The sequence below is a fragment of the Magnolia sinica genome, chromosome 11, assembly GCF_029962835.1.
Source record: "Magnolia sinica isolate HGM2019 chromosome 11, MsV1, whole genome shotgun sequence".
In the NCBI taxonomy this organism is placed as follows: domain Eukaryota; kingdom Viridiplantae; phylum Streptophyta; class Magnoliopsida; order Magnoliales; family Magnoliaceae; genus Magnolia; species Magnolia sinica.
In genome coordinates, this window is record NC_080583.1 from 26368256 (window position 1) to 26440344 (window position 72089).

The 72089-nt window shown below is 40.2% G+C and overlaps 2 protein-coding genes across 2 annotated transcripts; one reads left to right on the forward strand and one right to left on the reverse strand.

The window, feature by feature from the left end:
• Nucleotides 1-3400: 3400 nt before the first annotated feature.
• On the forward strand, nt 3401-41980 carry LOC131218976 (mitotic checkpoint protein BUB3.1-like). Its single transcript, XM_058213895.1, has 9 exons — nt 3401-3719; nt 3809-3939; nt 26313-26395; nt 36163-36429; nt 40270-40345; nt 41153-41233; nt 41317-41395; nt 41481-41581; nt 41706-41980. The coding sequence occupies exons 1-9, from the start codon at nt 3600-3602 to the stop codon at nt 41791-41793; spliced, it is 1026 nt and encodes a 341-aa protein (XP_058069878.1). The 5' UTR covers nt 3401-3599; the 3' UTR covers nt 41794-41980.
• LOC131218977 (uncharacterized) lies at nt 14306-16222 on the reverse strand. Its single transcript, XM_058213896.1, has 3 exons — nt 15179-16222; nt 14918-15048; nt 14306-14795 (listed from the first exon to the last, which is right to left on the reverse strand). The coding sequence occupies exons 1-3, from the start codon at nt 15426-15428 to the stop codon at nt 14367-14369; spliced, it is 810 nt and encodes a 269-aa protein (XP_058069879.1). The 5' UTR covers nt 15429-16222; the 3' UTR covers nt 14306-14366.
• Nucleotides 41981-72089: the final 30109 nt, after the last annotated feature.

Genomic DNA, 72089 nt, shown 5'->3' on the forward strand with positions numbered 1-72089 from the left:
TAAAAGTAAACCTTTCGATTTTGTTTAAAAAACTGTTTACAGCCTTTAACGACAAAAATTTTCGTTATTAAAGACTTTAGCGACGGAACCTTTCGTAGCTAAAAGTCTAATCCACATCTTTTAGCTACGAAAATTGTGGTAGCTAAAAGTAATTTTCAAAAACTATTTACAGCCTTTAGTGACGAAAATTTTCATCACTAAAAATGACTTTTAGCTACAAATTTACAATTTCATCGCTAAAAGTGATTTTTAGCGACGAAAAAAGGTTTCGTCGCTAAAACCCCTCTTTTTTGTAGTGTAATTAACATGTCGCATTGACCAAATTGTCATGGCATTATTTTGAAGTTGACCGCTTTGCTTACAAGATTGGCTTCTATTGAGTATCGAGTAGACAATCATCTCGCACCAAACAACTATTCTACCTATGAGGTTAGTTCTTACTAAATGTAGAATGCACTCTTGTTCTAATAAGATGATTTTAAATTTATAAATTTTGAATATTATTAATATAATTCAATGTTCTTTTTAGTTAAATCTTCTTTCTTTTGTGTATTACTGTTGAACAATTATCGTTCATACATTTATTGAAAGTACTTTTGGCCGAAATGCAGAAATAATCCATTTAAAGGAGTTGATTGTAAGTTTATAATTTTTGTTCATTATTAATACAATTCAGTGTTCCTTTTAGTTAAATCTTTTATCTTTTTTGCATTACTGTTCAATAACTATCGTTCACATATTTATTAAAAGTACTTTCGGCTAAAAAGCAAAAAGAATCCATTTAAAGGACAAACCTTTCCCTTTATAGATCACCTAATCTCTCACAACTGGTTGCGAAATAAATGGCCGAACAATCTAGTTTTTGGTCTTATGGTTTATCTCATGATTGGGATCAAAGTAGTTCAGTTTGAATTGAACTGTATTCGGCTTTAGTTTACCTAGTACAATAAAAACAATTGATTTTGAGCCAAACTCTAATTTTGGCAATACCTGATTGAACTTGAGTGTGACAATTAGTTCAATAGTATAGCAATTATTAGGCTTCTACGGTCCATAGGCATAATAGATAACAGATGTGATGCAAAGGACACCCTCAAATTTGAGGGTAGATTAGGTGAGGCAGGGGTAACATCTTAGGGATTGTTTGGATGCCTATAAACTCCTTAAGTCGTCAGGGGATTATATGGGCTGTTTGGATGGCTGTATTTGCTGGTAAAGGCTTTATAGCTTGTAAACACATTACAAATTTTAGATGTAATATGAAACTTGACAAAAAGACATGTTTTGGATTACAGGTAAAGAATTTACATATAAAAAGGCATTATATATGGTATGACACAATGGTTGATGTACACTTGCGATGTGTGGGTCCCATTGTAATGTGTATGGTGTATTCAATCTATCCATCATGTGCTTCCTTTGATGCTCTCCTATGGAAAAAAAAAAAAAAAAAAAAAAAGGTCAATGATCATCAAATGGACCACATGAGAGGAAAGATGAGATGTCCATGGTAAAACTTTCAAATTGCATTTGGGGTCACTAAAATGAATAAAGGACATACAAACCATCCACTACATGCATGCTTTGATGGTCTCTTAGAGCCCCAAAAACTTATTTCCTTTTTATGCGATTTGCAAATTTTGGCAGGATATATTTACTACCTGAGCTCTATGTGGTATGTATACCTACTTTACAAGTTAGCCAAATACATGATTTGTTCACGTATAAACAAATTACCACTTAAAAAGCTAAAAAGAAAATCACCTAAACATTTTACACCTAAAATTCTTTTAAAGTGTAAAGTGTTTACAACCTAAAACTTTAGGAACATTTAAATGACCCCCTTAATGAGTGAGGCCCTGATCGTGGGGCCCACCTCAATGTCTATATGTGTTGTATATCTATGCCATCTATTCATTTTGCCAGCTCATTTTGAGGCATGGTCCCTAAAGTGCAGCAGATTGAAATCTCGGGTGGACCACGCACATAGGAAAAAATTGGTGATTGAATGCCCACCATTAAAAGCTTGCCAGAGCCTACTGTAATGTTTATTTGCCATACAACTTGTTGATAAAGTCACACGACCTGGATGAAGGGAAAACAAAAATAATAGCTTGATTCAAAACTTTTGCGTCCCCAAGAAGTTTTTAATGATGGGAATTCAATCCTATATTGTGGTCCACCAAAGGTTTGGATCTGCTTCATTTTTGGGGCCATGCCCTAAAATGGTCTGGCAAAATGAATACATTAAGGTGGGTCCCATGTTTAGGACGTCACCCACTCATAGGGTCCCATGTTTAGGACGTCACCCACTCATATTATACCAGCCTCACCTAATCCGCACCCCTCAATTTCATATTAGCAGCTTTGGTTCTTGCTCCATCATTTTTAATTGTCCATCCCTTGCAAGCTCTAATCATAGGGTCAACATAAGTTTTTATCGTAAGTTCAAGATTTCATTTGTAGAATTGGGACCATATATGGTTCAATAATCCAAACCATTGATATGATCATTACTACACTCATGCTTGGCGGCAACGCTAAAAATCTTTCAATTTGATCTACATTTAAAATTTGCCCTTTTAAATGTTCAATGTGAGCCATCACTGTAACTTCTTTCTTAACCATCTACTCTTTTGGTTCATCCGTTGAAGGGATAAGATCTTTCTATTTGAATTACTTAGCTACTTGAAACATCCACAGTGATTTCCGTCATACACAGGCGCTTGGACAGTAAGTAACTTAATATGAACTACTTATGTCTTAAATACCTTATTTTGTTTTCTACTTATTAAATTGAAGGGATTAAGTAACTTTAAATAAAAAGGTTACTTATCAAGTAGAACCAAACTTTTATTTTGGCTAGTACGGTTTTACACACCTCACTGATAGCCACACCCCAAATCAAACTTATATCAAATAAGTTACTTTACTTATGAAAGTAGAAAAACTAACTTATTTGGTGGTATCCAAACGGGCCCGTAATGTTTTGGATTACTGAACCATGGGACCCACTTGCACAAACTTATACCGCGAGAGATACTACTGTACACATATTCCGGATGAGCATTGAAAATTCCTCATTCAAAATTACATCTTTTTGCGTCCATCGCGATTTAGAAACCAGGATTTACAGCCGCTAACTATGCCCCGCTTATTTTATAGTATAATAATCTGAACCGTCCATTTTGTGGATCATACAAATTAAGGGCCATCATGGGAATTTTAGTTGAAACGGATGGTTTTGAAAGTCATATCAGCAGATGGTTTCAGTGGCTCACATTCAAACTACAAAAATCAAAGGTTAAGATCAGGAATGAAGCGTTACAATAGGAAAATAGCTTTTTTCTGGTAATAAAGAGGAAATGGAGAAAAGAGTTATATCTTCACATCATTTCAGGCTTTCAGCGTGGAGAACGCTGGGCGGCGACACATGCAAGATCCTGAGTCGCGACGGAGGTAAAACGAACTCATTCAAAAAATTTCCCCCTTCTCTCGTCTGCCTCCCTCACCTTCTCTCACTCACTCTCAAAATACAAAACCCTAATTTCCCTCTCTCTCTCAATACAGATCCCTAATTTCCATCTCATCCATCCATCATGGCTGTGGTCCTTCCTTCTGCGTCAGGAAGGGAGCTTTTAAACCCTCCATCAGACGGCATCACCAACCTCTGTTTCTCCAATCACAGTGATCATCTCCTCGTTTCCTCCTGGGACAAGGTCAGCCACCCCTCTTACTTCTCTTCTTCTTCCCCTCAAAACCCCTATTCTCTTCAATTTGATCTCTTAACTCACTGTGCCTCAATCAGAGGGTCCGATTGTACGATGTCAGCAGTAATGTGCTGAGGGGAGAGTTCTTGCATGATGGGGCAATCTTAGACTGTTGCTTCCATGACGATTCTTCGGGTTTTAGCGCTGGCAGAGATCATACCGTTCGGAGGTAAGAGTAAATCCTGCGCCCCATCTGTTTGTAGGTTTGCGATTTTCTTTTATTGGAGGAAAGAGATCTCATCTGAGCACAAGCACACTATCCTTATCTGCTAGTTAGACACGTGGCGCAATCAAAGCTTGTCGAGTGCATCCCACTGTAACCTTTTCTTGTTCAATGATGATAATTGCTGACATTCTTTTCCACCATCCATTTTTAGGTAAAGAATCTGATGGTTTGGTGAGAGATTTCTGCTGTGACCAATCATCAGTGGGACCCAGGTGGTGGATGGTCTGGATCATGGGCTGTTGTTCCACGCCTTCAACTTTTGTGGGAGCTCAGAATAAAGTGGCTTGTCCACTCTTCTACTTGCCGTTGAGCTCCCACAGGAATTTGACATGTGGCACACCAGTGCTGCAATCTAGACCATTCAATCTGTATGGCCAAGTGAATTTGTGTAAACATGGAAAGTAGTGTCTATTCTAACACCTATGAAACTAAGATGTTCCCTTGAACACCCAAAGCTTGTCAACTAACATAAAGATATCTGTAACTTGATTATTTGAATGAACAAATTCAGTGATGATTCTCCAGGGATAATCTTTTCTCTTCTGATTAATCAATAATCCACATCAATATGCGTGGTGTTAGCATGGGACATGGGGCTTGTAGAAAGCTTGATTGCACTTTGATTGTCACAAAGAAGAGCACTTGGCTTCTGAAGAGAAATTGCTATTTCTCTTAGTAGGATATAAAGCCATAAAATTTCGGCTACTGCTAGAGTCATTGTTCTATACTTGGCCTTTGTGCTTGAGTTATTTTTCTTTTTACTGCTCCAAGGTGCAAGATGATCTCCAAGAAAAAAAACACGGAGAGATAGATGTTCTGTCATTAAGACAACCAGCCCAATCAACATCTGAATACGCATTGAGATCTGATGACTTAGATAAGCGAAGAATAATCCTTCACATACCTAAGTATCCTTAAGGCGGCTTGAAGAGGAGGGAGTCTTGGAGAATGCATAAATTGATTAATTTAATGACCACATAGGCAATGTCAGCCTCATGAAGGTCAAATATTGAAGACCACCAAAAATACTTCGGTAGATGATTTTTAAAGGAACTCCATCAACTCTCAATTTCTTGTTTATGGCCATTAGTGTGGCTGTTGGCTTGGAAGCCAACATCTTGGTTTTTGCCAGGAGATCAATTCCATAATTTTTGCTGTTTGCAATAATACCTCTAGGTGATGGGGTTATCTCTCTACACCAAGGAAATAACTTAATTCACCTGGATTTTTCATATCCAACCTTTTTGCTAACTCATCTAGCAAACATTTGAGTCCATCTTTATCAAGGTGTTCCGTAATGGTAACAATGACCGTAACGGCCACCATCGTTACTTTTACGATACAGGGCTCGGCTGTTATGGCCCTGTAATGGCCATTACAGTCTCTCTTTTTTATTTTTTTATTTATTGAAAAAACTCCCAAAAACATGTATCTGCCCCGTAATGTTGATTAAAAAGTATGAAAAACCTATATATGTCCGATAATAGACCATTATGGGGCTATTATGGCCATTATAGGGGATGTAATGTGCCGTTAACAACAATTACAGGTCATTTTTTTTCCATACGGCCATTACGACCCCGTAATGTGTAACGGTTGCCACTGTTACCTTTACGTAACAGCCTTTACGACACACCATGATCTTTATCACTTCCCTAACTATAATATCATCGAAAAGAACAAGAAGAAGGAAATACCTGAGGCAACCTTTTCTACAACATAGAGTATCTAGATAGGTTATTTTAAAACTGAGTCCTTCAAAAGTGGTGCTGAATTTCTCAAACTATGCATGTGAGCTTGCTTCACTCCATAGATTGATATCTTCATTTTACACACATGATGTGCATGGCATGGACCTAGGAAGCCTTGTAGTTGTTGCATACATACCTGTTCTCTCAAAGTACCATGACAAAATGCATTTTTAATATCAAGTTGATCCAAAGTACACCTAAAGTGAGAGACACTAGCAAGAATGCATCTAATGGTACTTGACAACTGGACTCATCATAATCAGGTCCTTGTTCTTGATTGAATCTCCGGGCAACCAATCTGACCTTATCTTGTTCCGTGGATCCATATAACTTCACCTTGATTTTCTACACCCACTTTGAACCGTCTATAATTTTACCTTTTGGAAGATGCACCAACTCCCAAGTTTGATTTCCCTGAAGTCCTATTTCCTCTCTCATCAGAAACGTTCATCCATCATCAGTTGCAACATCTTCATAGGATTTTGGTTCATGTATCTTATAGAGCATTGACATACAGACTTGATGCTCAACAGTGATTTTGGTACCCAACAAGTGGTTCTTTAGAGGATATTTTTATCTTTGATGGCTTATTTGATGAATAGGAATATGATCTATGTAAAGATGAACACAGTTCATAGCCAGAAAAAAAGAGCAGGTGGACAAATAAGATGAGTGGGATGCTTATAATGATTGTCATGTTGTGCTATTGATAATGAACCGAAATTACAGTTACCAGATGTACTATTGGAATAATTGGGAGGCAGAGTGACAGACTAGAAAGATAAACAATTTTAATTGTCAAAACTAGATATTTGTATAAATACCTTCAGTTTTCAGCAGAAGAGTGGAGTTGAGTGGTACTGTTGTTCGATGAAGCCTCTTGTATGGAGTTGATTTTTGTATCACCTGAGGATTGTCTGCTTGGGGTGTTTGATGATTTATTTGCCTTGGAGTCAGCTGTAGAGTGTTTTTTTTTTTTTTTTCCTTTTTCTTTTTGTCCTCTTTGATCACTTGTGAAGAGTTGGATGACTGATCAAAATAAATCTTAATTTTGTCATCTGTTACATTTCTTGAAATGTAGAACTGTCAAGTACTTTTGTCATAGCACTGATACCCCTTGTTAGCCAAGGAAAGCACATTTGGGAGATTTAGCTTGGAATATTGATCTTTTTTATGCATTAATGTGGGGAAAGCAGACACAACCAAACACTTAGAGAAGAGTAATCAGGAGCATAGCCACAAGTTTCTCAAATGGTGAAATGAATGATAAGAACAAAGTAGATGAGGAGAACTGCAGTGTTAAAGGCTTTGGGCTACAAATGCTAAGGAAGTTTGATGCAGCACATGAAAATTAAATATGATATGCACAAGGTGTCCCGTATCGGTATCGGTTGGCGTAACGGTGACCTCCAAAACCGATACGGATACGGGGGCGTAACGGTGATACGGGGGCGTAACGGCCCGTAACGGTGCAAATTTTTTTTTTTGTTAAAAAAATATGAAAAAATATGGATTAAATCCGGAATATTCTAAGCATTCCAAATATGCATTCATTTATAAATTGGAACATGTTTATGATGGTGTAACGGTCCACTCTTTGGTGAGAAGTTGTATCGGACTGTCTGATGAATTTATGAACCAGATAACCTGAATTTGACTACAAAATTCATATATTTAATTTTCTAACTATCTACTATCAATGATAGATATATTAGAATGAATGTAATATGAAAATATCTTACATTTAGGTGTTTGCAATTATTTTTGAGGGCCAAAATTCATGCGTAAATAGAAAAAAATATAAAAAAATAAAATAAAATGGCACCCCAAATATGTAAAATGCACATTAACATGTTCTACTATGATTAACACATCATATGACATCATTAAAACAGCAAAAGAATCATTAAAAAATGATTTTTCGAATTTTCAAAAAAAGGGCCGAAATAAATGCGTAAATAGAAAAAAATATAAAAAAAATATAAAATGGCACCCCAAATATGTAAAATGCACATTAACATGTTCTACTATGATTAACACATCATATGACATCATTAAAACAACAAAAGAATCATTAAAAAATGATTTTTCGAATTTTCAAAAAAAGGGCCGAAATAAATGCGTAAATAGAAAAAAATATAAAAAAATATAAAATGGCACCCCAAATCTGTAAAATGCATATTAACATGTTCTACTATGATTAACACATCATATGGCATCATTAAAACAGCAAAAGAATCATTAAAAAATGATTTTTCGAATTTTCAAAAAAAGGGCCAAAATAAATGCGTAAATAGAAAAAAATATAAAAAATATATAAAATGGCACCCCAAATCTGTAAAATGCACATTAACATGTTCTACTATGATTAACACATCATATGATGTGATTAAAACAGCAAAAGAATCATTAAAAAATGATTTTTCGAATTTTCAAAAAAGGGCCAAAATAAATGCGTAAATAGAAAAAAATATTAAAAAAATATAAAATGGCACCCCAAATCTGTAAAATGCACATTAACATGTTCTACTATGATTAACACATCAAATGGCATGATTAAAACAGCAAAACAACCATTAAAATTTGATTTTTCGAATTTTAAAAAAAGGGGCCAAAATTCATGCGTAAATAGAAAAAAATATTAAAAAATTATTAAATGGCACCCCAAATCTGTAAAATGTACATTAACATGTTCTACTATGATTAACACATCATATGACATGATTAAAACAGCAAAACATATTAAAAAAAGTATAAATACCTATTTTTGACGAATTTCTGAAAAATGGCCCACCGAGCTTTGATTCAAAAAAATCTGTGATATAATGTGTTTTTATCTCAAATACCTAGCTAAGGTTGGTCGAAATTAGTAGTAGAAGGAGTGAAAAACAGTTTGGAAGCAAGAGGTTTCAAAAAAACAGCAAAAAATGAGCTAAAAATGAAAAAAAAAAAAAGTTACCGTTACAGGCCCGTTACGGGCCCGTAACGGGCCCGTATCGGCCGATACGGCCCCGAAACGGGTAACGGTTCGCACCGTTACCGTTACGTATCGGCTGATACGGCCGATACGTAACCGATTTGGCACACCCTGGATATGCAAGATCTCAGGTTTTAGATTATACTAATTCAGAAACAATCACATAAAATTCCACATCCCACACAAAAGTTCAAACATTCAAGCAAGGGGAATCTGTGCAGGTCCAGGCCTACACAGGCTAGGGCAATATCAGTAAAATTATGGACCAAACGATACTCAAAGGGAAGTAAAAATCATCCACACATGCACAACAATCAGTCCCTAATCCAAGGGATGCACCAATTCCAATTCAGAGAACCCTAGGGTAAGAAAAGGGTCAAATAAATTTAAAGTAATGCAATCTAGGGTTACGGTTAGGGAAAATATGTATGAGATGAGTAAAATAGGTGGAAATATGAACTTGCAGATTGTCTCCGTGAGCAGACAGCGGGTCAGGCCTGTCGCACGTGCGCAAGGGTCTGGCCGCATGTGCGAGGGGGTGCCGAATGCGGAAAGCGCCTCCTTGCCTTTGGTCGGCCAGGGGAGGGCTTCAAAACTCCCAAGTTTCGTGTCGATCAGATGCGGGGTCTGCGTGTGGTGCTCCACCGAAGTTTTAGCCCTCCTGCAGGGCCAGAATCTGGAAGTCCATTGTAAAGAGGAAAACTGTTGCAATAAAGGACAGATTTGAAGCACGGATGGTGGTAGGAAATGAGAAATAGAGATGGTAGAGGATGGGGGCGAATCGGGATCGATGTGGCTTGGCACCACGGTAGTTAGCCCTTCGATGAAGAAAGCTTCGCATCCAATTGGATTTCCACAACTCGAGAACTCAGAGGAATAGAAAAATGCAAAATTTTTATTAAGCTTCAATGAGAAAAAAATCTACAAGGGGTGCCTATTTATAGGAAAACCTTATCTCCAAAACTCGCGCTATGTGCGCAACCTATTACTTGGTGATGAAGTAAACAAAAATAAAAACTAATCAAAGAAATCTAAACCGTTTCTGATACTCTGAATAACATTAATAAACAAAACCTAAAATATGAGATTAATCAGACTAGTGAGTTACGATCATGAGATCCCATGATGGGCTTTACTTGATTATCGGGCCCACTCCAACGAACCAAAATTCCGTCTTCTAGCTAGGAGACCCTCCCTGGATGTCGTCATCAATCCAGATTGACGGTGGGGCCCTCCTTGTGTACGTGCGTGGGGGGCGACGTGCATGTGCGTGTGCGCGTGATGTCCTCATCAGCTCTCCCCGGCTGCGAAGATTTCGCCACTGGCGAAACAAAACTCTTGAACCGCTCCAAGATGTCAGGATCAAGCCTCTGAAGCTCCTCAGTGAGCCACGTGCTGTCTAAAGTCGGGCATGACTTCCATTAACCAGGTACTCTTAAAATTCGCCGTCCGACATTGAAACTATCTGATGGTCCAGAATATCCTTTATTTCCTCCCTGGGTGGGTGAAGGTTAGGTATGGGAGGTAGAGGCTGGGAAGAGGCCATGTATCAAGGGACAAATGTAGGGAATCAGGATGAGTGGGTGAAGGGCTGGACAAAGTATCAGGGGTCCTCTGAAAATTAACTAGATCCTCCACATTGAATGTGGAATTAATTCCCATGGAAGGTGGAAGATCTAGCACATACGCATTGGGACCGTTTCGTTTTATAATTTTGAAAGGTTTAGCGGTACGCGCGTGTAATTTACGAACGCCCCCCCTGAGGATACCGCTCGGTCTTAATGCAGACCATCACAGAATCCCTTACATTGAATTCCTTGAAACGTTTATGTAAGTCTACAGAAAATTTGTAATGTTCATTACTAGCAGTGATCTTTCGCCTAATTTCTTGATGTAATGAATGGATGTGATGCGCAAAAGACTCTGCAGACTCTGATGGCCTATGGGACAATGACATAGGGACAAGATCAATAGTCTTCCTAGGCTTGTAACCAGTAACGACTTCAAAAGGACTTAGACCTGTGGACCTATTGACAGAACTATTGAATGCAAACTCAGCTATAGGTGGTACGGCGTCCCATGTCCTGGTATGCTCCCCCACTAAACATCCAAGCAAATTCTCTAGGCTCCTATTAACCACCTTAGTCTGACCATCGGTCTAAGGGTGGTAGGCAGAAGAAAATTGAAGTCTAGTATTCATCATGGGTCATAGTGTCTTCCAAAAGTAACTCATGAATCGCACGTCATGGTCAGACACTATGATTTTTGGTAACTCATGCAGTTTGACAACTCACTAACGAACAGCTAGGCAACATGAGATGCATCGGAGGTTTTAGAACAAGGAATGAAGTGGGCCATTTTAGAAAAATGGTCCACGACAACAAATATGGAATCGTGTTTCCGAATAATCTTGGGAAGTCTAAGCACGAAGTCCATACTGATGTCTTATCAAGGGATGAATGGGACTGGCGAAGGTGTGTGTATAATCCTGTATTTTGTTTCTTTGCTTTGCCTGTTGACAAGTACGACATTGCCTATAATTTTGGCCACGTCTCGCTTGAGGCTTGGTCAATGAAACCTATCTTCCACTAGGGCAATAGTCTTGTCTCGACCGAAATGACCCAAGACCCCTCCTGAATGTAACTCCTAGACAAGAAATCGTGGAGGGAGGTGCGTGGTATGCACAAGCGGTCACTCCTAAACAAATATCCGTCTAAAATCAAATACTTATTGCTAGCTCCTGACGGACTCTCTAACAACGACGCGTACACAACTCTAAAATCTGGACACTTGTAATAATCTTCTTTAATGCGCTCGAGGCCCGTAACTTCGATGCTCATGGAGTTGAGTAATGCGACTCGACGACTCAATGCGTCGGCAGGCTTATTCTCTACGCCGGTCTTGTGCTTAAGCACAAAAGTATACTCTTGAAGAAATTGAACCCACTTGGCATGCCTAGGGTTTAATTTCTTTTGAGAGTTTAGATATCTCAAGGCCTCATAATCTGATAATAATACGAATTCTTGCAGCAATAGGTAATGACGCCAATGGCGCAGTGTTTGCACTATCGCATAAAATTCCTTGTTATAGGTGGAATATCTTTGTTTTGCTTCATTAAGTTTCTCACTAAAAAAGGCGACAGGGTGCCTTTCTTGACTAAGTACTCCTATGCCGACTCCAGATGCGTCACATGTGACTTCAAAAGCTTTTGAAAAATTCGGAAGTCACGTAACTGGAGTTTCGGTCATCTTGACCTTTATCTCCTTGAAGGCTTTTGAGGCTGCCTTTGTCCATTGAAGCTCTCATTTTTTTTTTTTTTTATGCAATCCGTGATGGGAGCCATAATGGAACTAAAACCTCGAATGAACTGCATATAGAAGGTGGCTAAGCCGTGAAAGTTGCGCACCTCATGAATATTGCGGGGTTCAGGCCAATTGATTATGGCCTTGACCTTCTTGGGATCCGCCGATACGCCCTCAGCCGACACAATGAAACCTAAGAAGATAACAATACTAGACAAAAGCGTACACTTCTTTAGGTTGGCGTACAATTTCTCGGCTCTAAGGATCCCACAAACCTGTCTCAAATGGTTGAGGTGTTGTTCCTTGGCCATGGTATAAATCAAGATATCATCAAAGTATACGACTGGAACTTCCCCATGAAGGGCCTCAACACTTGGGTCATCACACGCATGAAAGTGCTTGGGGCGTTAGTTAACCCAAAAGGCATAACTAGCCACTCGTTTTCCACTCATCACTAGGGCGTACGCGGATTTGGTGATAACCACTTTCGAGGTCAATTTTTTAGAAGATAGTAGCATTGGCCATCATATCCAACATGTCATCAAGATGCGGTATGGGAAATTGATACTTGATTGTGATTTTGTTGATGGCCCTACTATCAACACACATCCTTCATGTGCCATCCTTCTTAGGTGTAAGAAGGGCGGGCACGGCACACAGGCTCATGCTCTCTCGAATGAAACCCTTCTCTAGGAGCTCATCAATCTGCCTCTTCAACTCAGCGTGCTCTTTTGGGTTCATTCTGTAATGCGGGAGGTTTAGTAGAGTCGTCCCATGGATTAAATCAATGGCATGCTGTATATCCCTTATAGGGGGAAGCTCATTCGGTAGATAATCAGGAAAGACATCACGAAACTCATGCACTGCCTGAATGGCCCGACGGGTAACTCTACATTAGCTTCTAGTACACTCTCCTTAGCCACAAGGGCGTATACCATCGAGTCCGCATCTATTTCTCGCTCAAAGTCTTTGGCATTCAGAATATGGAGAGGTTTGGACTTGGACTTAGACTCCTTCAATTCTTTTGAGCCGTTCACACCACTTTGTGTGGTGGACTCCTTTCCAGTAGTGTTCTTGAGTGGCAGCGGATTTAGCTTGACCTTCTTGCTCTCGAACCAGAATGTACACACATTTGAACTACCAAATATGGTAACATCCCTGTCATAGAGCCATGGTCTACCCAGAATGATATGGCCAACATCCATGGGAACAACATCACACCAAAGTGTGTCTTTATATGACCCAAACTGGATTGGAACAAGACAACGGTGCGAGACTGGAATGGAAGTTTTATCAACCCAGGAGATTCTATAGGGTTGAGGATGGGCTTCTAGCTTTAAGCCCAAACGGCTCACAGTGCTAGTTGATGCCACGTTGTTACAACTACCACTATCCAGGATCATCTTACAGCTCTTTTCTCCACATTTTGCATAAGTATAGAAGATCGTGTTGCGGCGCCAGTCATTAGTGTTCTTGGCTTGAGCCAAGGCGCGATGCACAATTGCGAGGGTCGCAGACTCTTGTGTTCCCTCTTCCTCATCACTAGTGGTCTTCACGAGCTTATATTCTTCCTCTTCACCGTCACTCTCTGGGGGTACGAGTGTTGTCAAATAGCATATGCGATCCTGTGCGATTGCATATGCGATCGCACAATCGCATATGCGGTCACATATTATTATTGTTTTTTTCGCAATTTTTTCAAAAAATGAAAAAAAAATCAGAAAAATCAGAAAAAATTCAAAAAAAAAATAGAAAAATCAAAATAAATTATTATATGTCATTGGGACATGAAATACATTTAATTTAAGTAAAAAAAAAAAAAACCATACTCCATACATGATAGTTGATACATCATACATCATACATTTACAATTTAGTAATTTACAAATTACAATATAATTAACTTCTTAAATGATCTTAAGTAACATTAACAAATAACATTTTAGGTAGTAGTTACATTACATACTTACATTTAATAATAACAATTAACAAATATGAAATATGAAATATCAAATATCCATATTCAACATTCAACACTACATGTACATGATACTATGATAGTGATACAATACATAATATATCAAGTTATCAATGATTCAATATCAAGTTATCAACAAACAATCGACAACATCAACACACTTAGACTTATGAGACAACCATTAAACAAAATTAAGAAGTTATGTATTTATTATTTATCTAATCAATAATCATGATTCATGATATACATTGATCTAGCATCCATTGTGGCACACCACCACCAGGTCCACCACCACCACCACCATCATCATCATCATCATTCGAGTCATCTCCTTCTTCCACATACACTTCTTCTTCTTCCGTTTATTCGTCATATATACGTACTAATACTTCATCAACATCCAATGGTGGATGATCTTCAATTTGATCATCATTATCACCTTCTCCTTCTTCAATCTCCTCAATCTCATCAACGGGTTGACGGCTACTACTCGCCCCCCGGCTTCCCCCTGTCCTTCGCCTTCGAGTGGTACTACTACCTTCACTAGGTGTCAATCCATATGCGGCATCTTCAACTTGTGCCCATGTCAGATCCTCTACAGCAAATACCGGGTCCTCCGTCTTTACGAGCCACTCGTTATCTGCATCCAACTCATCTAAGCAGATAGGGTCAAAGAAGCCGGGCTTTTCTTTCCTACTTCGGAATCGTTTTTGCAATTTTTTATTGTATTGAACGAAAACCAAATCGTTGAGCTTTTTTTCCTCAAGGCGATTCCTTTTCTTGGTATGAATCTGCAAGAAAGAAAGTACATTTGGCATTAACTATTTAGGTAATTAATTTAGCTTACGCTACTAAAAAATTAAAGTTTACAAAAAAACAAAACAATTACTAAACAGTTTAAACTTTTACTTACTGACTCGAACGTGCTCCAATTGTGCTCGCAACCACTGGCAGAACACGTGAGTCCAAGAATCTTCATAGCCAGCTTCTTTAGAACTGGATCCTTCCTGTTTGGGTCCACTCCATAGGCAGCCCACCAGTCAGCTGAGAAAAATAGTTTAAGTATAGGTTAGAATCGTTAGATCTCTTAGAGACACTTTATAGAAAAACTTTTTGTAAGAGTTCAGTACACAGTTGACAGTGTACACCAACATTCATTCATAGAAGTACTTACTGGGTAATTTCATTGTCCGATGTCTTATTACGATATCCCTTGAGAATATCCCTTCACTTTTTGTGTAGAAGTCCAGCAAAGTTGAGATTTTGTCCTGTTCTTCTCTATCTGGAATCATTCTTTCCAAGACATCAATAAATCCAACCATATGCATAGTTAGTGCTTCTGCTGGATCAGCAGAAGCGAATAAACAGGCTGGGTTAAGGATGTAAGCAGCCAATACAATGGGGATGACATTTGGCTCCCCCATCTTCTATCTATAATATCTAAAATTGGCCTGTAATCACGGTCTCTATAGTTAAAATGGTCCATGATCTTATTTTTCGCCCTCTCCATCGCATTATATATGTAGCCCATTGCGGGCTTCTCATCCCCGTCCACCAATCGCAACACAGAGACTAAGGGCTCGGATGATTTTAGCGCCTTTACCACCTGAGTCCAAATACTTAGAGAAAGAATTATTTGTTGAACCCGTTTCCCGTCAGCCTTCTTTGATCAAGGCCCACTTGTAAAATTGGCCGACACTACAAAGCTTCTAAGTTCTGATTTCTTTGCATGTAGCCTTTGTAGTGTTAAAAAGGCTGTAGCGAAACGGGTAACTGCTGGACGTAGCAAGTTACCCCCAATGTGTTTTCTCATTGGATTGAGAAGAAGGGCGTGTTTGTATATAAAAATTGTGATTTTTCTAGCCCTTGTAATCACGTTTATAAATAATCTACCTATATCTTCTAACATAAGATCAATACAATGGGCCGCACAGGGGGTCCAAAATAAACGTTGCCTCTTCTCCATAAGAAGACGACCAGCCATTACATACGAGGCTGCGTTATCTGTAACTACTTGTACAACGTAGTCCTCACCTATTTCTTCAACTACAATATCTAGTAAGTTAAACAAATATTCTCCTGTGTGTGAATGGCCCGACGCATCCACTGACTTCAAGAACATTGTCCCAGCTGGACAATTTACCAAAAAGTTAATGAGAGACCGACCGGATCTATCGGTCCATCCATTGGCCTTTAGTGAACAACTATATATTTTCCATGATTCCCTATATTCAGCTATGAAGGATTGTGTATATTCAACTTCAGTTTTTAGGTATGTCTCCCTCATTTCATGATATGAAGGAGGTTTAAGCCCAGGTCCAAATTGACCTTTAGCCTCAATCATTACCTTGAAGCTTTTCGATTTAACGGCGTTGAAAGCAACGCCGGTTTGGTAAAACCACTTAACAATATATTGAATTGTGGTTTTCCTATCTTTTTGTTTATACCGGTTCTCTAAAGTTGTTTGAGTCGGCCCTTTCCCTCTACCCCTTTGGTCGACCACATCCTCGGGGTGTGGTCTACACCATCTATCTATGGGCCCATGCCCTTGGGCTCTTTTCGATGGTTGTACTTGTGGTCTAGACCGGCCTGTTGAAATAGGGGGAGTGGGACTAGCTTCATCTACATTAACTACATTTATATCTTCATATGCATCTTGTTCCATATATTCCTCCTGACGTAGGGCACTATCGTATTTCTTCCTTGATTGTTTTTCCATATACTCCACGATCTCCCCTCGAATTTCTGGAGTAATTTTGTCGCATGCTTTTGCATTTGACCCCGGTAAATGTGCAAGGTGTTGCTTGTGCCTTGCAATGCCACCGGAACTCACAAACCCACATAACTCACATACTATGTGAGTTTTTTCGGTAGTACTATGGTAGTGCCCATACTTCTAACCCGCGTCATTCGACTTGGGCTTCAAAGAGGAAGATTGGGAAGAAGACATTATGATGGTGGATAGTGGTGGTGTGTGTGTGTATTATTAGTACTAAAAAGTAACTAGCTAGCTACTAACTAGAAACTAGAAAGTAAACTACAAATAAAAAGAAAAGTAAAGTAAGAGACTAAGAAGTATAAGAAGAAGAACTAAGAAGTAAGAAGTAAATCTAAGAGAGTAAGTAAGAGTAGAGAGTACTAAAGAGCCTAAAGAGATGGGACTTGAGAGAGAGAGAGAGAGAGAGAGAGAGTTACACACTTACACATACACACTTACACTTGTAGAAACTAGAAAGGGAGAAGAAGAGGGAGAGAGAGAGTTGAGTTACACTTACACACTTACACTTGTAGAAATGGAGAATAAGAGGGAAAAGAAAATGAGAAAAAGAGAGAGTTGAGTTACACACTTACACTTGTAGAAAGAGAAAAGGAGAGAGAGAGAGAGAGAGAGAGAGATTTACACACAAATAAAAGTAAAATTACAAATGTAACAAGTAACAACTAACAAATCTAAAAGAGGTTCCCAACTTCAAATCTTGTTGTAACTAGACTAACTTCAACTTGTAGTCTTGTACTTGTAATCTTGAAATCTTGTTGTAAGTTGTAACTCGTTGTAAGTTGTAAGTTGTAAGTTGTAAGATGTAACTTGTAGTCTTGTAATGTAAGTTGTAACTTGTCTTGTCACTTCACTTGTAAGTTGTAAGTTGTAACTTCAAACTTGTAAGTTGTCTTGTAACAACTAACAATTAAGAAAGTAACAACTAACAAATCAATTAACAAACAAAATATTAAAAAAAAAAATGATAGAAAGAAGTTGTTAGAAACTTAGAATTAGAAACTTAGAACTTAGAAGTTAGAACTTAGAAAACTTAGTGGATGGAGATTGGAGAGGACTAGAGGAGCGAGGAGTCTCTTGACTCTTGTCTTGACTCTTGATCTTGAATCTTGAATCTTGATTCTTGAATATGGATGGTATGAGTGATGTATCATGTATCATGTATCTTGGATTCTTGATTCTTGATTCTTGTTGTACCCTCTTGATTCTCGAAAGTTGAAAGAAAAGAAAAGAAAAGAAATATGGAAATGGAATATGGATGGAGAGGAGTGGATGGAATGTAGAATGTATATTGTAATTTGTAAAATGTAAAGTGCTTAGTAAGAGAGGATGTAGTAAGAGAAATAGAGAATAGAGAGAGAGTTTGAGCTTTTTTCTAAATAGGAATGCTTAGAATGCATATGTATAGAGTAAAAATCCGGATTTAAAAAAAAAAAAAAAAAAAAAAACGGTCAGAAATCTGACCGTTGGCCAATATATGCAGTATGCGATCGCATACATCGCATATGTGATCGCATATGCTGGCACATGTGGCATATGCGATCGCATATGTGCAGTGATCGCATATGCCACTGCCGCATATGCGATCGGGCCAAATATATGCGCATATGCGATCGCATATTCGCATATGCGACCGCACATGACAACATTGGGGTGTACTACTTCTACTTACCTATCAATAAGGAATACTTTGGTGCCCTCTCTCGTGCTGCACTGGTGGGCAAAGTGACCAAACCCCTGACACCTAAAACACTTAGTTGCCCACTTTCACGTGAGCTAGACCCGACAATTTCTTTGCCCTTATCATCCTTGCGCCTGGGCTGAAAATTGTTAGAAGGTTTGTTTTGGTATCTAGTATTAGGTTTAGCCCCAGAGGAGTTGGCCTTAGTATTGGACTCGCGAAAGTCAAACCGCCTTCCCACAAAGCTTTGAGATATTGCTCGACGTCTAACACTACTTGATACAATTGTTTAATAGTGTCTATGTCTTTGGCGAACAACTCTCTCCTAATCAATGTTGTCAAATAGCATATGCGATCGCACAATCGCATATGCGGTCGCATATTTTTTTTTTTTTTTGCATTTTTTCAAAAAATTTTAAAAAAAAATCAGAAAAATCAAAATAAATTATTATATGTCATTGGGACATGAAATACATTTAATTTAAGTAAAAAAAAATAAAACCAACCAATTACATTCATATGAATTATGATAATGATACATTTACAAATTACAATATAGTTAACTTCTTAAATCTTAACAATTAACATTTTACATTTAACAAAATCAAATATGAAATATGAAATATCAAATATCCATATTCAACATTCAACACTACATGTACATGATACATAATATATCAAGTTATTAATAATTCAATATCAAGTTATCAACAATCAACAACATCAACATCAACACACTTAGACTTATGAGACAAGCATTAAACAAAATTGAGAAGTTATGTATTTATTATTTATCTAATCAATAATCATTAATCATATACATTGATCTAGTAGCTATGGTAGCATATCACCACCAGGTCCACCACCACCACCACCACCACCACCATCATCATCATCATTCGAGTCATCTCCTTCTTCCACATATACTTCTTCTTCTTTCGTTTCTTCATCATCTGTACGTACTAATATTTCATCAATATCCAATGGTGGATGATCTTCAGCTTGATCATCATTATCACCTTCTCCTTCTTCAATCTCCTCAATCTCATCAACGGGTTGACGACTACTACTTTCCCCCCAGCTCCCCTTGTCCTTCACCTTCGAGTGGTACTACTACCTTCACCAGGTGTCGATACATATGCGGCATCTTCAACTTGTGCCCATGTCAGCTCCTCTCCAGCAAATACCGGGTCCTCTGTCTCTACGAGCCACTTGTTATCTGCATCCAACTCATCTAAGCAGATAGAGTGAAAGAAACTGAGCTTTTCTTTCCTACTTTGGAATTGTTCTCACAATTTTTGATTGTATTGAACGAAAACTAAGTCATTGAGCTTTTTTTGCTCAAGGTGATTCCTTTTCTTGGTTTGAATCTGCAAGAAAGAAAGCACATTTGACATTAGCTATTTAGGTAATTAATTTAGCTTACGTCACTAAAAAATTAAAGTTTACAAAAAAAAAGCAATTACTAAACAGTCTAAACTTACTGCCTCAAACGTGCTCCAATTGCGCTCGCAACCACTGGCAGAACACGTGAGTCCAAGAATCTTCATAGCCAGCTTCTTTAGATCTGGATCCTTCCTGTTCGGGTCAACTCCATAGGCAGCCCACCAGTCAGCTGAGAAAAACAGTTTAAGTATAGGTTAGATTCTTAGTCTCTTAGAGACACTTTGTATAAAAACTTTTTGTAAGAGTTCAGTACACAGTTGACAGTACACTAACATTCATTCATAGAAGTACTTATTGGGTAATTTCATTGTCCGATGTCTTATTACGATATCCCTTGAGAATATCCATTCACTTTTTGTGTAGAAGTCCAACAAAGTTGAGATCTTGTCCTGTTCTCCTCTATCTGGAATCATTCTTTCCAAGACATCAATAAATCCAACCATATGCATAGTTAGTGCTTCTGCGGATTAGCAGAAGCGAATAAACAGGCCGGGCCGGGTTAAAGATGTAAGCAGCCGAATACAATGGGGATGACATTTGGCTGCCCCATCTTCTATCTATAATATTTAAAATTGGCTTGTAATCACGGTCTCTATAGTTAAAATAGTCCATGATCTTATTTTTCGCCCTCTCCATCGCATCATATATGTAGCCCATTGTGGGCTTCTCATCCTCATCCACCAATCGCAACCCAGTGACTAAGGGTTCGGATGATTTTAACACCTTTACCACTTGAGTCCAAAAACTTTAAGAAAGAATTGTTTGTTGAACCCGTTTCCCTTCAGCCTTCTTTGACCAAGGCCCACTTGTAAAATCGATAGACACTACAAAGTTTCTAAGTTCTGATTTCTTTACATGTAGCCTTTGTAGTGTTAAAAAGGTTGTAGCGAAACGAGTGACTGTTGGACGTAGCAAGTTACCCCCAATGTGTTTTCTCATTTGACTGAGAAGAAGGGCGTGTTTGTACATAAAGACCGTGATTCTTCTAGCCCTTGCAATCACATTTATAAATAATCTACCTATAGCTTCTAATATAAAATCAATACAATGGGCCACACAGGGGGTCCAAAATAAACGTCGCCTCTTCTCCATAAGAAGACCACCGACCATTACATACGAGGCTGCGTTATCTGTAATTACTTGTACAACGTAGTCTTCACCTATTTCTTCAACTACACTATCTAGTAAGTTAAACAAATATTCTCTTGTGTGTGAATGGCCCGGCGCATCCACTGACTTCAAGAACATTATCCCAGCTGGACAATTTACTAAAAAGTTAATGAGAGATCGACCAGATCTATCGGTCCATCCATCGGCTATTAGTGAACAACCATATATTTTCCATGATTCCTTATATTCAGCTATGAAGGATTGTGTATATTCAACTTCAGTTTTTAGGCATGTCTCCCTCATTTCATGATATGAAGGAGGTTTAAGCCCAGGTCCAAATTGACCTATAGCCTCAATCATTACCTTGAAGCTTTTCGATTTAACGGCGTTGAAAGCAACGTCGGTTTGGTAAAACCACTTATCAATATATTGAATTGTGGTTTTCCTATCTTTTTGTTTATACCGGTTCTTTAAAGTTGTTTGAGCCGACCCTTTCCGTCTACCCCTTTGGTCGACCACATCCTCAGGGTGTGGTCTACACCATCTGTCTATGGGCCCATGCCCTTGGGCTCTTTTCGATGGTTGTACTTGTGGTCTAAACCGGCCTGTCGAAGTAGGGGGAGTAGGACTAGCTTCATCTACATTAACTACATTTATATCTTCATATGCATCTTGTTCCATATATTCCTCCTGACGTAGGGCACTATCGTATTTCTTTTTTGATTGTTTTTTCATATACTTCACGATCTCCCTTCGGATTTCTGGAGTAATTTTGTCGCGTTCTTTTACATTTGACCCCGGTAAATGTGCAAGGTGTTGCTTGTGCCTTGCAATGCCACCGGAACTCACATACCCATATAACTCACATACTATGTGAGTCTTTTCGGTAGTACTATGGTAGTGCCCATACTTCCAACTTGGGTCATTCGACTTGAGTTTCAAAGAGGAAGATTGGAAAGAAGACATTATGATGGTGGATGGTGGTGTGTGTATTATTGATTGCCACTTGCTACTTGCTAGTATCCTAGCACTGAAAAGTAACTAGCTAGCTACTAACTAGAAACTATAAAGTAAACTACAAATAAAAAGAAAACTAAAATAAAGTAAGAGACTAAGAAGAAGAACTAAGAAGTAAGAAAGAAGTAGATCTAAGAGTAAGTAAGAGTAAAGACTAAAGAGCCTAAAGAGATGGGACTTGGGAGAGAGAGAGAGAGAGCGAGAGATATAGAGAGAGAGAGAGTGCGAGAGATATATAGAGAGAGAGAGTTACACTTACACTTACACACACACTTACACTTGTAGAAACTAGAAGGGGAGAAGAAGAGGGATAGAGAGAGTTGAGTTACACACTTACACTTGTAGAAAGGGAGAAGAAGAGGGAAAAGAAAATGAGAAAAAGAGAGAGAGTTGAGTTACACTTGTAGAGAGAGAGAGAGAGAGAGATTTACACACAAATAAAATTAAAATTACAAATCTAAAAGAGGTTCCCAACTTCCAACTTTTAACTTCCAAATTCTTGTCTAAGTTGTCTACTTGTCTTCCCTTTACCTTTGCCCCTTCACTTGAGTGTTGATCTTGAATTCTTGTTGTAACTTGTAACTTGTAAGATGTAATTTGTAAGTTGTAACTTGTCACTTGTAAGTTGTAACTTCAAACTTGTAAGTTGTAACAACTAACAACTAACAAAGTAACAAATCAATTAACAAACAAAATAAAAAAAAATGATAGAAAGAAGTTAGTAGAATTAGAAACTTAGAAATTAGAACTTTGAAAACTTAGTTAGAACTTGGATATTATGAAATATAAAACTCTAAATGAAAATGAGAAATAGAAAGAGAGAGTGATGTTATGTATGTTCCCTTGAATCTTGATTGAACTAGAAAGTAGAAACTAGAAAGAGAGTTCAATCAATTCAATGGATGGAGATTAGAAAGGAGTCTCTTGACTCTTGAATCTTGATTCTTGAATATGGATGGTATAATGTATCATTTATCTTGGATTCTTGATTCTTGATTCTCGTACCCTTCCTTGATTCTTGATTCTTGAAAGTTGAAGGAAAAGAAAAGAAATATAGAAATGAAATATGGATGGAGAGGAGTGGATGTATAATGTAGATTGTAGAGTGCTTAGAAGTTAGAATTAGAAATATGTAAGAGAGGATGTAGTAAGAGAAATAGAGAATAGAGAGAGAGTTTGAGCTTTTTTTGCCTCTAGGAATGCTTAAAATGCATATTTATAGAGAAAAAAAATCCGGATAAAAAAAAACGGTCAAAAAAGGGTCAGAAATCTGACCGTTGGCCATTATGCGATCGCATACATCGCATATGCTGGCACATGTGGCAGGGATCACATATGCCACTGCCGCATATGTAATCGCCCCAAAAATATGCGCATATGCGATCGCACATGACAACACTGATCCTAATGTCAGGACGGAGGCCTGTTTTAAAACGAGCAAGGGTAAGTACGGGGTCCTCATCAACCTCGCAGCTGGTCAAGTACTCTTCAAACTTCTCAATATAGTCAGCAACACTCATGGAAGCCTGTTGAAGAGACTGCCACTCTTCAATCCACCGTAAGCGATAAGAGAAAGGGAGGTACTTCTCATTAAGTGTTTCTTTCATTTCTCCCCAATGGACTATTGGAAGTTCCCTCGCTCTTTCTTTCTTTCGCTCTACCGTTGCCCAAAACTTCTTTGCTTGGCCCACAAGTTTCATCTTAGCGAATCGGACTCGACAAACATCCATCATATCATACCACTCAAAATAGTGGTCCATATCCGCCAACCAATCTAAAAAGACTTTAGGGTCCAAGTGGCCATCAAACGTAGGAGCGTCTACTCTAACTCCCTTGAGGAGTTGCGCATCTGGGTCATATTGATCATGATGTCCCTCGCGGTGTGGGTGCACAGGTGCGCGCCCATGACCAATTCCTTGGCCACCTCCATTCCTTGGTCTAATCTCATGACCACTTGCCTGAGATTGGATATTTGCTCCGAGGGAGGCCTTTAGTTGGGTAACGCTATCATTAAGTTGGTCAAGCCGTTGATCTATGCGTTGTTCCAAGCGCTTACTCAAAGATTCAACCCGCTGGGTTAACTTGTTTACTGATTCTTGTAGTTGCTCCATGTTTAGTGCAGGGTGCAAACCAAAACCACGACCCGTACGTGTGGGCATACAACTGCTAACTCCACCTAAGGACTTTCTACTACAACTATATGCAATTAAATGAGACTAAATGATCCTATGAGACTCTATATGAGGGAAACTACGTAGTGCTATTAAAATCCAGCAATATAGTTGTCAAAATAAAAGAAAGTTTTTTATTTTTATTTATTTGTTTTTTTAAGAAACAACCTAGTTTCTAAAAACAAAAAAAGGAAAGTTTCTAAAAACAAATTAGGAAAGTTTCTAAAAAAGCAACCTGGTTTTTAAAAACGAAAAAGGAAAGTTTCTAAAAACAAATTAGGAAAGTTTCTAAAAAATTAGTTTCTAAAAACAGAAAAGGAAAGTTTCTAAACCTAGAAATAGAAAGCTAAATTAATTTCTAAAATAATTCAAGGGGATAACAGAAAATTTCATCAGCTTATGTCAGGGTTTATGGACCTCTAAACAGTCATATATGATAAGAATTGATGCGTACTGGACATAAACAACTAAACCCTAAACATGTAATGCATTCCCCTATAAGAACCCTAAGCTCTGATACCAAATTTGATGCAGGATATGAAAATTAAATATGATATACAAGATCTCAGGCTTTAGATTATACTAATTCAGAAACAATCACATAAAATTCCACATCCCACACAAAAGTTCAAACATTCAAGCAAGGGGAATTTGTGCAGGTCCAGGCCTACACAGGCTAGGGTTGGATCAGTAAAATTATGGACCAAACGATACTCAAAGGGAAGTAAAAATCATCTACACATGCACAACAATTAGTCCCTAATCCAAGGGATTTACCAATTCTAATTTAAAGAACCCTAGGGTAAGAAAAGGGGCAAATAAATTGAAAGTAATGCAATCTATGGTTAGAGTTAGGGAAAATAGATATGAGATGAGTAAAATAGGCGAAAATCTGAACCTAGAGATAGTCCCCATGCGTGGACAGCGGGCCAGGCCTGTCGCACGTGCGCAAGGGTCTGGCCGCATGTGCAAGGGGGCGCCGAATGCTGAAAGCGCTTCCTTGGCTCTGGTAGGCCAAGGGAGGGCTTCAAAACCTCCAAGTTTCGTGTCGATTGAATGCGTGGTCTGTGCGTGGTGCTTCGCCGAAGTTTCAGCCCTCCTGCAGGGCCAGAATCTAGAAGTCTACTGTAAAGAGGAAAACTGTTGCAATAAAGGACAGATTTGAAGCATGGATGGTGGTAGGAGATGAGAAATAGAGATGGTAGAGGATGAGGGCGAATCGGGATCATTGTGTTTTCGCACCACGGTAGTTAGCCCTTTGATGAAGGGAGGGCTTCGCACCCAATTAGATTTCCACAACTCGAGAACTCAGACGAGTAGAAAAACATAGAATTTTTATTAAGATTCAATGAGATTAAAAAACCTACAAGGGGTGCTTATTTATAGGAAAACCCTATACCCCAAAATTCGCGCCATGTGCGCGACCTATTACTTGGTGATGAAGTAAACAAAAATAAAAACTAATCAAAGAAATTTAAACCGTCCATGATACTCTAAATAACATTAATAAGCAAAACCTAAAATATGAGATTAAGCAGACTAGTGGGCCACGATCGTGAGATCCTATGATGGGCTTTACTTGACTATCGGGTCCACTTCAACGAACCAAAACTCCATCTTCTAGCTAAGAAGCCCTCCTTGGACGTCGTCATCAATCCAGATCGACGGTGGGGCCCTCCTTCTTCTTGCGTACGTGCATAGGGGCGGCAGCGGCGTGCGTGTGCGTGTGCGCGTGATGTCCTCATCAGGGTTTGCATGCTTGCATTATCGTGATTGCACTCTCTATAATATGTTGATGTTTTCTTTCAACAATGCCATTTTGAGCTGGGATGTGACTTGTGAGGGCAAGAGCATTGTTATTCAATACGAAGCTGTTTTCAGCATGATTGAAAAACATTAGGCCTAAATTCTCCAACACTATGCAACCTTAAAGCTTTGATTTTTGCATTAGAAAAGTGTTTGGCAAATGCATGGAAGTATTTGAAACATTAGAAGAATACCTTTGATGGCAGCTCCTTGTCTATTTTATTGAAGTTTGTGAATTTGGTAAAGTAGTTGTCTAAAGAGATAGTTTTCAAGCTTCACACCGTCTACTCTTGTTTTTCAGGTATGCTTTCAGTTCTGGCAAGGAGGATATCTTGGGATGGCATAAAGCTCCTGTCCGTTGTGTTGAGTATTCTTATGCAACAGGTTGTTTGCTTAGATACTTGTTTCCAAGAGATTAAAAATGAATACCGAGATTTCTTCTTTATTTTTTGAATGAACGTGTGCATACGGAGGAAAAATCCTTCTAATTTTATGTACACATCATTTTTCTTACTTAAAACTAAAAATCTATCATGTAGACCCTTAACTTCAACCCCACAATCATAGTTGCAAATTTGCATTGCATTTGGTAAGGTCATTGATTGATAGTTCTTGGTGTAGATATTATCTGAAGTGAAACGACTAAATTGTAGTTTTAGTTGAAACCAAGAGTAACTGAGAATTGATTTATGAAAATTTTTACTTTTACGTGTTGATATGTGCTTATTATTAGATGATACACTCTTCCTTGTGGATGTACTTTTTGTTCAACTGCTTCTGAGTTTATTGCGACAACAAATATATCTGATGGTCGGATTGATTTTCTCCTGTTTTGTCTGAAAATTCCTAGCAATCCAACTATCATCACCAATTCTTATATAGTTTGCTATCCGATTGTTATTTCGGCCCATGCCATTTCTCTAATTGCTTTAAGATGCTATGGAAAGCCTTTTCCTTTGCCTCATACTGCTTTCTCTGGTATCGCCAGACCAAGATTTCAAAAATATTCGTCATTTGACTCATTTCAACTAATTACATGTTGCCATTTGACATGGTTGGTATTTCTTAGCCATATGCAAAATTATCTAGGTGGAATCATGTCTCTATTTTGATCCAACTTGGCAAATCGCCCAGTCAATCAATGAACTTTGGTCGAAGGCCTAAATCCTTTCATGATTAGAAGATAGGCTTCACTTTGCAATATTCCATACACCATATAGGCATTGCCCAATGAAATCACAAAGCGAAAGAGTGGATTCTCTCATCTCATTCTGTAACTCATGCATAAATGGTTTATGTAAATTCAACGAAGTTTATATATGCAGTCTAGGACTAGGATAGAGAGAGAACATCTCACTCCCAAGAAACTTGAGCCCTTGAAGGTTCAAACATCTTCAAGATAGGATCTTGAATTAAAAAAATCCAAACCAGTTGTTCGTCCCAAGGTCTCATTTAAGATAATTCCCAAAAGAGCCATGCTATCTTTTGGGAAAAGAGCATTTCCACTCTTTATCTCCTCCCCACCAGCCTTCCTTTCATCCCACATTCAAACTTCACTATTGTTCAGTATCCAATATCCATGATACATGAAGCTTAAGAGAGAATGGGTGAGGACTAAGGACAGACCAGTCAAGAAGTGGCTGAAGCCTCCAACCAGATGCTGGAAGCTAGATTTTGGTCAAAGATCTATTAGAACTCTGGACCAGTTTGAACTTTTGAAATGTTGCTCGAGATGATGGGGAGAGATTAACTTGGTATATTTTGGACAGTCAAGGTTAAAGGATTCCAAGTTCCAGCTCAGTGGAAGCTCCATCACTTTGTAAAGGATTTAAGATTCTTTTCTTATTGTGCTCTTTAGCAGTTATGCACAGCAACTCACAAAATGTCATCAAGCAGATATCATCAAAGAAACCAAGCCTTGGGGGCTAGCATTTAATATGAATGAAAGTCAGGATTTGCCAAGATCGATGAGAGTGTGTTTAGGTGGACTGTAGAATTGAATTTTTGCCTACTAAAGTGGAAAGAACCAAGTTATGATTACCTTAGCATTCAAATTGAGGGTATGGGCTCCCATTGTGATTATGCCACTTTCTAGTTGGAGTCCTAAGTTGCACAATCCTTTTGGCCAGGTCATACTCCCGCTTTGAATTATTCTTCGACTCACGATCCTACTCCAGCTTCCTTGCTATTTATACTTGCTAACATTTTGAACTTGCTTTGGAACCCAAATCTGATGCCACTTTGCTTCATGCATAAGTTGGACTTCAGTATTAATGAAATTCAGGATTTACTGAGATAATTTAGAGTGTGATTTTATGGACTTAAAATTGGATTTAGTCTAGTGAAGTGGAATGATCAAATTCTGATTTCTCTAGCTTCTTATGAAGGTTTGGGCCTCAATTCCAAATTGCAAGTAGGTTACTTTAGAGTTGAAGTTGGAAGAAATGCAATTGCAATTTGAGAGCTACAATTGTGGGTACTTGGAAATGCCCATCTCGTCATTTCTTCTTGGTTAAACTGAATGGTCAGATTTCAATTCACTTCTGCATCTAATATCTTCTAGTCATGTGATTGGCTAACAGTGTTGCTGATTCCTGGCCAAAGGGGTATGACTCTTTAGAGTTTCTCTTGATAGTTCGGATCACTATTCCATAATGTCGATCTTGGCATATATTTTATACCTTTCATTGATAAAGTTTCCCTTTAATAAAGAACCAATATCTTAAAATGTTTTATTAACTGACATCTGTAAATTCCTCATCATTTGGTATGGGATGTGTAGAATTATAGATTAAAGAGAGAAGGGAAGAGAAGAAAGGAGAGAGAAGAAAATTGAGAGAAGAGAGGAAAGGTCAGTTAGGGTTGGATGCCCACCCTCTCCCCTTTACATTAATTATAAAAAGTCAATATGACAAAAATACCATTAATAACAAAAGCAAAAATACCCTAAACGTCCTAGACCAAAACAAACAACTAATAACAAGAAGAAATGACTAAAAATAGAGTAAGGTGGACCGTCCAATGGTATGGCCCACATCTCCACATCCGTTAACACTCCCTTAAGTTGGAGCATAGATGTTGTTGATGCCAAGCTTTGAGGATTTGTGTATAGATTGACTGTGACTAAAAGCCTTGGTGAACCAATTAACAAGTTGATTCTTAGACTAGACATATGTTATAGAGATTTCTCCACTGGAGACCTTCTTATGTATGAAATGATAGTCAACTTCAATATGTTTAGTTCTCTCATGATATACTAAAATATTTGCAATGTGAGATATTGCCTGATTATCACAAAACAACTGTATAGGTAGATTCACTGCAAACCCCATTTCTTGATCCACATTAACTCACAAGTAGTATGAGTCATTCCTCTATATGCTGCTTCAACACTTGATCATGCCTAATGTCGTCAAATGCAGTTGCATATGTGTATATATATGATGGGATCGGATGTGCCATGATGGCATATGCGATCCCATCACATATGTGATCGTATGTCTTTATGCGACATTATGTGATTGCACAATATCCCAATGGTAAAAAAGGACTATTGGGACTAATTCCAAGACTTCAAAGATCAACATTCCATATTTCCATCCATAACTCTTTCAAGTTTCCCATTCCTGAATCTCAAAGTTGAAGTGTTTATTGTTCAAAAGATCTAGAGTCATGTATTCCAAGAACATTTCTTCTTCGTTCTTCCCATATCTTTTATAGTTTCATACTTTCATTTCTTATTCAATTCATTTAGTAGATTGTAATATTCATTATTCGCTTTTTTTCATTCAATTCATTTACTAAATAGTAACATTCTCTTCTCTCTCTCTCTCTCTCTCTCTCTCTTACATTCTCTCATTCATTCTTTGTTTTTCTATCTCTCTTACACTCTCTCTCTCTCTCTCTCTCTCTCTCTCTCTCTCTTACGTTCTCTCATTCTTTCTTACTTTCTCTTTCAATTTTTTTTTTTTTTTTTCAAGTCTCAAGTTACAACTTGCAAGTTACAAGTTTATATCATTAGTATCTATGAGCTACAAGCCTACAACTTACAAGTGTACAAGCTAGCCTACAAAGTACAAACTACAAGATTCAAGTTTTAGGATACAAACTACAAGATTCAAGATTTAGGAAGACGAACTCTCTCTCTCTCTCTCTCTCTCTCTCTCTCTCTCTCTCTCCCAGTTACAAGTGTAAGTGTAAGTTATTCTATTTCTACTCTCTCCCTTTATCTAGATTCTAGTCTTTACAAGTGTGTGTATCTCTCTCTCTCTCTCTCTCTCTCTGTCTCTCTTTCTCTAAAAGTGTAAGTGTGTAACTCTCTCCCTCTCCCTCTCTTTGCTCTCTAGTCTTTAATTTTACTAATGTACAAGAATCATGTCTTCTTCTTCCTAATACGGGGGTGAAATGGGATAGTTGGTTTTTTTGGGACCGTATCGATCGCTATGGGAGGCCATAACAGCTGTCTGTTACGGGGCATAATGACTGTCACACTTGTGACGGTAAAAAACGAGTTCCTTTTTCTACTTAAATCCTTTTTTTTTTTTTTTTTTACTTTTCTCATTAAAAAACTTTCATAGATTATTCTATAGCAGATTTCGATCACTCTCACTATAATTTCTACTCTCTCCCTCTATCTAGACTCGAGTCTTTACAAGTGTATGTAACTCTCTCTCTCTCTATAAGTGTGTAACTCTCTCCCTCTCCCTCTCTCTCTCTTTGCTCTCTAGTCTTTAATTTTACTCATGTACAAGAATCATGTCTTCTTCTTCCTAATACGGGGGTGAAACGGGATAGTTGGTTTTTTGGGACTGTATCGACCGCTATGGGGGTCGTAACAGCTGCTACGGGGCATAACGACTGTCACCCCTGTGATGGTCGAAAAACGAGCACATTTTTCTACTAAAATCCTTTTTTTTTTTTTTCAATTTTCTCATTAAAAAACTTTCATAGATTATTCTACAGCAGATTTCGATCACTCTTACTATAATTTTTAGTATTAAAGCTGTAAATTGATGGGTGAATGGAGCTTTGAGTGCCCTTTTTTCAGAAAATTGAAAAAAGTGGTATTTGTGCCCTTTTTTCCGATTTCTAGTTCTAATGCTTAATTGTGATGTGTAAATATTAGAGACAACCATGTTCATAAATTCACTAGATAACCAGATACAACACTCTTACCAAAGAGTGGACCATTACGCTACTATAGACATGTTCAAAACAAAAAATGAATACATATTTAGAATATTTACACTATTCTGGATTTTCTAAATATCTTTCTAGAATTTTTTGGGCAAACAATTTTTTTGACCATTATTGGGGTTGCAACAGTCGTTATGCTCCCGCATCGGCCGTTACGACTGATACCTATATCGGTCAAGTTGTTCCAAAATGGTAACGGTGGCAGTAATGACCACCATCATTACCGTTATGATACGAGCCGTTACGGCCCTTTTTTGTTTTTTGAAAAAAACTGTTATAGGACCGTTCCAAGGGGGGCACCCTCGCGCGCGCATCCACACACGCACAATGGACAAGGAATGCGATGATATTTACTAAGCTCACATACTTCACACTCTAGAAATAAAAGAAACGATAAGGAATGAATAGGGGGAGGGGGGGTTGGGCACCTTCCTGCATGCATCCACACACACATGATGGACAAGGAATGCGATGATATTTACAAGCTCACATACTTCATACTCTAGAAATAAAAGAAATGATAAGGAATGAATAACACTTTTGAGAATCTTCAAGGATCGGTGATTGAGACGGTAGTGCCACTGATATGGAGAGATGTACCTCTGTGCCACTACGCCTAAGGTGTTCCGTATTCTTTAGGATATGGACATAAAGGTCGATACATGTAAGTAATGGCCATGACCATTACACAATACAGCAATGAAACGGGACAATTGGTTTTTTGGGACCGTATCAACCCTATGGGGGGCTGTAATAGCTGTAACGGGGCATAACGGTTGTCACCCTTGTAACGGTCGAAAATCGAGCACCTTTTTCTACTTAAATCCATTTTTTCTTTATTTTTTATTTTTTCACTTTTCTCATTAAAAAAACTTTCATAAATTATTCTACAACAGATTTCGATCACTCTTACTATAATTTTTAGGATTAAAGCTGTAAATTGAAGTGATTTGGGTGAATGGAAGCTTTGAGGGCCCTTTTTTCAGAAAATTGAAAAAAGTGGTATTTGTGCCCTTTTTCCCGATTTCTAATTCTAATGCTTAATTGTGATGTGTAAATATTAGAGATACATAACCATGTTCATAAATTCACTAGATAACTAGATACAACACTCTTACCAAAGAGTGGACCATTACGGTACTATAGACATGTTCAAAACAAAAAATGAATATATATTTAGAATATTTACACTATTCTGGATTTTCTAAATATCTTTCTAGAATTTTTTAGGCAAATATTTTTTTGACCATTATTGGGGTTGCAACAATCGTTATGCTCCCACATCGGCTGTTACGACTGATACCTATATTAGTCAAGATGTTCCAAAACAGTAATGGTGGACGTAACAACCATCACTGTTACCGTTATGATATGGTGGACCTTTTTGTGTTTTTTGAAAAAACTGTTACAGGATTGTTACAACCTGTTTTTTCTGTAACGGTCGTTATGACTATTTCGACCCCGTAACGCGTAACGTTTATGACCGTTACCGTTACGTAACCGATTTTGAATACATTGATATCGGTAATCATGGTGACCATTACGACCACGGTTACCGATATGGAATACCTTGGCCGCGCTAACAACTTCATTGTCAAGATAATACAACCCATCATGTTTATGTAGTTCATCTATCTTCTTCTTTGTCTTTTCTGAAAAACACAATGTGAATGATAAAAGGTCACAGAGTAGTTAAGAGATTTGCTAAGCTTGTTAATAGACAAAATACTTCAAAGGGAGGCATATGAAGGACTCAATGACAATGAAAGGGAAGAACTTGGATGAATAATACCCATTTCGCTTACTTTGGATTGGGTACCATTTGCGAAAGTGATAGATGAACCTGTTAACATGTATTAATGGAAGAGTACATGCCATACTCACTTGTTATATGGTTAGATGCTTCAAAGTCAATGACTCATGGAGTAAGGAACTTAGATCTTAATATGCCATACCTGAGGTCAAGAATGCAGCCGTAGGAGTGGTAGTAGTAGGAACATGTTGATTTTGTAGATTTTTCAGCAACTTGGAATACTCTTCTTAAGTAAGCGTTACCATCTCTCTAGACATACATGACTGTTGAATTGTAGATGTAGAACTAGCTGGATGAGACCTACTACTCTTTCCAATTTAAAATACTAGGTTAGCCTATGTTGGCTTTCCATAAAGATTCCGACATTTTTCAATAGAATGATTTGTAAGCCCCTCAATGGGTGTATTTTCTAGATTCACGACCTCTACCACGACTTTCTCTTGCTTTATCATGATCACCTTGATTGCCTCCGTCACCATGACCACCACTTCGGCGGTTTGGCCTCAATCAGTAAAGGATGCTAAAGCAGAGTAGCCCTTGGCTCTATTTGTAAAGAAAAGAGATATACATTGGAGGCCAGTATACACTTCATTTAGAGATGGCATATCTTTGCCACAAAAAATCTGTGCATGAACTAGTTCATATTCATGTTTTGAGTCAGATAAAAACTTGGGCGCACGGAACTTGTCTCATTGTTGATGTTGCTTCTCTAAATTAGTGGTAAGGGGTTCATACCAAGGTATTCCGTATCGGTAACGGTGGCCATAACGGTCACCACCATTAATGATACGGGTATCGGCCATAACGGCCGATATGGGGGGCGTAACGACCCCCGTAACGGTTGAAAATTTTCTTTTGCTCGAAAAATTCTGAAAAAACATCTAGAAAATCAAGAATAATGTAAAATATGTATTCATTTTTTGTTTTGAACATGTTTATGGTAGTGTAACGGACCACTCTTTGGTGAGAGTGTTGTATCGGGTTGTCTAGTGAATTGTTTAATATGATTTTGTCTTTAATGTTTACACATCACAATCAAGCATTAGAACTAGAAATCAGAAAAAGGTATAAATATTGCTTTTTCAATTTTTTGAAAAAAAGGCCCCCGGAGATTCTATTCGCTCAAATTACTTCAATCCACAATTTTAATCTTAAAGGCTATAGTAAGAGTGGTCGGAATCTGCTGTAAAATGATATAGGAGAGTTTTTTAAATGAGAAAAGTGAAAAAGAGGAGAAAATTGAATTTAAATAGAAAAAAAAGTGATCGTTTTTCAACCGTTACCCCTGTAATGGCCTTTACGGTCTCAAAAAACTAACTGCTCCCTTTTCACCCCGTATCGCGTGACGGTCATGGCCGTTACCTATACGTATTGGCCTTTATGGGCGTATCGTAACGGATACGGAACACCTTGGTTCATACACATTCAGTTTCTCTCATGTTTTTTTTTTTTTAATTTATTTATTTTAAAGTTTTGAAGAATAGTCGACTTGCGATTTATCTCCATTGTTGTAGCTAAAATATTTCCTCAAATAAATGATACGTCTAAGAGACGTCTTTGTTTGATGAAGACATCTCCTGTAACACATCCTACACTTCTTTTGCAGTATAAAAAAAACATTACAATGGCACTAATGTATGGAAGGTTCCATACTATTCCCTAACACGTCATAATTTGAGCAATCTCTTGGATTGGGTGATCATACAACCGACACTCTCATCAAGTTTTTTAGTGGTTAAGTTTTTTAAGTTGCCCTTATAGCTAAAAAAACTTAGATGGATTTAGATCATTGAAGATAGTTCGTCCTATTTAATTTAATAGAGGTTATTTGGAAGGAAAAAAAAACCAAATGGATTTAAGAATCCAGTTCTCGAATCACTTCTCTTCCATTTAGGACAATGGACTAGAATATATACCACAATCTTATACAAACATGTGCTGACCTTTCGCGATCAACAAACACCTAACATATGCACTTGACACGGTATGTACACCACACTTAAAGAGAATAAGCAGCCCACATGCCCACATGTTCCAACCAATCATGAAGGTCGATGATTACGAACACGGCATGTGATGAAGGCTATTTGCCTACACCAACACCTCTCACACATGAGAGGTGATGATCACAAACACTTCATCCCCTTGTCATGGACCATTATAAAGGCCCGGTAGAACAGAAAGAAATGAAACTCTAGTTTTTCTAAAAGATTTTCATTACAAGAGGGATGAGAGAGACCAAAAAATAAAAGAAGAAAAATAATTATAGGATGGAAGAAAGATGGATTAGATTAGAAATAAGGATGTTATGATACCATGTAGAATTGTAGATTAAAGAGAGAAGAAGAGGAGAAGGAGAGAGAAAAGAAAGTTGGCAGAAGAGACGCAAGGTTAGTTAGGGATAGTTGCTCACATTCTCCCCTTTATATTAATAATAAAATGTTAATATGACAGAAATAACCTTAATCACAAAAGCAAAAACAGCCGACACGTCCTAGACCAAAACAAACAACTAATAACGAGAAGAAATAACTAAAGCAAAGTCTAGGTGGACCGTATAGTGGTACAACCCACGAGATGCAACTTAAGAAACGACAAAGGGAACTGTTGCAAAAGCAAAACCCTCTCACCCATGTTTAAACCAAACGATCTGATCCTATTTGAAGTTTAATCTGAACCAGCCATTCCTGTTTTATTAATGTTTGGGTTACCTCTTACATTAGTTGTGATGCACTTGATCAGTACTTGCCGATCAACCTCAAATGACTTCCATCTTTTGAGTGATTTTACTTATTCCTTCTATAACCTAGTTCTTATACTAATGCTTGATTAAAATAAAGATCTGCATTTTCGTTTGTATAGTGTAGCACTTTGTAATTGACGGCTCTGATTATCTTCAGGGTTCTGGAGTCATCTATATGTTTGCTGGCTACAAGGAATGCCTGAAAACCATACCTGATTGTTTTGCGCCTCTTTATGTTGCCCTCATTTTCTTATTTAGTCATGATGTTCTCATAAGCTGCAGCTCAAATGGATGGGTGACAATGACACATCTTCATAGAAATGAATTTCAAGCATCATCCTTGCATTGTCATTCATAAGGTTTCTGATGCCTTTGTTTGTTTATCCATTTTCATTTTAGGACAAGCTATCACTGGCAGTTGGGACAAAACGTTGAAGTGTTGGGATCCTAGAGGTGCAGGCGGGCAGGAGCATACCCTTACTGGCACGTACCCACAGCCTGAGCGTGTGTATTCACTTTCTCTAGTTGGCCATCGTCTAGTGGTAGCGACTGCAGGAAGACATGTGAATGTCTATGATTTACGCAATATGTCTCAACCTGAGCAACGAAGGGAATCTTCATTGAAATATCAAACTAGATGTGTGAGCTGTTATCCCAATGGGACAGGTATATTTCTCATTCAAGTCTGGACACATGGCTCTTAATCTTGTATCTTTTATATGGAGATGTTGTTCTCTGTGCTGCTTGCAGTATGAAATCTTTTTTGATGTTTAAGTTTTGCATTCTAGAGTCACATTAAGGGACTTGTCCCCCTGGTCGTGTCTGTTAAACACAATGCGTTAGCGACATATCTGATATGTGCTCAAAGGGACAATATCATTACATTTTTAGATGGCTGGGAGAAGTATTATAAACAGCAAAAGTAATGTGGACTGGTCCCTTTTTGTGTATGTACGAAGATTGATCTGCAGTGCTCATTTAACCTTTTTGTCCCCTTGCAATGGCTCGTTTCAATCCTTCTCATTGAAAAAATATGCACTTCTTCACCTACTATTGCTTTCTGTGGACATGGACACATGTTTTCATACGTAGTGTCTGCGAAATGGGGCCATATGAAAAGTCTTTTAGATCAAGGTTGAAATGCATCAAGTCATTGATGGTTAATTTCTGCAACAATAGTAGTTTGTGATGGCCACCTAACGCTTAGACGGTGCACCAGCAGACAATCTGAAAGGAAACTTGATGACATGGTTGCTCGATTCCAAGTTGCTCTGCAGAGACGTATCCTATTTGACTAAAGAAAGCTAGTGGCACTTTGCTCTCCTTAGGATGAGCCTAGGGGACTGAAGTACTGTAGCATATACCTTGATCTCAAACTTGGTTTGAGGGAATTGAGAGATTGATTCTTTGTTGGAATTCAAACAAAGATGAGTGAACACACATGTCAATATGCCTGGACCGGGTATATGGGAGCACTAAAAAGTATGATTATTATATTTTGTTTCTATGGGAATCAGAAGCATGGTAAGCCCCTATCTAAAAGTAAGTATGAAAAGTCTGCTTTTTAGTGCTTCCAGAATCTACAAATTGATCATCAACTTGACTTCCTCTCTACTTTGTTATTCAGAGAGACAATCACAGGTGTGTAAACTGTCAGTATTGTTTTGGTAGATGAAAATGGGGTTTGGTAGGACCTCTATTTGACTGTAATAAAAGAAAGCGTTGCAAGAGAAACTCAAGAATAAGCCATAGACGTCTAGTTTAAAAAATTTCTACTACCTCAATATCAGTTAGATGGGAGAGATTTTTGTCAGATGGGATGCACTTCATTGGAATGACACTTCGGAACTTACCACTCTTCCGATCAGTAAATGTGCTGTGGGTTGCAAATGGTTCTACACAATCAAGTTTCATCAAGATATTGGCATGGAAACCGGACACGTATCTTTGGGAGGGCGTCATGCTAATCAAATCATCCCTCTCCAATATGGTGGTTTACGTGTCAGACTTCCAATGTACAACTAGCACCATCAACTGCATTAATAGGCTTTAAAGAGACTTCCTTTGGAAGGGCAGGGTAGAGTGAGGAAAAGGTTCTATCTTGTGGATGGAATAAGGTATGCAAGCCACAATAATCAGGGACAATGGGAATAAAAAAAATCTGACATCGTAAACCTTGCCCTGCTCAGGAAGTGGCTTTGGAGGTTTAGGTTCGAGGATGATGATCTCTGGAAGCAAATTACGTCCAGAAAATATTGTCTGCAAGTGGGTATATAGTTCACTCTAGGGTCTTCCCAACACAGGCGGCCAGGAATGTGGAAGGTAGTGTCAGAAGGCACCAATGAATTCTCCATAGGCTCGAGCTATGGGATAAGGGATGGTACCTAATTAGGCTTTAGGAAGATCCATGGTGTGGGTATAGCTTGTCAAGTCAAGTCTTTGATAGATTATTCGACATCTTCTAATCAGGGGGCAACCATATCCCAATGCTTTTTCATCAGGGGAAGTGGCGATTTGATCTCCCTATTTTCATAAGAATCTTCTCCATGTGGAGATTGCGGCATTTACTAGTCTACAAGACTGCATGGTAACACATCTCTCTCTCTCTGTCTCTCTCTCTCTCTCTCTCTCTCTCTCTCTCTCTCTCTCTGCAGTCCGTTGATGGGTCTGTTGTGAAAGTTTGATCCATCGGGGAGGTTCATTGATAAATGATCATTTCTGGCGTTATGTGTCTTAAGGGGATGGAATTTGTGGACCACCTTTTTATTCATTGCGAGTTTGCCAGGGTGATCTAGAGAAATGTTATAGCCCTTTTTACATGCAATGGACCATGCCAAACAAGCCCTTACGTGTTATGTTTACAATCTGATACATTGGGTCTGTGAAAATGCCAAAGCTGCCCATCAACTGAAAACATCGGCAATTTTTATTTTTATTTTTTGGTATATTGGGGATCATGCTATTTCGAAATGAGAACCAGTCTGATCATTAAAGTTGCTAACGCCGCTGTCATAGTTCTATGCCATAGAACTTGGACATTAGAGCTTTGCTAAGCTCACATGCACATACAAGGTAGCTTGTGCACACGTCAGCACATGTGCCAATGGCCTACAAGTGCAGTATTCTAGCCATCCATCAGATGGGACGGACCATGTATATGATCTGGCACAAAAATAAATCCAGTTCAACTCAGCAGGTGGGCCATGATGCTAGAAACTGTTGGATGGGTACGGAATGTTCAGCAAGTTTTTCAGCCTTTGGTTTGTTTCTTCTGACAAGCGGACTGACCTATTTTTTGACTAGACATCTATATAGGAGTATGACTCTGATGAATGTATTGGATCTCATATCAAGGTGCAATGCTGGCATGTGCATGAACTACCTAGTCCATGTGCATAGGCTCAGCAAAGCTCTTGACATTAATATATATTTGATTTTAGAGTGAATCCATTATTTGAAAATCACATGGATAGTAAAACCATGTGAACTGTAATTGCTTTTAGGAGAACTATCCAAGAACAAGTTACAGGGTTAGCCTGTAATCACCAGCAAGGGATTTAAGTACCTTAAAGAGGTTTGCTGTGAGTGGAGATCTGGCATGCTCTCTTATGCTATCCTTACCAAAATCACAAGCATCCGACCTTTCCTCCCAAAATGATGCATCTATCCCATTGCATGCTGGGTACTTCATGGTTTCCCCCCTGTTTGTATACTATCTCTTAAACTCTGATTATCTTCATTTTGTTATGCAAGATGGAGGTAGTGGCTTTCTATTCACTCGAATGAGACACATTTTGTTGAAGGAAACCTGATATAAAGGTGATGTATAAAAAAAAGTGTTGGAACTAAACCATATAAGAGTCCTCTCTCTCTCTCTCTCTCTCTCTCTCTCTCTCTCTCTTGTCGCATGAACACTAGGTGGTTAAACTCTGCCGCAGTGACAATGCTATAGCAGTGTTCCCACAGAAAAACTTAACAGGAGGTTGGCTTGAACAGGACATTTAGTTCATGTCGCCATTCTCATATCAAGGGGGGAGTATGTTGGATGGAATAGTTTCTTAGATGTGTTACTGTATCCCCGAGGGCCGGGCCTACTTTTTACAGGTCAGTGGAATCTTTATGTGCAGAAACCTGATTCTAGTAATTTATTTGTTACCTCCAAGGAGTGGGAACTGCCGTTCTAACCCTTCTTTGGGGGATTCCATCCACAAACCCAAGGTTTATGGCTGACCAATATCGTTCATCATCAAGTACTGTTTCATAGACAATTAGTTGAGATAAGAAAGTAGCCATTTTGAATACTAGAAGTTCACTAGCCTTTCAATAGAAAGAAAGGAAAACAGAAAGTAACTCTCATATTTGAATGATTTCGTTCAAAAAAAAAAAAAAAAAAAAAAAAACCTTATTTGATTGATGTGCTTGTTTTTCATTCGTTTGGCTGTGTCAAGCTTTTCTTCTCTGATTTATCCCTGGTTGATACCTTCTTACTTGAATTGTGATTTGTAGGTTTTGCCCTTAGCTCTGTGGAAGGCCGTGTTGCAATGGAGTTCTTTGATTTATCCGAGGCTGGTCAAGCAAAGAAGTATGTATTCATTCTTTCCTTCAAAAATAGATAAGAGCATTTTGGAGTAAGACTTCTGCTTGTTATTCATATTGACATCAAAATTTTATTCAGCTAGATGATGTAAGCACATAGTGCATAGAGGTCCTGAGTCTCAGCAAATGTGAAGAGTGCTGTGGCTTTCATTTCAATACATGTGGGGCCTAGGCTGTGGCGATCCAGGATGGAGGATGCCCCAATAAAGGATCTTCTAGATTGGAAGGTTCTAATAATCGCCCAACCCTTCGGTTGTTGGCCCTTTTTTGTTGAATTTCGATCAAGCACCATTGCTGTATATTTCCTTTACTGTCTATTTGTAGGCCAGTGGTCGAAGGCTTAGGATTTTCCAATCTGGGTAATTTTTGTGGGACCTCCCATCATAGGTGAGGCCTATCAGATCAAGTGTTTGAATTAGAGAACCATACTTCCAGCATGTACAGAAATTGGCATGCTCTCGCTCTGGAAACTACAATTCCTTGTACATAAAATATGGTCTTATTAACAATGAATCAGATCCCCATGCATGCCTAGTGAGTAGTCCATGTCACCTGGTTACAGTGATAGAGTTTTCTATATCATACTTACTAGGTTTGTTATCTCATTCCTTTCGTTAGGGCAGACTTTAAAAAGTATAAATGCATACATGTTTTCCCAAATGGCCAACTGCATGTATAGCCCATACTCTTGCATGCATCTAAATGCAGTAAAATGCTAACATGCATGCATATAGAATTAAGCAATGGCTGGTATTTGTCTAGTTTTGACTCAACAGGTTTGAGCTTCATTCAGGTACTCATTCAAATGCCATCGACAATCAGAGAACGGAAAAGATACAGTCTATCCTGTCAACACGATCGCATTCCACCCCATGTAAGCAGTGTTTTTTGCTTTCTTAGCAGACCACTCCTCATATTTTGTTACAGCTCTAGTGCCTAAACTCCTAAAATTTGCAGCTATGGTACATTTGCAACCGGAGGTTGTGATGGGTATGTAAATGTGTGGGATGGAAACAATAAAAAAAGACTATATCAGGTAATATATGCAAAAGCAATCCTGGCTTTGTGTTTTCTTAGTATGCTTGTAAAAAGATTTATTGTATCGATTGCTTTTCTACCAGTACTCGAGGTATCCGACCAGCATTGCTGCATTATCATTCAGCAGAGATGGTTGTCTATTGGCTGTGGCATCCAGTTACACGTACGAAGAAGGAGATAAACTGTACGCATCTGATTTCCTCACACAGCTTTTTCTTTCTTCCTTTAATTTTTTGCCCCCCATTCTATAACCATGGTTTCTCTGTTCATTGTATGAGCATTTCGTTTCATGACTCGTGTTTTTGCAGCCATGAGCCAGATGCCATCTTCATACGTAATATAAATGAAGCAGAGGTGAAACCAAAGCCGAAAGTGTACCCAGCTCCCCCTGCATAGTGTAAAGCATTTGTAAATAGACTAGAGTTGTTCAATCTTTTTGGAATGCCAATCCCCATGTCAGCTGCTGCTATACTATAAATGGTTTGTGGACAGCAAAGCATAGAAACATGAATGTTTGCATGTAACCCAGTAGTTAAAGCACTTACTAAAATTTGTTAACAGTTTTGGGACTGTTTGGATGTAACCCTGAATGTGACAGAGGAATGCTAATATTGTACAGAGGTGAGATGGACACTGGGCTTTGAGGCATGTGCCAAAGTAGCACACATCCAAAAGATCCAGGCCATTCATCGGGTAGGGTGCATTATGAGAGTGCAGATTGGTCCACAAATTAGGTGGCTGATACTTGTATGGGAAAAATGGATGGTTAGAAGATTAACTAATTGACCATGTAAATGGTGTGGCCCACCTGATGAGTTGACCAGCCTGATCACAAGGCTAGAAGCTTCCCCTCCCCCTCATCCCCATCCCTAATCACATGGGCCACACTTCTATGAGAAAAAAGGATGGTTATAAGAAGTGACCAACAATGCTTCCAATATACGTGTGGCCTACCTGATTTGTGGACTTGCCTAGTCTTTGGGCCCACCATGGCTTGCACACTAATGATCCCAGCCAAGTCCATTAGAAAGTTCACAAACGATTAGTTGGAAACGTATTTAACTCAAACAAGGGGAATAAATCTGATTCTAAATAAGAAGGATCATTACTTAAGCTAGTTGCCACTTCGGAGGAGGCTGCTTCCAATTCCAAGCAAGACAAAATATTTCGTTTTTACTAGACCTACACGCACCCCACTTTGATAGTAGGTTTTTAACCGCTAGATCATGAATGAAATTCCCCGGAGGTAAAGAAATCTCCCTTCATCTATTCCTTCCTTGAATGGAATTTACCCTTGGGCTCTACTTGGGATCTAGGAAATAGGGAAGTTTATTTGGTAGGTTGAGGAAATGATAGGATTGGATAAACATTGTCAGTAAGGGCCCGTTTGTATACCACCAAATAAGTTCGGTAGGTTGAGGAAATGATAAGATTGCATAAACATTGTCAATAAGGGCCGTTTGGATACCACCAAATAAGTTACTTTTTCTACTTACAACACTAGATAAGTAAATTATTTTAGATTATTAAGTTTGGTTTATGATTAATTATAAGTAACTTTTTTAATTATAATTACTTAATTACTTCAGTTAATTCTTTTAGCTTTTTAACTTTTCATAAGTTGCTGAAGAGAGGCATTGGGAAAAACCAAAGAGAGGAGAAGCTGAAAAGCGTGTTGTTTACCAATCATAAGTTACAACTTAATAAGTAGAAACTAAGATGAGCTACTTGTGCCTCAAATAGCTTGTCTTAAATAACTTATGATCCAAATGCCCCCAAAATGATGTGATTGGATAAAAGATTGTCAGTTCAGGACGACCGGCATGGATCTATCAGTTCTAACAGCACAGTGAGCATAGGCATCATGGGCAGAGGCTTCAGAAACAAGTCAAGTTGAATCTTAACCAACCCTGCAAAATTTCTGATTATGATTTCAGCAAAACTAAGATGTAATGGAAAAACCAAAATCCATGTTCACTGTTGTGCCGGTGCCATCTGAAAGTATGGAAGACTTCCTAAAACCTCGGACACCACGTGGGTTATTTTTTGAAATTTTTTGTAAAATATTTTACTACTTGGAGGCTCCAGTTGGGAACAATGCACCCTAGTTTATTTTTATTTTTCAGTTGATTGCAACAAATTTGGTGGGTGATTATTGTTGTTCCCTCTTTTTTTTTTTTTTTTTTTTTTTCGGTCACGTGGTTTGTGCGGGCATGATAGAATTGAATGTGCGACTCAATTCAAACCAAATAACTGCGACCCCAAATGCTAAGATAGGTAAATACGTTGAAAATCGGTTGTATATGACTGATATTGAATAAAATCGGTTGTAAATTCAACCACTTGCATAATGTTACTAAAGATGATCAGACGATTATCAGAGGGTGGGGTTCGTCATTTGAAAATAGGTTACACCTTTGTCTTTCATACCAAAGGACTTTTTTAATACGGATAAAACAAAAAGAAAATTCTTACAGTTAGCCGTGTAAGACAATTGTTGAGCGCCTTTTTGAACGAAGAGCTTTGCGTAGTCTCGAATTACAACTAAAGTTAACAATTACTTGATTACCGCTACGGATTATACTAAGGAATGTAAATGACAAATAATGCTACAGTTAACAACTACCCAATTACTTTTATGGATTATACCTAAGAATGTAAACCACAGATAATACTAACAAGCATAAAGTAATTGAAAGATATGTTTGATTTGGTTTGGTTGGTATGCGATCTCTTCTTCTGCTGAATTCCCTTGCTATGTATAGCTCTAAACTGATTATCTGAATGTTTCCTATGTTCTAACAGTTTTATAATCATTCAGTATTACTGACCTCTTAGAGCCCATCTTCTAAGATTGCCATCTGTCTTATAAATACTCCAAGTTCCCTTATTGACTCAACCATGTTATGCTCGGTTGCCCCTTGTTTTATGGATGACGTGGCATTACTCAATAGACACCAGTTGTATCATTGTAAAATCCTCTTTGGATATTTTTTCAGATTTCAAATACACCACATAACCCTCGTAAAATTACATGTGTCCCTCTATGATTGGCTCTCGTTAGAACATAAATAAGGTATAATAATTCTCCCTAATAAATGTTTTTACTTCGTTCTTATCTAAAAGCTAATTTTATTTTGAAAAATAGTCTAGGCGGGGATTTTATTTGAGTTAAATCTATGCTGGATCAGATGATCCGCTGAATTTATTGACAGTTCCTTTGAGTCTCTCTTTTTTTATTTTTATTTTTTATTTTTAATTTTGAACGTTTACTTTTTGAAATTCCCTTATGGCCTCTTCGGGTGTATTTTTATTAGACCTGATTTATTTATTTTTTTCTAAAAGCGTTGCCTGAGACATCTTAGGTTCGCAATCGACGATCATGACCCATTTATTCATTCTTGGTTTTATTGGAAACTTCAACCTTCCTTTTCCTTACGGAAACCAGGAGATAACCACACCTATTGGGTTGCCAGAAATGTGCCATTCTTGGCCTCTTTGCTTATTACATTAGTATGTACATGACATATCTTTACATACATGTATGCATGTAAACCATATATTTATATATATATATATATTTTTAAATCATTTTGAAAGTATTAATAAAGGAGACAAATTTCACACTCGGTCAAAGGATTTGACCTGATGGGACTCACCACAAGAAATCCATTCTTTGCCTTCCCTGCAAGTGGGAATCCAATTTCCGCCGGGTCCTTTGATCTCCCCCTCTTCCTCCAAATCCACCAGCAATGGCTGCCACTTTTGTTCATTTTCTCTCTTATTTCCACTCCCCTCATTTATCTTATTTTCTCTTTTTCCCATTACTTTCTCTCCATCTCATCCATACATTCCACTTCTTTTTCTCCCTTTCCATCCACCCACATCTCATTTTCCTTCAATTTTTCCTTACTAAAATCTACCATTTCTCCCTCTCCAAAATTCTCTCTATTTCCCATTGTTCTCCTTTCTTTTCATTTTCTTCAACTCCCTTTATTAGCAAGTTCATCCAAGGTAAAGCATGATTTTTGTGATTTGCCTAATCCCCTTAGGGGTAGTTGGATGCTTGTAATTTTTTTAGTTGTAAACTCATTACACCTGAAAAGAGTTTCAGGTGTAATCGGTTTACATACTATTTCATTTGTCTTTTAAGTGATAATTTGTTTAAGGTAAATAGATTGTGTGTATGGCTAGCCTATAAAGTGTTTATAATGAATAAAGTCTGTATTCATGCCAGAGAACTTGGGCGGTAAACCTTCCAAAATCTGTAAAAATCACATAAGAAAGACTTGACTTTTTTAGAGCCCTAAGAGGGCATTAAAGCATGCACACACTAAACGGATTGGATGCCTTCCGCCCATCACAGTGGGCCCCAAATGCAATCTAGAAGTTTTTAATGGTGGACATTTCATCCTTCCCTCATGTGGTCCATTTGATAATAGACAAGCTATTTTTTAGGGCCGTAAGAGAGCATAAAGGAAGTACATGATGGATAGATTGGATGTACCATACACATTACGGTGGGCCTCACATATCATGAGTGTATATTGACCATTGTGTTCTAACATGTATAATGCCTTTTTAGCGGTAAAGACTTTACCTATAATCTGAAACATGACTCTTTACCGAGTTTAAGTCTGCATCTAAAAGCTGTAATCTGTTTACAACCTGTAAAACCTTTACTCGCAAATACATGCATCCAAACAGCCCCTCTAATTAGATTACCTATAATCCCTTTACAACTTAAGGACTTTACGGGCATCCAAACGACCCCTTGGATAGCATTTCTATCCACTTTGAAGGTGGTCCCCACTCATCATGATCATGGCTTGATCGGGACATCTACACTGTTCAGATTGCCGGAAAGCCTCTCTGGTATGCATGGGCGCATGAATATTGCATTCTATGACTCCAGCGATCTTGTTTATTGTACATGGGTCATTTGCAGGCCCACCATGATCGCCTTGATTCTGATTTTGGCTTGCTTGGTGGGTAGAATTGACCCTGATGCTGGTGACCTGAGCATGATCACTTGGTTCAAAGTGGGCCGCCCTTGCGTTGATTGTTGACCTGTTTGCCGTGGAGGAACCGTGTCATTAAGTCCAACAAGTTGATGTTGAGGGCCCTATTGGCCAGGGAATGGGTGAGTGTACATGCATGGTTAGGTGCCTAGGTGAATCAAGAGCGAAAAGGGCTACCGACATGTCCTCTTGAGCTGTCATGGCTGTGCAAGTGTGAGAGATGTTTGGATTGTGAGGAATGCCTGTTACTAGCCTCAACGGTTGTTGGATGTAGACATGGTTATGAGGTTGTGACATCTAATGACAACAATGGGCATTTTCCTTTTCTGGCTTTTTCTCTTTTCACTATTTTAGTTTTATATATTTAAAATTTTTTTTGTAACGTGTGGGGAGAGTATTGTGTACAAATGCAACTATAGCTTCTTAACTTCGATTGATTCCCTAACTGATACCTTTGGGCCTAGGTAGACTGATCTAATGTGCGGATGCCTTGTATTATGTTCAAGAGAGCTTTGTCGGTCGGATCGACAAAGTGCAGATTTTCTCAAGAGCAGAGCAGGTTTTGTGGGTTCGAGTTGGTCTGACTGACATTATGGTCGGTCTAATGGATAGACTCTATTTAGTTACACAATTTTGTGAAATAGGAGTATTTAAGCTTAATTACGATTAGGGCTTGGTGATACGAGTGTTTTCTCCTTAAAGACGAGTTTTGCAATGTGAGAGAGTTTTCTACACTTGTAGGGGCTTGAGCAGGGATTTTCTCAAGAGGTTAGGGTTTTCTTATGTGCGCATTGCAATGAAAGATTGATTAATTCTGTAATCGTAGAAGGTGAGTGGTGTGAACTCTGAGGCTTTTGGTTATAGTGGAGATCTTTGTCACTTTGTGCCGTGGGTTGTTTTTTTTTTTTTTTCTCACAATGGTTTTCCATGTAAAATTGGCATGTTCTATGTTTGCTTGCTTGCTTGTTTTGATTATTCTAGCTATTTTGATCATTCTATTTTTTTTTAATATGGTTTCGCAAAGTGCATGCAATAGCGGTGGTATTAGATTCGAATTTTTAATACCTAGGGTTGATCTGAGTTTGTTGTCAACAAAATGGTGTAAGAGACAATCTAGTTACTCCAACAAAGTAGTATTAAAGCATTATGTTAGGATGTTCAAGAATTCAACGAACATGTCATGGTCAAATTTCGATATTCAAAAATTCAATTGGGAGAACAATTTTAATTTGTGGCAACGAAGGTTATTGAGCACGGTATTGTTGGAGACTAAACTAAAGAAGATGTTGGATGATGAATGGAACGAACTTGGGGAGAAGGCCATGCGCATCATTTGTCCGTGTCTATCGGATGAAGTCATGTACAACATTTTGTACGAGTAATCAACCTTGGGGATGTGGAAAAAACTAGAAGACCTATACGTGTCATAGTCCCTCACTACCAAGTTGTTTATGAAGAAACAACTTTTCGAGGTACGGATGAAGGAAGGATCCGATGTCCTATAGCGCATGAACTCGTTTATGAAGATATATGTAGTGAGCTGTTAAGACTCGAAGTAACGATCAAGGATGAAGATAAAGTAATGTTACTTTTAACATTGCTTTCTAAATCATATGACCATCTCATCATTACTATGCTATATGGGAAGAATACAGTGAAGTTGGAAGAAATCAATGAGGCTCTTGTTTCTAATGAGATGAGGAAGAAGTCAAATGATGAGGACTCTGAAGCGGAATGGTTAGTTGCGAAAGGGGATCAAGGACGTGGGAGATCCATGGAGCAATCTTGGTTTGACAGAAAGAAAAAGTCTAGATCAAAATCAAAGACTAATGGCGGATGCTTCTATTGTGGTGTGATGGGGAACGACGCTACATGCAAGGCCATCGGAATAAGGACTATCAAGATAAAGATGTTTGATAGAGTCACATGGACACTTGGTGATGTCAGGCATGTCCTAGATCTAAAGGAGAACTTGATATCCTTGGTGTTCTAGATATAAATGGGTGCACATTCATCGCATTTGGTGGTGTAATCAATGTTACCAGAGGTGCGATGATATTAATGAAGGGACATAAGATGAGGAATCTGTACAAGTTGGTTGGGAGCACACTTATAGGTGAGGCTGCGACCACCTCACACGAGTAATCTAATATAAATGACATTAATTTGTGGCATAAGTGGCCATGACATATGAGCGAGAAGGGCATGATGGAACTCCATAAATGGAAACTATTGAAGAGAGTTAAGGCATGTAAGGTGAATTTCTACGAGCATTGTATATATGAGAAGTATTATAGGGTAAGGATCATGTTTGCCATACATACTAGTAGCAGGGTACTTGATTACATACATTTCGATGCTTGGGGGTGTTTGAGCATATAAAAATGAAAGACGAAAGATGAAAGATGAAAAAATTATGAAAGAAGAAGAAAAAAAGGGAAAAATGAGAAAGAATGGAAACAAGTTGTGTTGCGCGTGACCACGCAACACATTGAAGGCCAGAGACCCATTATGCACCGCGCAACGGGAGTATGATATGCAGTGGGGCCCATAGCACAAGGTTCGAGACTTCGCACATGTGAAAGCCTAAATATACCACTCCACTCCTTCATTAGAGGGACACTAACTAGAGATCAGAGCTCCCGAGAAGAAGAAGACCTTTGACTACCCCTGACATGTACTTAGAGAAGAGCAAGGAAGAAATGGCCTGAGGCCTGTTATGCTGGACCGCGCAACAGAGTCCTATTGTGCCGACCCACACAACAAGACTTTGTTGCGCAGAAACAGTGTGTATGGCTCATATGCTATCGAATTTTCTGAGTTTTCTAATATTTTCTTGTAACACTTCGGTTCCCTAAACCCAAGTACACTACTCGGTTTCTAAAAACCCGAGTGTTAACCTTTAACAGTGACTCAAATTACACGTACATTTTTTTCCTTTATCCGAGTTAACAATTTTGCAGAATAGAAACAAATCAAGTATAAGAGAAAGTCTAAATATACATAACCAAAATTTCAAGTGGTTACCCAAAAACTTATACAAACTAATATCTTAACTTTTTACAAAACATGACAGTACAAATTAAAATACAAATGAAATTAGGAATAGAGAGTCACATGACCATTTGGCTCATCCTATTCCACATAAACACCAACATGCATGTCATCTGCGTTTCCTACATATTGAGTACGGTTTGATAGTGTCAATGACTATCCCAGTGAGGTATAACCCTTAAGATTTATCGCATTATCAAGATAATTAAGCATAGTAATCAGGAATAGTCTAACATGAGCATTTCACAAAGACTATCATCTTAATAAGATAGAGTTTATCAGATACGCATACATTGAATAAATTTCATAAAAATATTTTTGTTTAAATGCATGAATGCATGCACATGCTTATAGACCTGGGGATACACATCCAGCTAGCAAAAGGTCACTCAGGAGAACTAGCCACTCAAAAAAGTACTCAAAGGTATACACAAGGAGAAACTAGTCACCCAGAAAAGACCATGTAATAAGGACACCCAAGGTAAGGTAGCTTCTTGGAAAAGTATTCTATGATACATCTAAGGAAAACTAGACACTCGAAAAATTCCATGCGAAAAGGACGACCCTTGGTAGTCGAATGCACGCAACGAAAACTTAGGATCACTAGGTAAAATATTTTACTGTACAGCCCGTAGTGACCCAAGAAAACTCCGCATCTTATATTGACCACCTGATAAAATCCGTATGCCATGAAAATACATGTCACGCCCCAAACCCGGAAATCAAATTCATAAGAATTTCGATCACCGAATCCGGTGCCGACAGCCTCCGTAGTACCCCATTCTCGGCTTTTAACGTCCATACGCCAGATTCCGATCCTGGGATCCTACAAGGAGGATTTTTTTTCCAATGTACATTTAACTTTTAATATGCATAGTCACAAGTATACCTAAATCACAAAGGCAACATCATCATCACATATCCACTAATATAAGCATTTGAATACAATGCTGAAAGGGAAATACATAAGTAAAAATTATAGAAGTTAGCTACATACTCCAAGCTCTACATTGCTACAACCTAGCATCACCTGCACGCATCTATCGTGCATAAGCTTATAGAAAGCTTAGAGGGTGATGTAAGTGTGTGCACAAGGTAAGTGTCAAGTATTCAACACAATGCCATAATCATACAATGTCGAAATAAGAGCAAGATCATGAATCATACGTTATCAGAGTAAGCGAAAATACTGACAAGTCCATGAGTCAAACAATATCAGAATACGGAATACAGATCAACTATACAAATGAGGAATAATATTAGAATATACGATACAGATCAACTATACAAATGAAGAGTCATAAAGAATCAAATATCAGATGTTGTATCTAAACCATATAAATGCAGAAACACAGGTAACCCAAACTGTTATATGTCGCAGATGTAATACAATATGCGGTTTGAATAGAATGACCATGCTGGAGTGTGAAGTTGGGATGATAGTATGTAGTATCGCAGGCTATGAGGTCCATCACAAGGGACTTCTATCTAAACCAGTCCCATACTTAAATTTGAATAGTCAGACTCAATGTGGTAAACTCCTGATCTCAGGTTAGTCATGCGCTCCAACCGAAATCCTGGCCATTGCGAAGGTACACGTAACAAATAGTTGCGTACTACCAGCCCGAGTGGATAGTGAATGAATGAGTATGTAACTCCTGCTCAAAAGGTCCACATATCAGTACTGTTCATCTCTGGGATCATCACCGGGGTTTAGTCCACTCCAAATGGCACTGCCCCTCTCCCAGCAGCACAGTCCAAGTGAGCTTAAGAAACCTCGCTATCCACCTGGCTAATAGTCTGCCAATATCTATCCGGCACGTCGATAGCGGACCCATTTACGAGCTGGTCAAACTCAGCCTAGCTATGCCCCCTACCCTTGGGCGGGTAAGGCCACACTCCCTCCCAACAGACCACGACATTCGGCACTTGGGCGCTCATGTATCCACTCGGTCTCGACGTTGCGGCGTCTCCTGGCCGGAGGTTTAGAAAATTTCACCCAGGGCCATTTATGACAACCCGATGCTAATAACATATTTTCGGTGTCCCATCTGGCCATCCACGATATATCTGTGGAGGCTAAGGCCCTGATGTCACTAGGGTGTACAGTAATCACAACACACAATGCAAGATGCATGAGTTACACAATCTACTCATGCGTCAATCCTTCGCATACCGTGCGCTCATGTGAGATTACCTCCGCCTATCAGGGAGTCTTATAACAACCTGCCCAATGACATATGCAATGGTCAACCACACCTCATAACAAACATGCAGATGATGCGTATGTGCATGTATCATGATGCTATACTGTCACATACTCATAATCGGTATCAATAATTGGCCTTGACAATGTGGACATTTAACTAACATTGCCCCCAAGGAATGGCCCACATAGAGCTAAACATATAATGGGCCCACGGCCTCACACAAAGGCCTAATATACAACACAATGAGCCTTACTCAAGGGTCACATATACACAACCGGTGGGCCCTGCTCATGAGCTTCAAATACATGACATGTGGGCCCTACACATGGGTCTCGAATACATCAAATGGGTTATGAATCATGGGCCTCATACATATCACAATGGGCCTTGCCCATAGGCCACGAATACATCACAATGGGCCTTACCCATGGGCCTCAAATTCATCACAATGGGCCTCATCACATAAACCTCCTATTCATCACATTAGGCCTTAAACACGGGCTGCATACACATCACACAGGCCGAATACACATCACAATGAACCTCAACTACGGGTCGCATATACATCATCTAGGTCTCAACAATCGGCCTTGGCAATCAGAATCGACTTTGAAAATCGGTCTCGACAAAGCAGAATCGATCGATAATCAGAATCGGTAAATCGGTCACGTCAATCGAAATCGGCAATCGATCATGATAATCAGCCTCGATCACTAATAAAAAATCGACAAATTGGTCACGTCAATTGGAATTGACAATCGGTCACAACAATCGGAATCGATCGATAATTAGAATCGGCAAATTGGTCACGTTAATCGAAATTGGTAATCGGTCATGATAATCGACCTCGATCACTAATCAGAAATCAGTAAATTGGTCACGTCAATTGGAATCGGCAATCGGTCATGACAATCGGAATCGATCGATAATCAGAATCGGCAAATCAGTTATAACAATTGGAATCGATTGATAATTAGAATCGGCAAATCAGTCACAACAATCAGAATTAATCGATAATCATAATCGGCAAATTGGTTACGTCAATCGGAATCAACAATCGGTCATGACAATTGGAATCGATCGATAATCAGAATCGGCAAATCGGTCACCACAATTGAAATCGATCGATAATCAGAATCGGCAAATCGGTCACGTCAATTGGAATCAGCAATCGGTCACGAAAATCGAAATTGATCGATAATCAGAATCAGCAAATCGGTCACCATATTCGAAATTGATCGATAATCAGAATCGACAAATCGGTCACGTCAATCAGAATCAGCAATCATTGACGACAATCAGAATCGATCGATAATCAAAATCAGCAAATTGGTTACCACAATCAAAATCGATCGATAATCAGAATCGTTCAATCGATCACGTCAATCGGTCTCGATTGCTAATTGGCAATCGGCAAATCGGTCACGTTAATCGGAATAGGCAATCGGTCACGATACTCGACCTAACAAAAGACCTAAGGGAGGGTCACAATGTGGACGTTTAACCATCATCGCACATTAATGTGAAAATTTAACCATCATTGATCCCAAGGAGGGGCCTAATAGAGCCAAACATATAGTGGCCTATAGCCTCATGCAAGGGCCTAATACACATCACTACGGGCTTCACTCATGGTCGCATATACATCGCAATGGGCCTCGGCACATTGGCCATAAATACATCACATCGGGCCCCAACACATGGGCCGAGTATACATCACAATGGGCCTCAACCCATGGGCCATATGCGTCACAATGGGCCTCGGCACCTGGGCCATAAATACACCACAATGGTCCTTACTAATAGGCCTCATATACATCAAGTGGGCCGTATTAATGGGCCACAAATACATCTGGGTGGGCCTCAACATATTGTATTGGGCCTCATACAAGGACCTCGTAGTAGGTGGGCCCTACACAACCAGTAGGTGGGCCTGCACCTTCCAAATGGGCCCTCCAAATGAATAACATGGATGTACAACACATCTATCAAGTGGGCCACAAGTCTAACGGACTGAACGGTGTGGCTAAAACAAATGAATCAAGGTGGGCCCGTCAGACAGACGGTGTGTATAAGACATAAACATCATAGTGGGCTCCACACCATCGTCCTGACAAGTGGACGGGGTGGGTATACAATACATACACCAAGGTGGGTCCACACACGTGGCCTACTAATGATCTTGATCTGCCTCTTTTAGTCTCAAGCCCTAAGACGATCTTGGATGGACGGTTAGGACATAACACATACCTCTGATAAGACCCACATAACTTGCTGATGTCAATACATCAGCTAGGTGGGGTCCCCACCGTCCAGATGGATGGTTGGGACAAAATACATAAATTATGTAGGGTCCACGGTTCAGATGGGACCCACAGAACTTGCTGACGTATGCAGCAGCTGCTGCTGTTAGTGGGGACCACAAATGGATGGTCTGGATTCCACCCACGCACCAAGTGGGTCCCGTCCAGATGGACGGATGGTGTGGATGAAACCCATACACGTCAGGTGGGTCCCCCAGAACTTGTGATGGCGCAGCAGCCAATCCACTTTCAACAACCGGTGGGTCCCCACGTGGGACCCACCAGATAAATATATAACGTATATATGTATCTTATATATATGTATAATATATATTATTTTATTTTATTTTATCAAGAACTGCCAGCGTGCAGCCCTGGACGTCCGTTGATGGACGGTCTCTACCTGACGTCCATTGATGGAAGGTCTGGATTCAACTGGTTGGCGTCATGCAGTGGGACCCACTATCATATAGACGGTGTAAATAAAACATGTATCCGGGTGGGCCCCACGCATTGTTGGAGGGTGCGAGTATAGCACCAATATCAAGGTGAGGTCCAGGGACGGTGCAGATGAAAAGCAAAAGGACGGAGTGGAATACATACATCATGTGTGGGATCCACGCCTAGTCCACTGACGTCAGCAGCAGCTACTGCTACTGCAAGGAGATGCACGGCGTGGATGAAGCCCATATTACAGTGGGCCACGTCCAGATGAACGAACTGAAGCCCATATTACAGTGGGCCACGTCCAGATGGACAAACGGCTGGGTAAAACCCTTATGTCACATGGGTTCTACAGCAGGGATAAAACACATATATTACAGGTGGGTCCCATCGCACACGTGTGGGTGGGTGGATCCAGCACCGTCCTTTGCTGGACGGTGCGGGTGAAACAGATACAACATAGTGGGCCTCAGGATTTGCTGACGTTAATACATCAGCCATTTGCTAGTGTGGGGTCCACACGTGTGGACGGTGTAGATACAGCACTTCTGTCAAGGTGCGTCCCAAGTGTGGCTGACACGTACATCATGGTAATCCTCACCGTCCCAAGCATCTGGACGGTGGAGGATGTACAATACATACATCAATGTTGGGTCACGTCCCACGTGTACGACCACCTCATGAGGGCCCCACTGTCCCTACATGGACGACATGGATGGCGTAGATGAAACACATACGTTAGAGGTGGGTCCACACGTGTGGCCTACCGCAGCTTTTGGAATAAAGTTGATATCCGTATTTTCCTTCGTCCACGTCTATCTGGGCGGACACGCAGTGGCCTGTCCGCTGGACGTCATCAAGATGGGCCCTACGTGTAGATGGCATGGATATAATATCTCCTGGCGGGCCACACACATGCACATCAGGTGGGGGTCCACGTCCCATGTTTAGCACCACTCAAACATTAGCCAAGTAAATCAGCACCGTTCAACCATGTCCAGAACCGTCAAACTGTCTGGACGGTGTGGATGGTACTCATCCAGCAAGGTGAGTCCAGCACCGTCAAACTTCCTGGACGGTGTGGATGCAACACACTCATTAGGTGGGCCATTACATAAGGAAGAGAGAGAGAGAGAGAGAGAGAGAGAGAGAGAGAGAGAGAGAGAGAGAGAGAGAGATGGTGGAGATGGGAGGAGCTCTGCCACTATGATCTCCTCCATGCAAGATACAATGCATACATCAAGTGGGTCCCACCACAAGTGGGCCATCAAACTTAAAAATCGATGGATAAACACCCACCTTTTGCTTCTTCTTAGCTCCTCCTTGTCTTAGCTCCAATGAGACACGATTCAACGGTCGAGATCAGTTTTGAAGGTTGGGGATGAGAGATAGGAAGGTGAGCCACACCTAACTCTCTCATGGAGCATTGGATGTGGGTTGCTTGGGAGGAAAATGAGAGAGAGAGAGAGATGAGAGAGTGAGGTATGAGAGAGAGAGAGAGAGAGAGAGAGATGGGTGAGTAATGGGTGAGGGATGGGTGGATGTACTTGTGTAAGGGAGAGAAGTTGACTTTTGGAGGGTTGTTGTACTTGGGGATGGAATGGTTGTACTTGACATTTGATATGACGTGTCGTAGAGATTCTCTCGGTATTTGTAACGCATGGCATTTTCCTCGAACTGAACGTGGGCCCACATCTCCTGGCCCGGGTATTGCCTCGGCACGTAATACGCGGCATCGGAATTGTGGCGACGGCGCGGTCGCAAGGGTACAAGTCTTGAGTCGAGCCGACTCTGATATATGAGACACGACTTAGAATCGCGCACAAATGCCGATAACAGATCGCGAGTCGCCAGAATTCGACCGGAAGAACCGCGGAGGCATATGGAACGGTACAGGCTAGGATACGGGCTTCACAATACATGATTAGTCCAACCATTATTATTTCAATTTTAAACAACTATTTTAAGGAAGTTCAAAGGTCATTATGGGGGGTTTGTTACCTAGCGTAGGCCGATAACTCAGACATAGTGTCCCATTCCACCATCCTTGGCTCATGAGACTAGTCAATATAATGTTTTAAGGGTAACCTCTTCAACTAGTGGCCAATTATAGTTCAGCAAGTGGACCTTACCATTACAGGGTTATTTGAAAATGATTCATCTAAGTCGCAAAGGGTAAATAGTTGATCAAAGCCACATATAGCAAATGGTCCATTCAATGATGCGATAGAAAAGGGATTGTCCCTAAATGCCACATAGGCACAAATGGTCCACAAGATGGTAAGTCCACAACAAAGAAATTTCATTTAATCTATTAGTCAAAAGGGCTACTAGTTTGAGGATTTCTAAAAACACCATAAAGTAATCACAGGTGGTGAAACAAGCCACGTACAATATCAATAGCATTTACACATATAAAGTGGGGTATTTGAGATCTATCACATATTCAGATATTTGAATGTAAATCCAATGATCAATCATTTATGAAGAATCATTCAATTAGAAATTAACATTTATTAACATTTTTACTAAGTATTATATTAAGCAATCAATGAAATAAATAAACTAAGTTAACCATCAAGATGTAGAAAAGCTTGAAGGGTGATCCTCACCTTTCAAGAATTGGTTCGTCTCCTGGTAATGTTAAAGATAGTTGTACATACCCTAGGATCAAGATCTAACGAAATTAAAATGCTTTGAGCAGTTAGATTACAACGTAACGAAATTTATATGGTTATGATTAAAGTTTAATGTCTAGATCATGTAAATTTTAGGGCTTTATCCAATAATTTAAATCTAAGTGTAGGTCTTATAACTTGAACTCTAACTTTTTGTGTAAGGAATAAAATAATATTACTAATGATAATTTGTGAATTGGTATTGATTTTTCCCACAATATCTAATATCATTTTCATAAAAATGTGAGTTTAATAAATGCTAAAATGATAACATAATTATTAACAATAATCTAATAAGAGCTAATTATACCAATCCATAATGGAAATGACAATATTATCCAATAATGATAATGATTATAATTATAATATCTAATAATAATAAACCTTGTCATACTAATTATTTTAATGATAATAGTAACACCATGATAATAACCCAAAACTAATAACAAAAGATAAACCCCAAATTACCTTGTTGCGAAACTTGACCCGATAATGTCTAGAATCGATCAATCAGTGAGTTAGAGACCTGACTTGGTTTTGAACCCGGTCAACTCAGTGGCTTGCCTCTCTTCTTCCTCTTCTCTACTATCTTCCTTCTCTTTCTCCTTCTGCTTTCTCTTTCTCCTTCTTCTGTTTTCTTTCTTCTTCTCCATTCAACTTACATCTAGCCAGTTTGTTGGCCCTAGCAGAACTCGACTTAACCAACTCAGATTCGAGTTAGCCCAGCAACCCAAACTCGTCTGGACAACAATCCTTTTTTCTCCATTTCCTTCTTCTTTCTCCATTGACTTGCTCTTCTGCTTTTTGAATTAGTCAGCAAGGGATCTGGCCTCTCTCTCTCTCTCTCTCTCTCTCTGATGAAAAGCCCAAAATGAGATGCTGGACTCAACCAAAATCACCGTGACTCGTATTGAGTTGACTCAACTTGGCACCAAACGACGTTTGCTCCTTCTCCATTCTCTTCTTTTCTTTTTATTTCTTTTTGTTCCTTCTATTTCTCTTATGCTGGAACATCTAGCAGCATTTCTAATGCAAACCAGACCCAGACCGAGTTGCCTTGACTTAATGCGGCAGAACGTGCCCTCTCTTTCTTCTTTCTGCTTCTCCTCTCTCCCTTTTCTTTCTTCTCTACTTTCTCTCCATCTTCTCCTGCTTCTCTGCTGCAAGCGTTCGACAACTGAACTCGACGAACTCGGCCTGATTTGCAATGACTCGAACCGAGTTGACTCAATTCAAGGCAACAGAGAAACGACGTTCTCTTTCTCTCTTTCAAACTTCCTATTTTTAGAAATGGTTGCCCTAAAAGGACGCCTTTTATAAGGCTTCATTAATCCTCTTCTAGAGGGTTCAGACGTGACAACTAATCACAAGATTAGTTACGGGTGTTTGCTTTGATCGAGAGAGTTCACATACAAAGCTTAAGATCTAGCTTGCATGGCTGTGATCAGACATTACAAATGATGTTCTGGTAATATGGTCTATTAGATGGACGACTCTGATCGGGAAATGGGCCCTATCGTTAGGTGATGGGTTTTCACAGCTTAATGGAGGATATGATTTGGATGGACCGGATGGGTCTACTAGTCACTATGGGACCCACCAACTATTACAACTATCCCCACGTCTTAGTGGGGTTCGATATTTTCAGCTGTGGGCGAAGTATCTTGCAAAAAGAAAGAGATGTGCCCACTAAAATGAACGGTTAGGATGATTCCATCCAACGGCTAAGCTGGCCAGAGGGAGGCGCACACATGTATGCCAGCTAAGGAGAGAGAAAGGGAAGTCTTTCCGTTTTTAAAAAACGCTGCACGTTAGATTTTATGCAACCATGTTTGCATCCGGCGTGGAATCACCTGGGGTTTGGTCGAATCTACCAGCGTAAGAAGATGGATGGTTTGGATCGTTGTATTGGTCAATGATGGTAGGCCGCAAGCATTCCAATGGACATTGTATGTTTGGATTCCACTCGTGTTTACATGCATGTGATCGAGCTATCACGCGAGATATGGGTGAGGTTTTGATTGAAACTCTTGTCCTTACATGATGGATGGTTTGGATTGGTCTGGTTGACCACGATGGTGGGCCACTGATCAAGACAACGGACATTGTCCGTTCATGTGGTTATTGGACGAAATGAAGGAAAGAGAGAGAGAGAAAATCTCTCTTTTTAGAAATGTGTCAGGTCAGCACTTGTTTGACCAGCTGGCCGGTTCTGTGTGTTGCGTGTGTATGTGCACACTGGTACACACGCAACTAGGGTGGGGTCCACTGTGGTGTATTTTTCGAATCACTCCATCCATTCAATTTAGATGACCTAGTAGGGGCCTTTAACTCCACACCAGGTAAATCTAAAGCTTAGGTGGGCCATAGTAGATGATTTTGTTTTAATATTGGATTCCCATTAATCTGCTGGTCGGATCACTCCAAACCTGAACATCAACGGTTATGAAGGTTCACAGGTCCTATTTAAGTGGATTTCAATGGTGAATTTAATTACAGAAGCTAAGATAAAGATGATCTAGTAGTGGGCTGAGAACTTGAGTGTTGTAGGCCCAATAAATTGTGGATCTAGCTGATTGGGTCCTCAAATTTTAAAATGATTTATGGTCAGGGCCTTCCATAGTCTACATTAAATGGTTTTAATGGTTCTTAGAGCTATTTAATTTTGGTCTAATGGTTGATTTTAAGGTTGAGTGTGTATCCCCTAACCTTCAAGTGATATCCAAGGTTATCAATCATACTTTAACAATTGATATGATATTTAAATGATTTTTGTTTCTGAATGGCCCTCTAAAAGGGGTTTTAAGATCTTATCCAGTGACCCTAGATAATTTAATGGTCAGACTAATTTACCGGAAATGATCAACGGTCTAAAGGTTTAATTTTACAAGTTAATGATTGGGTCTCATTAGGACATAAGTCGAAAGGGTTTATAAAGTTCCTTGGCTACTAGGGCTATTAAGGTGAAGATTAGCAGTCCATCTCATCAATCTAATGGCTTTTCTTGAATAACAATGGGTGGATAACTTGATATATGGATGGGGATTACTTTTAACGGTCGGATCTAGACTAGAATGAGCGTGCATGTTCACTTAAACTAGGTTTGTATTTATACTAAGTCAGGTTACATGGTAACACCCGAGTACTGGAAAGTACGGGGTGTTACATTCCTGGAATACAGTTGTTATTTCACAAAGACTACTATTCTAGACAAGTTAGAAGAGAGAATGGATGATGTTCAGATCTGCACAACACTTCTCTCATGGAGATGAATACATCGCAAGCCAAAATGTTGTTGAAATTATTATTTGAACTATTTTATACAATCATACTTGTAAATTTATACTTTATTTTGGAATCAAGGGAAAAATGAGGATATAAATGAACTCTGGATGAATAAGAATATTTTTTGATGATTGTTCTCTCTTTCTTTCTTTATTGTTATTGAATAGATAATTCCCCAAACTCAACACATTCGTTTCTTGTCGAAACAAAATGATGACTCTACTGGGGAACCAATCTTTCTTATTCAATATCGACTTAGAAATTATACTAAGAATTTTTATCGCTGTTTGACATCATATTTAGACACCAAAATGGCGACTCTTAATGAGAACATCCCCCCCTTCATCTCTGAAGTATAAATTTATTCAAATTCTTACTAAGGGTATATCACATGGTCTTTTCTAGGAACTACAATTTCAATCAAATCGTAATGGCAGCCTCTACCGATAAGACAATCTTCTACTTCATACCGACTGGGTTCATTATAACATATGCTCATAATTAACCTCCGAGCAAAAAAGGTGGACTGATTCCAAACAAGAATGATGCGTTGCAAGCTATTGTTGAAGTGATCCCTGTATCGCCATTAGCGTAGGACAATGGCGAAGAATGGGTTGTTGTATCTCACTGGAGATCGAAAACCCGAACTTGTTTGGCTATCAAACTAGCCCCATCACAAATAATTACGGGACCGGTAACATGAAATGCCGCAAGATGAAATCCAACACTTTCTCCGCCAGCACTATACCTTGGAAAGTCCCCTTGTCCTTTCATTGCACAAGACTTCCCAACCCTTCTTGTTGCAAATGTCTGATGGACTGGGAAGGAAAAGGGTAAATCGCCCACAGAAGACGAATCATTCTTTGCAAAATCAATCACGCCTTCACAAACAACACCTCCATAAACCATGTCAAGGTCATCCGAATCCCATGGAAGTATCAAAGGATCCAATGGGAATCCTTTCTCGTCAAGTCCTTTCATGTCAGCAGACTCTTGTCCCACTCCAGCAATAGCTTTCTTAAGAAGCAGAGAGGCCGTCGTATGTATGGCAAGAACAATTCAGAATCCGTTACCGACTACAGACGAGCATATGGCTGAAATGGCACAGGCGCAAAGAACACTAATGGTGGAACGCCGGAGCCTCCGAGAAGCATTAACCACCCTTACGCATAATGTGGCTCAGATCGTAGCCCCTCACGTGATGGCTACAATGAATGGCCATGAACAACGACCCAAAGACTCACAATTGTTGAGAGCAGGGTCACATGGATCAGTTCTCGCAATAAGAGTGATAACACAAGACAAAATGTGGCAAGTGATAACGGAAGTCGTCAGGACCGAAAGGGAACGAGAGCATCCAGGAAGATTCCCATATAAAACACCATATCCCAAAGAAGTAGAAGATGTGCCATTCCTTACCAATGTCAAGCACCCAGACTTTTAGAAATTTAATGGAGATGGATCTCCAGAAGAACACCTCATGCATTTTATTACGACCATGGGTAATTTTTCTATAGTTTCACAGTATTGCTTGTGATTATTAGGCTCTTCTTTGATTGGAAAGGCGTTCCGGTGGTATTCAAGCCTGACCCTTGAATCTAAACGAACCTGGGAATAGATGCAATATGCATTCATGACTAACTTCTTCTCGTTTGATCGGGATGTCAACATCATCGAGCTAGCTTCTGTGTCACGCCCCAAACTCAGAAACCGGGCTCACAAAATTCTCGATCGCCGAATCCGGTGCTGACAGCTTCCGTAGTGCCCCATTCTCCGATCCTGGCACCGGTATGCCAGATTCCAATCTTGGGATCCTACAAGAAGGATTTTCAGTATAAATTTTTTTTTGTAATGGAGCATAACCACAAGCATAACCAAGTCACAAAACAACCTCACCACATATCCACTATATCAAAAACTTTAAGTACATTGCGGGAAGAGAAATACAAGGTGATCAAAAAGCTCCAAAATGATCTGATACAAGCTCCTGCCTCAGCGCTACTGCGATCCAACGACACCTGCACGCAACGGTCATGCATAAGCTTATAAAAGCTTAGAGGGTGGTTTAAGTGTGTGCGCAAGGCAAGTGCCAAGTATACAATATTAAAGTAATACAAAAATATGTGGGTAAGTCCATGAATGCGACCAACTATACCAAAGCTATGTGATGCAAGGCATGAATGCTATCGGCCATACCAAGGCCATACGATGCGAGGCCTATGCAGCCAAATGTCATATGCGAAATGCAAAGAAAGCATGCCAGTTCTCATCAAGTACACATATCAGTATAGTTCCTCATTGAGATATCACCGGGGTCTAGTACACTCCACACTGACTGCCGCCTCCCTAGCCGCATAGCCGAGTGAGCGGAATAGGCCTCACTATCCGCCTGACTAGTAGTCTGTCAATACCTACCTGGCTCGTCGATAGCGGACTCATTTGTAAGTTAGTCAAACTTAGCCTAGCTTATAGCCCCCTCACTCGGGCAGATAAGGCCACACCCCTTCCAAAAACCACGACACAGTGGGAGACGCGGCTTACTGGTATTCGGCACTCGGGCGCTCGTGTATCCACTCGGTCTAGACATTGGAGCATCTTCTGGTATCAAAAAGGTTCTGGGACTTTCACCCAAGAACATCCTAAGTACCCACAATACTAGAACCAAGTATTTTTGGTATTCGGTACGACCATCCATGATGTGCCTGTGGAGCCACAACCCTAATGTCACTAGGGTGTACAATGATCATGACACACAAATGCGAGATGCATGAATCACACCACGCATCCCACGCGCTCATATGGGTAACTCCTGTCAGTGAGTCCCATAAATAATCTGCCCAATGACATATGCTATGATCAGTCGCTACTTATATCAAACATACATATGATGTATATGGCATGAGTCATGGAATTATACTAAGCATGTTATAAAGTAATGAACTATCCTTATAATGCAGATGGGCCTAGACGGCCTACACATAACAAGTATGGGCCTATCAATGGGCCCTAGGGAGAGTTATAATGCAGACATTTAACCAATATTGTACTTGCAAGGTGGGTGTCAAACCATCATTGCTCCCAAGGCATAACCCGCTATAAGGGTCAACACATAAACCACGGTGGAATCTTATTACAATGGGCCTTATGTACATCCCATTGGGCCTCGACCCATGGGCCTCCAATACATCAAATGACCCTCATAACTTGGGTCTCATATATATCAAGGTGGACCTCAACGGGTGGGCCATAACTACATCAAGATGGGCCTAATCATATGGGCCTCACATATATACCAAGGTGGGCCTCAACGGACGGCCATAAATGCATCACCATGGGCTCTCATATGGTAAGTGGGCCACATCACCTGGGCGACACCAATGGGCCCCATATGTACATCAAATGGGCCACACTAATGGGCCCCCTGTATATCAAATGGGTCACACCCAAATATAAGTGGTGATAATGATTTTCACCATTAAAATTCCCAAGGCCCACCATAATATATATTTCCCATCTAATCTGATCATAAGGTCACACAAACCTGAATTAAGAGGAAGATAAATTTCCTACTGACCCAAAACTTCTACACTCCCAAGGGATTTTAATGGTAGCCGTTCAATCCTCACCATGCAGTGTGGTCCAATTGATAAATAGATCTGTCTTATTTTTTTGTCTCAAGCCTTCAAATTATCTTTTTAAATGGTTGGACGGCTTGGATGCAACACATGCATCATGGTGGGTCCCATAAGGATGGACGGTGTGGAGAGAACACATACATCATTAGGGGTCCCACCGTCCAGTGGTGTGGACGGTGTGGAAAGAACACATACACCATGCTGGGTTCCACTATCCACGGTAGTGGGCGGTGTGAATAAAACACATACATTATTGTGGGTCTCATGTGGGGCCCACCATATGTTTGTCTGCCATCCAATCTATTCATGAGGTCACGCAGACCTGAATGTAGAGGAAAAATAGATTTCATAATGATCTAAAACTTCTTTGAAAAACCCAAATGGGTTTTAATGGTAGATGTTCAATCAACACTATTTTCTGCCATGTGAACCACCTAAGTTCCACCCATGGCTGATTTTGGGAGGGGGCCCACTGCTAAAGGGGCCCACCAAATGCATGTTGTGGATGTTCAACACACATCACGGTGGGGATAACACCTACATCACGGTGGTGCCAGTCCAGCACGCATAGCATAGCAGCGCCTACTGCTCTAGATGTCAGCGGCAGCAGGTGCTGCTGCCTATATATATATATATTTTGATTTTGGGTTTTTATAAGGTTTTTCCTAGGTGGGGCCTGTATCAGTAAAATCCACCCCACCCATTGGTTTTTACTACTTAAGACAGATCAAACAAGCCCCATATGTGATATGTTTCGGTGTATAAAACCATCAGGGTGGGTTTCATTGGTAGAAAACATTGTTTGTTATGCTATGGCCCACCAGAAACTCAGATTGGCCTCATTTTTCGGCTCAACGCCTAAAATGAGTTAAGGAATGGAATGGACAGCTTGGATTGCATCAATGCATCAGGGTGGGGCCTGCATGAGCAGCCCACCAAAAAAGCTTAAACAAGCCAATATTTATATTATATTTTTTTGTCTAGTCGCCAATACACCGCACCATCGGTTCATTCTTCACTACCTAGCCACGTCCAGCGTCCCTGGACACTGGACGGTTTGGGTAACAGATATTTAAGGTGGGCCCCATCCATTAACGTGCTACCAGGGTGGGCCACTAAATGGTTGGATGGTTTGGATAAGACGTACATCAAGGTGGGGTCCATCCGAGTGGGCCACACATCACACAAAATGAGAGAGAGAGAGAGAGAGAGAGAGAGAGAGAGAGAGAGAGAGAGAGAGAGACTGTGATGAAGGGCTCTGCCACTATGAGCCCTCCCTTGTATTCAATCATACATCTAGTGGGTCTCAATACATGTGGGCCCACCAAATCAAAGATCAATGGCGGAGATTCCTTCTCCACCAAAATGGAAGGTGTAGATGACCTTTATTCATGCAAGAAAAATAAACATCATGATGGGATCCATGGTGAATGACCCCATCATGGAATGAACATGAGAATCAAGGTGGGCCATCGGCCACATCTAGGGTCCAAAATGAGATCCATACCATCAATCGGTAGGCCTTACTTAGCCCATCATCAAAACATGAAAATCTAGTGTATAAAGCACCCACTGTTCGATCTTCTTAGTTCGATGGAATGCCGATCTCCTTGTGTTTCGCTTTGATGGAAGATGATGAGAGATGAAGGGTTAGGATGAAGGATCTTGGGGTGCAAAGTGGGCCACACAACACTCACTTTTCTCTCTTAAAAAGGCTTAGATGTCCACCACTTGCTTGGAATTTTTGTGAAGAGAGAGAGAGAGAGGGTTGTAAGGAGAGAGAGTGATGGGTGATGGATGTGAGGTGATGGTGTACTTGACTTGAGAGTTGACTTAGTGGTTACTTGACTTATGGAGAAAGAAAGCATGGGTGTTTGTACTTAACATGAGGTGATTGATTGATTGATTGATTGATGGGACATGTTGTAGAGATTCTATTGGGATTGCAAACGCGCGGTGTTTTTCCTCGAACTGAACGTGGGTCCACACCTCTTGGCCAATGTATTGGGTCGGCATGCAAGATGCGGTGTTGGAACCGCGGCGATGGTACGGTCGCAATGGTACAAGTCTCGAATTAAGTCGACCCAAATCTATGAGATACGACTTAGGGTCATGCGTAAACATCGATTATAAGTCGTGGATTGCCAGAATTCGATGGGAAAGATCACGGCGACGGAACAGTACGGACTAGGATACGTGTCTTACATCTCTCCCCACCTAATAAAAATTTCATCATCGAAATTTACACTACCATCGCAACTCAACATAACTCATAAGGGAATAGGAAACATAACATCATATATAATTAAAATACAATACAACATACAATCAAACATAAAAAAGATGGGGATAACGCTCTCGAATCTCCACCTTGTGCTTCTAAGACGCCTCATCCACACTATGGTGGCCCCACTGCACCTTCACCAAGGGAATAACCTTAGTCCGCAGGACCTGCTCCTTCCGATCGAGGATACGAACTGGCTACTCAATATAAGAAGCGTCCTCACGAACCTCCAATGGCTGCCAATCAATAATGGGAATGATGTCTGACCCATACTTCCTCAACATAGAGACATGAAAAATGTTATGGATGCCAGACAACTGAGATGGCAAGGCATGCCGATAGGCCACGACGCCAATGCTCCCGGTGATCTTAAAAGGTCCTGTAAATCTCAGGGCAAGCTTGCCCTTTACTCCAAAATAAACCACACCCTTCATGGGTGAGACCTTGAGATATATATGTTCCCCAACAGCATACTCCAAGAGATGACGCCGATGATCAGCAAAACTCTTCTGCCGGCTCTGAGCTGTGTGCATCCTCTGCCTGATGATATCGATAGCCTCTGATGTCTGCTGCACAAGCTTGGGACCTAGGAGATGTCGCTCTCCAACCTCAGTCCAACAACTCAGAGATCTACACGGTCTACCATATAATGCCTCAAAAGGAGCCATGTTAATGGTCACCTGATTGCTGTTGTTGTATGCGAACTCAGTCAATCATAAGTGCTCATCCCAACTACCCGAGAAATTAATCGCGCAGGCCCGAAGTATATCCTCAAGGATCTGGTTGACCCTCTCGGTCTAGCGATCGGTCTGCGGATGATACGTAGTGCTGAGCTATAAATCAGTGCCCATCGCTCTTTGGAAGCTCCTCCAAAACTGAGACGTGAACCTCAGGTCACGGTTTGAAATGATCGAGACAGGAACACCGTGCAGTCTTACGATCTCATCAACAAACAACTTAACGAGTCAGTCTGCATGCCATGTCTCACGAATCATAAAAAAATGTGTCGAATTTGTTCAACGGTCTACGACAACCCAGATGGCGTTATGACTGCGCTGTCCTCGGCAAACCCATGATAAAATCGGTAGATATGAGCTCTCACTTCCACATGGGGATGCTCAACAGCTGGAATAGACCAGGGGTTATCTAATGATCAGCCTTGACAGGCTGGCACGTGTCACACTCGACCACAAAACTGGCTATCTGGCGCTTTATCCCCGCCCAAAAATACTGACGCCTCATATCGCGATACATCTTCGTCGAGCCAGGGTGGATAGAGAACCGCGATCGTTGTGCCTTGGTCATAAGATCTCTACGTAACTCAAGTATATCCGGGACACATAATTGGCCTCTGAAGTGAAGTCCACCATCAAAACCAATCTGCCAATCTGTCTGACTCTCAGATGCTGCCTCGGCTCGGTAATCCTGTAACGACTCGTTTGTTTGCTAAGCCTCGATCACCCTTGCATTAAGAGAGGGTTGAATCGATAGGCTCGATAGCTGAACGATAGAAGACTGTAGACCAAACTCGAAGTCATACTCTCCTATATCCTCAAGCATCCTCCACTCATTAATTATCATGTGCGCCACCTGGCCTCGTGTCTGATGGCTGAGGGCATCTGCCACCACGTTCGCCTTACCTGGGTGGTACTGGAGATCAAAATCATAGTCCTTCAGGAGCTCCATCCAATGCCTCTGCCTCATGTTTAGCTCAGACTGAGAGAACAGATACTTCAAGCTCTTATGGTCGGAGAAAAGCTCAAACCTCAACCCATAGAGATAATGCCTCCACACCTTCAGTGCGAAGACTACTACTACCAGCTCTAAATCATGCGTGGGGTAGTTCAGGTCATAGACCTTGAGTTGACGAGACACATAAGCCACCGGCTTCCCATGCTGCATCAGGACAACACCTAAGCCAACTCGCAAGGTATTGGTAAATATAATAAATCCATCACTCTCAGAGGGAAGAGTGAGGACAGGAGCAGACGTGAGGCGGTCCTTCAGCTCCATAAATGCCTACTCACAAGTATCGCTCCAAACGAACTCGGCACCCTTCCTGGTCAACTTGGTCAACGGGGCTGCAATACGAGAGAATCCCTCAATATAACGTCGGTAGTAGCCCACCAAACCAAGGAAACTGCGGATCTCAGATGCATTCGTGGGTTGATCTCACTGACACACGGCATCAATCTTCGAGGAGTCCATTGCAACACCCTGCCTCGTCACCACATGACCAAGGAACTTCACCTCCTCCTGCCAGAACTCGTACTTCTCCAGCTTCGCGTAAAGCTGGTGCACACGGAGGGTCTGCAATGTAATCTCCATATGCCACTCATGCTCCTCACGGGTCCTCGAATATATTAGAATATTGTCGATGAAGACCACAACAAACTGGTCGAGATACAGACGGAAGACCTCGTTCATCAACTGCATGAATATCGCGGGCGCATTGGTTAGTCCAAAGGACATGATCTGGAACTCAAAATGACCGCAGCGCATCTTGAAAGCTGTCTTCGAGATATCCTCATCTCGGATCCGAACCTGATGATAATCGGACCGCAAGTCTATCTTCGATAAGAACTACGCCTCCTACAGCTGATCAAACAAATCATAGATCCTCGGGAGTGGGTACTTGTTCTTGATCCTGACCTTGTTGAGCTCGCGGTAATCCATGTAGAGCCTCAACGAGCTATCCTTCTTCTTCATGAAGAGTACTGGTGCTCCCCACGGTAAACTGCTCGGACGGATAAAGCCTAACTCACGCAAATCATCTAACTGCTTCTATAGTTTCCGTAACTCCAATGGTGTCATACGATACGGGGCCTTCGAAATAGGCGCGGTACCGGGTACGAGATCAATCTGAAACTCAGTGTGCTAACTAAGTGGTAACCCCAGTATCTCCTGGAACACATCGGGAAAACCACAAACGATTGGTAACTGGTTGATACTCAAAGCAACCGACTCCTCAACGGCACACGATAACAGGCAAGAAAGTTGCTCTCCTCTGGGCTTGATAACAAACTAGAACTCTGGCACGCCGGGTATACAGAACGTGATTGTCCTCGCGGAGTAATCCAATATGGCGTGGTACTCGACGAGCTAATCCATGCCCAGGATGAAACTTAGACATCGGCAATACGAACAGATCAGTAGGCAAAAAGATATCTCCAATCATAACGGGGCAAGACGAGCAAAATCGGTCTAATACTGCAGTCTTCCCCAAGGGCGTCGATACTGATAAACCCTCATGGGCAGACTACATCGACAAACCGGTCGATCGCAGAAATTAACAACTACAAAGGAATGCGATGCACAAGAATAAAACAATACATGTGCAATGCATGGAGAAAAAAGGATAGTACTCTCGACGACTCCTGATGACTGAGGGTCCTGCTGGGCGGTATAAAATCTACCCTGGGCCTATTGGGGAGGTGTAAGTCCCCTCTGAGGTCTCTACTGATGCTGCTGTCACTGTGGTGGCCTGATCTGCTACCTCTGCTGCTACGGGGGAGGTCCTGGAGGCTGGTGCTGCGGTCGCTGCTGCTGCTGTGGGGGATATCGTGGAGGCTGATATGGTGCCCTCAGCTAATGCTACTGCAGATGGGGACACTCGTGCCTACGATGTCCTATCATAGTGCACCCAAAGCAGGTACCTAAAAATGGTCCCGGAGGTGGTGCTTGGGGTGCCGCTGGTGCTCGAAATGCTGGGCGGGTCATGCATCGCTGCTGTGGACGATGTTGCTACTATTGGGAGCTACTAGAGGGTGCCTTCCTCTTTTGATCTCCTCTCTGGTTATGGGCCCTCTGTAAACTGGCCTAATCTGACTCATAGATCTGTGCCCTCTCCACAATCTACTCAAAGGTCAGAAGCATGTGTCCGATCACACGGCTCCTGAGGGTAGGACGCAAACTGTTTTCAAAACAGCGGGCCTTCCACTTCTCATCATCAACAAGATACATCGTCAATCTTGATAGTGCAACAAAATTTGCCTCATATTGGGACACAGTCATGTACCCCTGGACTAGAGTCTCAAACTCTAATGCGCGCTGCTGGCGCACATGCTCGGGAAAGAACTTCCGGTCGAACCGGTTTATAAAGTCCTCCCAAGTCCACATGAAATCGACCGCAACTGATTGGGCGATAGATGCCCACCAATGCTGAGCCTCACCCTGAAGAAGAAATATGGCTAATGGGACTCGCTGTTGGGTCGTACATCTCATAGTATCGAATATCTTCTCCACCTCAGAGCACCATATCTCTACTGCAATAGGGTCAGGCTCGCCCCAGAAATATAGGGGATCATGCTATCGGAAGTCCTTGAGAAAGGCGCTCACACGCTCCTGCTTGGCCTTAGCTGGTGTAACAGTGGTACGCCTGCTCTGCCCCTGAAGAATAGGGGTCATCGCCTGTAGCATCTGCTGTAGCTGGTTGGCACTCACAGGTACGGTTGGATCAGCACTGGTCTCAGGTCGAGGAGTGGCATCCTCAGGCTGGAAAGTAGGAATATCCGGTGGTGGAGCGGGAGTAGCAGGTGGTAGAGTGGGAGTCGCTGGTGGTGGAGCAGGATTCACTCTGGTCGCTCTTCTAGGCATAATGCCCTACAGGAAGGAACAAGAGCCTATCAGCCTTGAGAATTCTCGAAGGCATAAATGTTAAGGGTGTATGTTGAAAAATTACTAAGTTATTCAGACTCGAAACCTATTCATTCTAAGTTCATAGTAGATATGTGATGTGATCCTTTGGTATTCCCAAGTTATGCTCTGATATCAACTTCTGTCACTCCCCAAACTCGGAAACCGGAATCACAAAATTCTCAATTGCCGAATCAGCGTTGACAGCCTCCATAGTGCCCCATTCTCAGATCCCAGCACTCGTATGCCAGATTTCGATCCTAGGATCCTATAAGGAGGATTTTCAGTATGATTTTTTTTTGTAATGGAGCATAACTACAAGCATAACCAAGTCACAAAACAACATCACGACATATCCACTATATTAAAAAATTTAAGTATAATGTGGGAAGAGAAATACAAGGTGATCAAAAAGCTCTAAAATGATCTGATAGGCGCTCCTGCCTCAGCGCTATTGCGATCCACGACACCTGAATGCAACGGTTGTGCAGAAGCTTACAAAAGCTTAGAGGGTGGTTTAAGTGTGTGCGCAAGGCAAGTGCCAAGTATACAATATCAGAGTAATGCGAATATATTCGGGTAAGTCCATGAATGCTACCAACTGTACCAAAGTTATTGATGTAAGGCATGAATGCTATCGGCCATACCAAGGCCATGCAATGCAAGGTTTATGTAGCCAAATGTCATATGTGGAATGTAAAGTAAGCATGCCAGTCCTCATCAAGTACACATATCAGTATAGTTCTTCTCTGGGATATCACCGGGGTCTAGTACACTCCACATTGACTGCCCCCTCCATAGCCGCACAACCCAGTGAGCGGAATAAACCTCACTATCCGCTTGACCAGTAGTCTACCAATACTTACCTAGCTTGTCGATAGCGGACTCATTTATGAGCTGGTCAAACTCAGCCTAGCTTATAGCCCCCTCACTTAGGCGGATAAGGCCACACCCCCTTCTAACCGACCACGACACAGTGGGAGACGTGACCAACTGGTATTCGGCACTCGGGTGCTCATGTATCCACTCGGTATAGACATTAGAGCATCTCCTGGTATCAAAAAGGTTCTTGAACTTTCACCCAAGGACATCCTAAGTACTCATAGTACTAAAATCAAGTATTTTCAGTATCCGATATGGCCA

Excerpts from the sequence above, each read along its gene's own strand:
- LOC131218976 (XM_058213895.1), top strand. The coding sequence starts at position 3,600 with ATGGCTGTGGTCCTTCCTTCTGCGTCAGGAAGGGAGCTTTTAAACCCT. Across the intron at positions 41,234-41,316 it reads ACGATCGCATTCCACCCCAT|CTATGGTACATTTGCAACCG; the intron begins GTAAGCAGTGTT and ends TAAAATTTGCAG. Across the intron at positions 41,396-41,480 it reads ATAAAAAAAGACTATATCAG|TACTCGAGGTATCCGACCAG; the intron begins GTAATATATGCA and ends CTTTTCTACCAG.
- LOC131218977 (XM_058213896.1), bottom strand. The coding sequence starts at position 15,428 with ATGGGGGAGCCAAATGTCATCCCCATTGTATTGGCTGCTTACATCCTT. Across the intron at positions 15,049-15,178 it reads TCGGACAATGAAATTACCCA|CTGACTGGTGGGCTGCCTAT; the intron begins GTAAGTACTTCT and ends TATTTTTCTCAG. Across the intron at positions 14,796-14,917 it reads ATTGGAGCACGTTCGAGTCA|ATTCATACCAAGAAAAGGAA; the intron begins GTAAGTAAAAGT and ends TCTTTCTTGCAG.